Consider the following 72,089-nt stretch of genomic DNA (forward strand, 5'->3'; position numbering starts at 1 on the left):
TTGATGGTAATACTTGGATCATTGATTCAATTCCAACTGCCATTGAAGCTACATTCAATATCAAATCTTTACACTTTGAACGTTTGAATGCATTTTGACCACACACACTTGTTTTTTTGAAGTCTATAAATTTTTAAAATCTATTCTCATAGAGGTAACTCTATCACAGGACCTTAAACTATCGATCCTCGGTCAAGGGATCTGCGTCATTAGTTTTACCTTGTCGTGCGACTGAAGGTAAAACTTAGAGGTTTTTCGGATTCGTTAATCTCTTTGGAACCAATTGGAATTGGACCATGTCATGCTTGCCGAACAGCTAAAGGAAATCGCCGATGGTTGCCTAATAGAAGTGATTATAGCCAGCTAGAATTTGTTCATTTTTACTCACTCACTTGGTCGGTCTCCCGTCCTAGGACAATGCCTGATGAACAAAGTTTGTGGAATTAAATCGCTTCATCTCCAATTTCATGGACCGGATACCTGCCAACGGGTGTCGCTCGTTGGGATAAAACCATCTTACCCGGTGTACTCCTGATCGCTTTGTTCTATCGGATTAAAAGGAAACACCATTTTCGTTTCCGTCCTGATTTATGAATACTAAATTCGCCGTAGAGTAGCGGAAGCTCGGGGTTCACCCTCCGTTTCAAAACAGCGTTCTTCTGTACACCCTCGAAGATCGTTTTAGTATTCGTTTCTTAAAACGTCCGAGCACTCGCTGTTCTCCTGGAGCATAGTTCATTTTTCTTACTCATAGAGTACAACCGGTCTAATGAGCGTCTAATACATGGTAGGTTTATCTTCTTTGTACGGGAGGTTAGTCTGTTCAAACGCAATTGGTTGTGAAGTCCATAGAAAGGACAACTTCTGCTGACAATAATACACATCCGAATCTCATCATGGCTGGTACAATTTTCGGTCGTCACCAGTGAGCCAAGGTAGACAAATTCATCAACTACCTTAAATTTATAGCTGGCGATCGGTCTCGGCTGCTGGCTAACATGTACTTTGTTTTTGAAGCATTCGCCATCAACCCTATCTTCTCGGTTTCGCGTTTCTGTCTGATGGACTGTTTTGTCATGGTCCCAGATGTTCACAATGTCCATATCATCGACAAAGTGTACTCTGCCCAAACTATTGATTAAATTGTGTACTAAATTGTGTGAATAATTGTGTATATTGATTTATTTTGTGTACTCCGCATGTTGATTTTCATTCAGTTCAATAATGAACATCAGGCATGAAGGACCATCGCTTTGACGCAACTCCCTTGCGGGGCTTGTAAGAACTCGATAATCCACCCTTAATCCGCACACATCACTGCGTATCATCCATCGTAACCTCAATCGGTCAGAAAAAGCTTCCCGGGAAGCCGTTTTCGTCCATGATTTTCCATAGCTTTTTTCGACCGATAGTATCATATGCAGCGTTGAAATCACTTAACAAATTGTTCGTGGAAATTTTGTATTCCCGGCCTTTTTAGAGGATCTGCCGCAGCGTAAATATTTGGTCCTACGTTCAATGAAGTCGGTTTGATAAATTCCCATAAATCTGTTTCCAGTTTGTGATTGTCGGCGGAGAATTTATTGAGAACAGTGATCGCAGGATGGTTCAACCGGTCCAGCTTGTCGCATTTCTTGTAAATCGTGTCGATCACAATATGTGATAAATATATTTACTATTTTAAATGTGTTCACCTCATCATAACATCTCTTGTTACATACTGTTATGCGATTTGACAGCATCGAGATTGCTTTGAAGAAGGTGGAAGCTTTCGTATAATATTTAATACGGGTAGATATATTTAGCACCCGAGTAAAAATATTTAATACGTATAAAATATTTTTAATATATTTAATATATTTGAAGTGATTAGCCCCGTGGTCCATCCCATCCTTCAACTTCTCCGACAGCTGTTCTTCTATTTCAAATTCTTATAAGTGCTTTTCCGATTCTTTTCTAATGATCTCCACTTCAATACCATCCTTCAGCTGGTTGACCGCGTCCTTAACTTAGCTTATTGTTAGGACTGGCACCTCTTCCAGCGAGAAACAGGCATCCTTTCAGCGATACATTTCGCCTAACGACACGAAGTCTTGGTGGAATGTGTTAAGTTTCTAATAGAACTTTAGCGTTTCCAGAGAACGATGCAGTGGCTTTGCCTGTCCCTAATTACCGTCCTCCTCCAAGTAGCGCTTTTTTGAGTTCGCATTATCTTCATCTATTTGTTTCTTTTCACGATTTAATGAGTGTCACTAAGCATCTGTGCCGCCCTCGCAGTATTCTCCTCATCCATCCAGCTTCTGCTACGCTTTTGATGACTGTTTCGATGGTGCTCCTACAGTCCTTGTTAGCTTGTTATTTTCCGGTAGCGTAGCTTGGAATGAATGCGCATATTTTTTGGCAATGTCAGGCATCTTAAGCGACATATAACCTACACTCAAAAAAATCCGCACGTCAAGTTTAGGTGAAAACATAGGTAATTCTCATCAATCAAACTTTTCATGTAACATTCACGTGAATTGTTGGTAACTCGCACTCATACTAACCAGTCTACGAGAGATTCCGGTAAATTTTATCAATTTTCCCATTAACTAGTACATGAAGTTCACGTAAGTTGCTGTACAGCAGTTTACATGAATTTTCACGTGGATGCGACGTGTCGATTTTTTTGAGTGTAGTGTTCAGCAATCAAACAAAACGTGGTTAATCTGTCTTTCTGTCTGATTGAAGTGACCTTCTAGAATAATTGTGTAGCAGTTTATGCTGAAAGAAGGTACTACGTACGGTCATATTTAAGGAGCCATCAGCATAGAGTCGTCTCTATTTAACTCGATCTTGGGCAGCTCGTCATCAATTTTTCAGGCGTGTTGCACGTCGCTTACGACTTAGTCGACTCATCTTGCTGTAGAACGGAATCGTTTCGACACACTGTCGTCCGGCATCGTTACGACGTGTCCGGCCCACCGTAGCCTATTAATTTTGTCCGGAGAACTGTATTGGTGCATTATCTGTCATAGGTTTCACTATCGACTGCATCGTATGCTGCTTTGAAATCAATCATCAATGCATTAAGCACATGATGCGTGGGCATGTTGTATTCCCGACATTTCTGCAAAATCTGTCGGATGGTAAACATGTGGTGGCGCGAGCTTCCATGAAGCCTGCCTGATAATTCCCTACGAAGCCTTGCACTATCGGTGACTACCGGCGTAACAGGATACGAGAGAGTCTTTTGAAGGCGCGTTTACCAGCGTCATGCTGTGATAATTGCAGCCAAGCCGATCCCCGTTTTTGTACATGGGACAAACAACTCCTTCTATCTATTTCTTTGGTAGCTCTGCCAGTTGCCGTCCCTACCGGTAGTTTTGTTCGTCTTTAACAACCCTATTTCTCGTATGACTTCTTGCAGGTCAAGTGCTGGAACATTTATATCTTCCATTGACATTCCTAGGTTAACTTCCGTTCTACCTTCTTCTGCAATTAGGCCATTCATCGAAGATGCCCTGAAATCGCCGATCGCTACAATAATTAATCTAACGTTGCAAAGCCAAAAGTTTCCTGAAACCTGGAAATTGTCGTATATGTTTCCTGTTTTTAAGCAGGGCAAAAAGCAGAATGTCGAGCACTATCGCGGAATCACTTTCTCGTGGGGTTGCTCAAAATTTTTTGAGACTATTTACCACGATCGGCTGTTGTTTTGTGCAAAAAACTATATTTCTGCGTTGCAACATGGTTTTTATCCTGGCCGTTCTGTTTCTACCATCTTATTGGAATTTACCTCGCTGTGTCTGTGCAAATCGATGTCATTTATATTGATTAGCAGTGTTGAGAAATTCATAGCAGCAAAAAACTCAATGAGATTTCAAGCACATGAAATTTCAACCTTGATCACAAGTGCCAAACTCACATATGAATTTTCTCGCTATTATACGCGATGTCTCTGTTGTTATGCGATGTGAACCAAATTCAGCTGTGAGCATTTTGCTTAATTTTTCCACAGCTAGCATTTCATACAACGAACCAGAAAGCCAAAGAGAATCTACCGTCCGAGAAAACATCAGCAGCGAAAAATGCCGCACACATTCATTAATTCATGGCAAACATATTAGCGGAATTTACATTTTCCTTCGCAGGAATCGACATTTTCTTAACCAGAGAGTGAAAAGCCTAATAAGAATAAGATAAACATGTCATTTAAATGTGTGTTTTAGTTTAACTTTCAGATTTATTTAGAGATTCATTATCTCACGCTCACTCACAGCTACGTATCGCACGAGAGAATGCCTTTGCTGTTCAATAACGAATTTGTATGTATATGTGCATAGCTCCGGGCAGCAGTTGAAACAAATCAGAATGTGATCAAGCGGGAAGAAATATGTGTGAGTTTTGTGCTTCTTGCCATGAAAATAGAAAAACTCACGTGTGAGTTTTTCTGCATAGCATCAAGTTGACATGATTCACAATTGATTTTGATTTTTGATGAGTTTTGAAATTTTGAGTTTTTACCATCACTGCTGATCAGGCTTCATTCTCGGTTTTTTGGTTAGTAGATGCTCATTTGACTGCAACGCCTCAACTAAACAGAATTCGAAAAAGTAGTGTAAAGGGTAATTGTGGAACTATACTTTCTTCAACAATAATGTAGATAATAAATAACTCTATAACTGCCTTTTACACTACTTTTTTGAATTCTGTTTCGGTGCGGCGCTACAGTCAAATGAGCATCTACTAACCAAAAAACTAAAAATGAAGCCTGCTACTGATCTGAAAGCAGCATTTGATCGAGTCGACCTTCTTCTTCTTCTTCTTCTTCAGCAGCATAGAGCCGGGGTGGCTCGTGCTGTTTCAAGCACTCGTCTCCATTCAACTCGGTCTTGGGCCACTCGTCGCCAATTTCCTTGTCGTCTCAGAAGTCGCAAATCGCTTTCGACCTGGTCGAGCCATCGTGCGCGTTGGGCCCCTCTGTTCCTGGTGCCGGTGGGATTGTTGAAGCGGACTATTTTCGTCGCACTGTCGTCCGGCATCCTTACGACGTGTCCGGCCCACCGTAGCCTGCTAACTTTCGCTAGATGTACGATGGGAGTCTCCCCAAGCAGTGCCTGTAGCTCGTGATTCATACGCCTCCGCCACTCTCCACTTTCAGTTTGTATTCCGCCAAATATCGTCCGCAACACTTTCCGCTCAAACACGGCAAGGGCGTGTGTGTCCTCCGTAAGCAGCGTCGCAGCTTCAAGTCCATAAAGAACTACCGGTCTAATAATGGTTTTGTACATTGTTAGCTTCGTGCGGCGGCGTATGCTTCCTGATCGTAGCGTTTTACGAAGGGCAAAGTAGGCCCGATTTCCCGCTTGGATGCGCCGCTGGATCTCCTTACTAGTGTTGTTGTCCGCGGTCACCAGCGATCCCAAATACACGAACTCCTCTACCACTTCTAGTTCGTCGCCGTCAACGGTTACCGTCCGTGGGAGGCGCGCATTTGTTTCCTTTGAGCCTCTTCCTTTCATGTATTTGGTCTTCGACGCATTTATTTTTAGTCCAATCCTCCTAGACTCCGCTTTCAGTCTGGCGTAGATTACCTCCGCCGTCGCAAAGTTCCTGGCAATGATATCGAAGTCATCTGCAAAGCCCAGAAGTTGGCTACTCTTGGTAAAAATCGTGCCTCTCGTTTCGATGCCCGTTCGTCGGATCACCCCCTCAAGAGCGATGTTGAACAGCATGCAGGATAGACCGTCACCTTGTCTCAACCCTCGCCGCGTCTCGAATGGACTCGAGAGTGTCCCAGAGATGCGTACGAAACACATCACTCGATCCAATGTAGCTCTGATCAGTCGCGTCAGTTTGTCCGGAAAGTCGTATTCATGCATTATCTGCCATAGCTTGTCTCGATCGACTGTATCGTATGCTGTTTTGAAATCAATAAAGATGTGATGCGTGAGCACGTTGTACTCCCGACGTTTCTGCAAGATCTGTCGGATAGTAAAAATTTGGTCCGTAGTTGCGCGAGCCCCCATGAAACCCGCCTGATAATTCCCTACGAAACCTTGTGCTATCGGTGACAGCCGGGACAGGATCTGGGAGAGTACCTTGTAGGCGGCGTTTACCAGCGTAATACCACGATAGTTGCAGCAGTCTAGCCGATCATTCTTTTTATAGATGGGACAAACCACTCCTTCCATCCATTCCTCCGGTAGCTTTTCCTCCTCCCAAATCCTCGAAATAACCCAGTGTAGAGCCTTTGCTAGCGTTTCTCCGCCATGTTTATAAAGCTCTGCCGGTAGGCTGTCCTTCCCAGCGGCTTTATTGGTCTTCAGCAGCTCGAGTCGACCATAAAATTCTTTTAGCTAAACTTGACAAAGTAGGAGTTTTATCCAGTATGCTTTCCTGGCTAAGCTCTTATATTCGTAAACGCAAAATTGCCGTCAACTCGGCTCCTCTCAGTCAAAGTGGTTTCAGAAAAATTACGGAGTACCTCAAGGAAGTATTTTGGGACCATTTCGCTGTTTGTCAACGATGTCACTAAGCTACTGCCTTCTGGAACAAGGTTGTGCTATACGGACGATGTAAAAATTTTCTGCCATTTAAGTCCGCCAATCCAATTGTTCAACACTTCTAAAATTGGTTGATTTGCTTGCGGCATGGTGCTCCTCTAACAGGATGTCAATCAGCATTCATAAATGCACTGGTTTTTGACTATCGCATCAACGGTACATTACTTCAGCGCAGTCATACTGTTAAGGATCTTGGCGTGGAATTGGACAGCCAACTGTCGTGTAGACAGCACTATACACCCAATTCTTTTTTGCACGGATTTTTTTTACACGGATTTTTTTTGCACGACTTTTTTTGCACGGTTTCTCGAAATAACACGGTTTTTCTAAAATTTCACCAACAACAGTTGTACACACAATTCTTATTTTACACGGATGCTTGTACGCGGAATTTTTTTTTGCACGACTTTTTTTGCACGGTTTCTCGAAATAACACGGATTTTCTTTACACTGTTTCTCGAAATAACACGGTTTATTTTTGCACGGTTTTTTTTACACGGGAATTTGGTGTACCTACATTGTTATTGAAGCTTATCGTCAGCTGGGAACCATCTTCAGAATCGCAAAAGAATTCAATGATCCATGTACTTTACGGACGCTTTACTGTACTTTAGTTCGTTGGAAGTTGAGGAATTGGCAGATCCACGTTTCGAGCTCCATTCATTCATGTCGCGTGTATTTATTCCTAATGTCTCAGCCCGAGTTTTCTTGTTCTTCGTACGTTCATTGTCGGTTGGTTATTCATGGTTGCGGCTTGCAAGGCCTGTGGCACCAACCACCTGTCTCTTCGGAGGACCATAGTGCCGAGTACTGTTTAGCGTCCCACACTTGCATAAAACAATGATCGAGGAGATTAAACGCCGTATTGAGCCGCTCCATGGTGAATGGATTCTCGAAAGCTCGAACAAGCCCCCTTCCTTGTCTATATACAACCACAAGTTTCCACTAGGGTTGGTTACCCGACCTGCTTAATCGTATCCCAGCTGATGCCGCGTAGATATAGGGATAGCAGTTGCTGGATTACTTTGGAAGTGTATATTGTGGATGGCTCTTATCATCCCAATATGAAGGAACTAACTTACTTGAATATGAACATACTTGGACTTTCTACAATTATTGACCATAAACAAGTGTCAATGATTGTGGGACTAAGTGACTGCACAGCATAATACATTGGGTTTGAGTTGATTTCAACTAAGCAAAAGTGACATTAGTGTGCAAGGTTTTTAATCTACGGGTCACTAGGTCCTGTCTGGTGTACTTACCAGGGGATTACAAAACAATGGCGTATAAATGCGGATGAAAAATAAACAAAAATAAAAATTACATTTGAACTAAATAGGTCAAATAAATCCAGACTTCTGCGCCTCAACGTTCACTATCGACTTTGGAAATGGTTTTGTGACAAATTACCTAAATTTAACAATTGTCAAAATACAACAACGAAACGCATATATTTTTTTCAGTATCGAACACGCATTTTGCTTAACAGAGTGGGTATCTTGATAAATTACTTAATATTTGGTCATCGAAACATATTTCCATAACTTAAGCAATCCTTCGTCAAAAATCAATTGTTGATCGCCACTTTTGTGTGCTTCGCTGGTGATAAAATATGCGTTCCGTGCGAATAGATTTTAGCAACTTTCGCAAACAAGTATACAATCGCTGCGGCGGGCTGCGTTGTCAGAAACGTTTTTCGGTCACTCGTTTTCGTATATACGATTCCTTTTTCTGCCGACCGGACGCAACGGGCGGGCGGCGCTGGTTTCGCGTATTTTGGTGACATGGAGGCGGACGCCAGAGCGTTCACGCAGTCAAACACATAAATTTAAATAATAAGGTTAATGCCCTCACGCGGTATATTATTGTTATTATTTTTACTTTCTTTTTTAGGAAATTCGTCATCTTTGCAGAACCTGCTTTTTGCGTAAGCTGGCTGCATGTTTGTTTTTGTGGCTTTTCCTGATCAAATGGGGTGGGGATTGTACCGGAAAGGTAAATGAATAGTCTGAATATTGTTTAAAGTTATGCAAAAAAATCGTATACCAATGATAATCTCATTGCTTTTTCTATTGCAATTTCGTCCTGCAAATGATAAAAAAATAATAATGATACAATAACAATTAAGTTTAGTATGATTAACCATGATTGAAGAGCAGTGAAGTGATCACTGTCATTTGCATTGAAGAAATTTTTTTTCTGGTTGGAGCTGTTATTTAACTGAGTTTTATTTTAATTTTTGATAAATATTAAACTGACCAAATTTATTCAGAAATGCTCTTTTATTTAAAATATTCGTTTACAAATGTACTCCTAAATTTGGCTTTTCGGTTAACTTTCAAGATACGACACCAGTTTAATAAGTCAGTCAACATATATGCTTAAGCTTTTCAATTTTGCTAGGAAATGTTAAAAGTAATTCATTTAATATCATAAAAGAAATGATTTACACGTGCATATTTTCATATTTTGCAATAAATACTAATCTAAATTCTAAACCACAATCGCTTAGCCAAATCTGTGCATCACTTTACACTTCAACTAGACAGCATTCTAAGAGCAAGCAGCTTTGAGAAAGAAAATCAAATTATATTTTCGTCCGATATAATTGGTTTTCGCTGTGTTGAATCAGCCAACCGGCAAATCGCGGTATGCGTAAGCGTCCGCGTTAAGTCAAATCGTGTGGAATCTGTCGGTCATGAGTAGCATGTCATATCTGATGGTGGTCTAATCCTAAAACAACCACCAGCTAACTACACTGAACGGCACTCCTCGAAGAACTCATGCGATGAGATTCGTACACTTTTACGCTGCACCGCGCGGCCGCTCGCCTGGTGGAGGGCCGCATCGCAATGGCCACTCAATGGATCCCCACCCAGAAAAAAAAACTGCGTTTCTTACTCTCACCCCTTCGGTTTCTTTGGTTCCACGCTCCACGCGCTAGGATCGGCCGGCCAGCTCTCAATTCTAGCGTCCCGGGGAGTAGCAAATAGCATTCGCAACTGCGATGAGATAACGATGGACTGAATTTTTTGAACTTGGTCATTCGAAGTAAAATGTGTGTTAGAGATTAGAAACGCTTCTGTGCGTATTGGTCATGTACCGACCGACTAGCATTCCGGCCCGGGGTGTGTATCACGCAGTGGAGCATATGTTTTCTTCTTCTCGGGAAATCTTTGTTGGTATTCGAGAAGGGTAAACAGTTCGTCCAAATTTAACATCTTCTGGGCTGTAGAAAAGCTGTATATAAATCAACGCACACAACAAACGCATGTTTATTGCCGATTTTTAATGTTTGGCACGTTTTAAGTTGTTTTGACTGTTTTGCTGTTTCCTGCCGCTGCAATTTACGAGTAGGACAGATATGATTTAACTTTTGTTCCCCTCTAGGAGCGAGAAATCATAACTTTTGAAAGCTTGCATTGAAGAACCATCAACCTGTGATTCATTCAGGGTGGGTTTGCATCATTTTCAAATTTGTAATCAGTCACGTAAAATTAAAAAATGCATTTTGAATAGTTCATCATAATAATGTTATAATAGTTGAAATGCATATGTGTTGCTGTTTGTATATTAAACTTGCGAAATTATTAATCATACGAAAAAAATTGTTATAGTGTTTTAGTTCATTGATATTAAATTAACATCACGATTTGCAATAAGTTTTAAGATCCGCTGAGCCTTGTGTTAAAAATAATGACCGTTTCTTAGAAATAGAATACCTTTTTAAAAGTAATTTCCTTTATAAAAATGCTAAAGAATATTTGGTTGTTCGTTGGTCAAAGGTATGTTAACTATTTAGGAGGAAGATTGATTTGTATGCATCAATAATGAAATGGTACAATAATTTTTGTAAATTTTTACTCAATAAACACAGAAAAAATAACGCTGGACTGAGACTGATAATTGAGTACTACATTATTTTTTCATCTTTGCTAGGACAGGTTATATTCATTGAACGTTTGTTTACGCTAGTGATAAAATTGCGACATCATTACAGCATACTCAATTCAGAAAGATTGTAGATTGCATTTAACTCTGCAAATGTCTCATACATTGCTTTTACCGAATTTCCCTCTTTAGCGGGAAACTAGCAGTCATTAACTTTTTGTCGGAAAGCCCAATTTCGGAAGCAGTTTTTCGGCCCAAAAGCGGGATTCCGTTTATAAAAATGTAAATACTGTATTCTTCTTGTCAATCTGAACACAGCGAATATATTTTCATAAACAGAATTTTTGTTTCAAACAAAAAAACTGCTTTGGAAATTGGCAGAATCGATGACGACTAATTTCACCTTAAGGCAATACAGTCGAATGAGCGTATTTGAGCGCATAATCTCTGCTTTAGAGTAAAAAAGGGTGTTCCACATCAAATTGCATTACGAAAGAAACGCTGTAGAAAATTACCTAATAGACCGATCCTTGTCAAACTTTCAGACAATAAAATATAACCCATTAGTAAGCTTTTGGCATATTTATTTCTATCTACTTCAATACCATAACCGTATGCTCGCACCTTACGCTTAACTCCAATCGTAAGGTTCTATACAACATCTGGCTGCAGCTTCTTCTGTACGGAAAGCCACTTTTGCTTCATGTCTTCCTCAGATTTGACCTCCTTGGGATGTTTCCGTATTGCCTACTTCATAATAGACCAGTATTTTTCATAGGGCCTTAGTTCCGGGGTGTTGGAGGGGTTCACGTCCCTGGGTACGAAAGTAACTCCGTTAGCCTCGTACCACTCCAGGGTATCCTTTGAATATTGGTAGGAAGGTAGATTCGGCCAGAAGATCGTAGGGCCCTCGTGTTGCTTCGACAGAGAAAGCAGACGCTTCTGTAGACACTCCTTGAGGTAAATCTGCCCGTGTACAGTCCCGGTAGTCACGAACGGCGCATGTTTGCCACATGAGCAGATCGCTTGCCAAATCATGAATTTCTTGGCGAACGTTGAAAGTTTCTGCATCCTTACTTCCTACGGAAAATCAAACTTGTGCTGGGAGGTGAAATACAGTAGCCCCGGAAGCGGCCGGAAGTCCGCTTTAACGTTAGTCTCATCATTTTCTACAGCGTTTCTCCGTAGTGCAATTTGATGTGGGACACCCTTTACAACGCAGAGCTTCCCAAGGTCAAAATGAAGTCCAGAGTCAAGTTTTGCGAGAGCATCCAGACTCTGCCTGAGGCGGCGCGACTCCAAAAAGCGTTAGTCAAGGACTGTGCAATGGCCTTGGGCAATTGTAAAAATAAGAAGACAGTCTCACTGTTATTACTAAGGATACGTTGGAGATTCTTATGAACACGCATTTTCCTGGTTCGACAATGACCACTGAAAGTGACGCCGACGGGCAGCAACAATTTGAATAATCACGCAATGTGTCAAACGACTCGGTTCTACTTGCACGCCGACGGAGGCTTCAATCAATTGGGCTCCTTCGAACCAATAAAGTCTCCAGGTCCGGATGGTATACTACCCATCTTCTTACAAAAAGCGGACGAGATTATAATGACCGAACTCATCAACTTCTTTCGTGCCAGTTTTACGTTGGGACGTGTCCCGGCAAGCTGGCGGAAAGTCAGGGTGGTGTTCATTCCAAAGGCAGACCAATTAAACTGACATCAACGCGTCTCAAGTTAATGGAAAAAATCACGGATAATCACATTCGTAATAAGTTTTTATGGAACTACTCGCTGCATGGTAATCAACATGCTTATCAACGCGGTAAATCTACGGAAACCGCACTTCATTGCCTACGGACGCTTAGTCGCTCCAATATCAAAAGAGGGCACTTTGTACTTTTCTTGACAGTGAAGGCGCTTTCGACAACACGTCCTTTGCTTCAATTAATATGACTCTCCTTAAGAAAGGTACTGACCAGCCGACCATGAGTTTGATTCAGGCAATGCTGTCAAGCAGGGAAATCACAGTCTCATTGGGAGATACGTCGATCACAATCTTAGCGATCAAAGGATGTCCTCAAGGAGGAGTTCTCTCCTCTTGCCATGGTTACTGGTGGTCGACGCACTCTTGCACAAGCTATCACAGCAAAGTGAACTGAAGCACACTACACTGAATGGCGTTAGACTAAGCTTCAGCAATGAAGGTAAACATCTGGGTATTATCAAAAACATTCGGACAAGAAGACGCGCCCATACAAATGACAAGTAACAGAAACAACAGTGCACCTCTCCCAACAAAAGTTGAAGCTGTGTATTGGTGGGAAAAATTGTATGCGAGCGTGGCAATGCATTTCATACGTGTTTGTGCACATCCATATTCTAATATACACACACTAGAACCTACTGTTCAACTTTAACTCAGCAGAGAGCATTGCTGTTACTGTCTGTCGACTTTTGGCAAAGTTGCCAGTCTTCTTGATGGAATGGTTGTGGTATTATTTTTGTTCATACTGGACTGGATTTTGGATTGGATGAACTGGACTGCTCACCTAGACTATGCTAAACAATGTTCAATGCCTGGCATCTTTGTCAGTGACTAGCGCCACGCGCACAAACCAACTGCAGCCATGGAGGCAATGCACTATGGGCAAAAATTTGAGAAAAAACGGATGTGCAGGCTGATAAAATATACGTGATCCTAACTAAAATTTTCCGGAGAATCGCGTGGTACCGACCCCTTTCCTGTTTATCATCGAGAAGTGCCCATTTTGCTCATTTTCCCCTACTTTAAATATGTTTCACCTTTATTGGACTGTTCCAAGCAAGGCTTTGAGAAAACAAAACTTAAAAACCTAATAATTTTGTGTAAAAAAGTCCGCAGAATCCAATAGGGCTTATCTAATTTAGTTTAAAGCACATTATTTTTTTTTGTTGAGCTCCCGTTATCAAACCGACCATACCAAACGGGAATTCAACCAAAAAAATTAATGTGCTCTAAAATAAATGAGATAAACCGAATATCTTCGGACTTTTTCACGCAAAATTAGTAGATTTTTGCGGTTTGTTTTCTCAAAACCTTGCTTGGAATAATCCAATAAGGGTGAAAAATGCTAAAAATAGGGGAAAAGGTGTAAAATAGGGCTCTTCCCGATGACAAACAGGAAAGAGATGGGCACCACGCGATTCTCCGGAAAATTTGACATAAGATCACCTACATTTTATAACCCTGCAGGCCGAATCTTAATTGCGTCCGTTTTTTCTCTCGTTTTTGCCCATAGTGCAATGGTATGCTTGCTACCTGCCCCAAGTAGCACACTTTAAGTCCATTTAGTTGAAGCAGCCGGATTACGACTGAAATTAGTAATATTTCAGTTACCACAACAACTTTGTAACAACCGTGCTAGTAGGGTTGCATCTTCATGTGAAAAAGGAAGCCGAACTTGATGCACTAAGGTTGCAATGGTGCGTAACTTACTTGAGGAGGACCAAATTGGCCATCTTCGCGTACTAAGGAAGTTCAAACTATCAACCCTAGTAACGACAATCTCTGATTGTACGGAGGCACAGCCTAACATGGTTGTTTCATATGGTATAATTGAAACAGATCGCACTAGATGGAGGGCTGTTTTGTTTATAGACTTCAAGATGGCGTACGATTCAGTTAAACGAAATGAGCTGTGGTAGATTATGCTTGAACATGGTTTTCCAACCAAACTGACTAGGCTGATGTTCAGGATAGCGGGTGTGATATCGGACTCGTTTGTGACGTTAAATGGTTTAAAGCATGGTGACGGACTATTGAATTTGCTGTTCAACATTGCATTGTAAGGTGTTATTCGAAGGGCAGGCGTGCAGAAAAGCGGTACCATCATCACGAAATCTTATATGCCTTCCTAGGGTTTGCGGAAGCCATCAATATCATCGGTGTTAACCGTAAAGCTGTGGAAGAAGCGTACACGCATCTTAAGGAGGAAGCTGCGAGGATAACTCCACCTGCAAATGACGGAACCATAGCAGAGGGCCCAAAGTCCCCAAAAGGAGGATGGTTTTAATAGCTGTTATCCATGCCTATTACGTAAAGACTTGAGTGGATAAACCCCTAATCCAAGGTGTGACGCGACCCGTGCCGAGGGATGAATGGTAGAGAGGGTTCTATATATACTCAGTTGCAGCGGAGCCTGTGCAGTACCAGGACGCCCTTCACAGTAATTAAGCCGGTCATTGATGCAGTGGACTATTTCTTACCGAGCATCCTCTCTCTGCCGAAAAACAAAGAAACGAAGGAGGTGGAGAGGAGTATAGGGGAGGACCAGGACCTGAACGATGCGCTAGCAGAGGTTCAGTTCTGTTCCTCGTCTATCCTCAGCACGCCGACTCGTTGTGAGTCGATAGACAAAGATGTGTCTCTTACTCTCCTTTCACGGGTTCAGATTCACTCTGTCGAATCTCTGACTTTGTGCTGAAGGGTGAGCTGAAACAATGGGAGAGCCGAACAGTCATGGCCAATTGAATGGCCTTACAATCGCTCAAAAAATCAAAAAAAAATTATAACGCAAAGTATTAAAGTTACTCAAAAGTTGTTGAGTCTCAATAAGTGAGATCTCATCACGTTTACCGGTCTTGTGACAGGACATTGTCCGAGTAAATATCATCTTCGGAAGCTCGGTTTCGTACAAGGTAATATTTGTCGCCTGTGTAATGCCGAGAGCGAAACCTCGGAACATTTGCTCTGTAATTGTGGAGCACCAATAGGACGCAGACTGCTTTATCTCAAAATAGGGCGATCTGGTTTGCGTCGCCGGTCAGGGTAGGTTTAAAGTTATCCCTGATTGGTACCTGTCTCGCTTCAGCTACCAGCTAATCATTTCCTCAATAAGTGATAGGTAAGTTATAAGCATACAATAAAAGAAATAAACGGAGCATACCACAATAGTTCAAAATACTGAACGCAGTGGTAAGAGTACTCAACAGAAGAGGTGGTACTTTTGAAGTGATCGACGAATTTGTTTACCTTGGTACGTTAGTGACAGGTGACAACGATGTGAACCGTGAAGTAAAAAGGCCGATAGCGGTTGCCAATAGGACCTTCTACGGATTACGTAGCCAGCTGAGGTCTCGTAGCCTACAACTCCGTACAAAACTCGCGCTCTATAAGACGCTAATCCTCCCGGTGGTACTCTACGGCTACGAAGCGTGGACGTTGAAAGATAGTGACTGACGAGCTCTTGACGTTTTTGAGCGTAAGATCCTGGGATCAATTCTTGGCGGCATATTAGACGAAGGATAGTGTCGCATTCGCATGAATCATGAAATATACCAGGTTTACAGAGATGCGGATATTGTGAAGCAATTAAAACACGGCAGGCTACAATGGGCTGACCACATAGCAAGGATGGTGGATGAGAGACCTGCGAAAATAATGTTTACCAGAGAATTCGACAGAGGCCGACGACTTTAAGGCAGACCTCGTACCCGCTAGATGAGCGCTGTTGATGAGGATGCTAGAGTAGCGGGCGTTAGAGGCAACTGGAGAGCGGTAGCCCAAGACCGAAAAATGTGGAGACGGATCCTGAATTCGGCATGGATTCGATAAGCGGATTGTCGCCGAAAAATGCAGTATGCAACATACATCTGCGCCAAGATGTACCTAAAACGAATGTATAGGCAAGGGAAAATCGGTATCTTTACGGACAGCCAGGTTGCACTACTGGCTTTCAAGTCTACTAAATGTGCACTCAAATGTAGTTTGGGAATGCAGCACAATTTGAAGGGAACTCTCCCATCAGAACAAAGTTTCATTATACTGGGTGCCTGGACAGTGGGGAATGTGCGAGGGTGATGGATTTGCTGACAAGCCTAGCGAGACAAGAATCAGCTCAGCAGTAGCTGTCTTTGGCCCTGAACCGTTTTTGGGCGCCTTAATGCCCGCTGTCAAAGCCAAGTTACTGAATTATCTACCAAGACCTTGCAGTAGTTAAAAAACTACTTACCTTAACGTGTAGTGGACTGCGTACAATCACGGGACTCCTGACCGAACAATTATCCTCTCTTTGCTATTCAAAGAGAATTGGCAAGGAAAACGCATTAGAAAGTTCAGCGCACTTCCTCTGCTCCTGTGGAGCTCTGCTAGCTTCATATGGAAACTCAATGCCAAGAAACTTTGGTTTATATTGCTTTTTAGAGTAGTTTTAACCCAGAGGCTCATTCACTCAGCTGGTTTTATATTGGTTTTATTACCCATATAGTTTCTAATTGAGGCACAGTCTTACAACCATTTAGCTCAACTCCAGGCATTCAATTTATCGTTTCAAATGCGCGATATTCAATGAATTTTGCCTACTACGACTTATAACCTAGCAAAAGAGAAACGAGAATGTTTTATACATATGTATTGTCGCTCGTGAGCGCAGGTTATCCATATTTTCCTTTATCCCTAGAAACATGCCATCATGATTTGTTTATTTTTAATTTTTCGTAACACGAGTTTATCCTCTCTTTGTTGCGAGAGGATAAAGCAATATCAGCCGTTTTTCAGAGACGAAAATACACAGGTTACTATTGAATTTACCAAGCAACCAGCCAACAAGAGAGAGACATATAAAACAACCGAATTTATGTATTTGGGTATCACCATGGGTTTCATTATATACCTAGTAATGTATAAGAGTTTCGCGCCAATTCCACCTGCGATTTATATTTTTCATGGTTCACTGAGTGAGAGGATAAATGTTTTTCAGGGAAAAATGCAATGAGATATTATCAACTCTCATTCTGCAGCGGAAAAATGTTTTTCGTTCGTTTGAACAAACAGATAAGCACAGAATCTAGTTGTCACATGAGAATAATGGGTGAGCGAAAAACGTTTATCCTACATGTGACTGATAATTTTAATCACTGCTCAACTCCTACAATAGTAATCGGGGTCAACTACAGAAGACAGTCTCCGTGACAGTCGCAGTTGCATTTTGAACCCAGGCCCTTCTGACATACAAAAGAAAGGAAAGGAATCAAATGCTTGTTCAAAAACTGCAAACCTGATGAAATCGAACCACCGAAGTTGTCAAACGAATAGTTGGCATTCTTCCTGTCAGCTCATTTATACTATGCCTGAACAAAATCCACAAAATAGTCTAAAAGCTGCCTATGATGCGAAGTAATTTGTAAATATCCCACATGAACAAAAACAATATAAATTTCAATAACCATTTTGACAGCTGTAGGGATTGAATTGAAGTCAGTATACATTACGACAATTTTAACAACCACTAAATGGTAGGTACAATGAAGTGCAACTGCTGAGTACTTTGCGAATTGAAGGATAATCTATTTTGCTTAGTTAAAGCTATGTATTCAAGACTGTTGTATTCGATAACATAGACGTTTACAGTGGAAAAGTGAGCTCCTAAGTTTAACTAATTGTAACTATGTTTAAGGATGTTTCTATACCAAAGTAAATTGACCGATGCCATATTATTTTACCCTGAAGGTAAATCCGCATTATGTTTTATTTAATTAATGCACCAGTTCGAGCTGATGTTAACTTGAACGACGAGAACAAGCTTTCGGTTGTTAAGTTGTATAAGGCTGTTGAATTGTTTCGATCTGATTAGCAGCCGTAGTTTCCTTTACCTCCTTTACCTGCTCGGGAATCATTTATCGTGTCGTTTCAAGCGAACGGCTCGCTTTAAAGCTGTTGCACCTTCCTCTGACGAAACCCTAATTTTATAGAACACGTAAAATCAAGCCGGCCAAGCCTACATTCAGCTCGCAATCGTTCAACTCGTTATCTCACCACAGGTAGACTCCATGTGGGCCCAGAATCATAATGACAGCTTCAGAGAAAAACGTGCGTAAAAAAATCTGCCGTGGCAATCAACTAACAGCACGCATAAAATGCGAATATGTAGTGAGGCCTGCCTGGGGTGTTGGCCACGGCGAAAAAGCATTCCTGAACTGGACGCAAAGGTGCGCGCGGTGTGGTAAGTATAGGAGTACCTGAGCTGATCGGAAAGCTTCGAAACAAGACTTAAGAATCAACAAACAGCAACAGCAGTGGAAGCCCGGTTGCCACCACCCGCGTCCACCGCACGGCACGGCAATATCGTCGTTGTAGCCACCGAACTAGCGAAAAGATCAAACCGGGCAGCGTTTGCATTAGCGCAGCGGAGCATTCTCCTGGACTATGTCGTACGATTCGGTTTGACTTGGGTTTAAGAGTGTTTGTGGATTTTTTTGTGGCCTCTCTTGGTCGGTTTCAGCTGTTCAGTTCTATTCATGTGGGTTTAGATACACATTAGGTAGACAAAGGTGGTGCTGCTAAATTAACGAATGGTGGAGACGCATGGTAATTGACATGGTGAACCATTCTAAAACTAAGTGTGTCATATTTTAATCTTGAAATATATAATTTTTTAGAAGTATTCAATTAACTATTTAAATTGTGTCGCTTGAGGCTGAGCATAATTTCTTTAAAACAACACACGATTAAAAATGAAATTCTAATCTGTACACAAGGCATATGTTTTGACTTCAGATTTTCGCATCAGCACAAATGTGCGCTACGCACAATAAGATTTTTTATATCCATGCACATGCCTGGCCATAGGATGCTGACCAACGACGGCAGTGCGGATAGATTAAGCTTTGTGAAACGAGCAACGAAAAAGGTAGAGTTCATATGAAAAAGGATGGACCCGTCAGGTGCCGGTGTCGGTCGGTAGGTTGGATCTGCTCGGTGGGTGGGGTACGGCAGTAACCGGCGTCCACCGTATACGGCTGCGTGATGCTGACCGCGAGTCGTGCCAAGTTAACCGAGGCATAGGCTGACTTTGCTAATGGCAGAGGATCGTTTGAGGTGCGTTAAAGTGCGTGTGTAGCTAAGGGAGATGTTTGATTCGGGTAGAATCTTCCATTTCGCTGTATTCTCTGGCGTCGTCGGCGAGTCGTTTTACATTTTTTTTTTGTTTTTAACTAGCCGATCGTTCAGATTGTGCTAGCCGCACTACGACGGATATGCGAGAACTGCTGATATAAATTATGCTAAGTTATGCGTTTCTTGTCTACCATTTTCGGAACGTTTATGACACTCGAAAGATGCGTGTATGGTTGCGGAATGAATTCATTGTGCGTGCCATTAAGATGATGTGTTCCTGGAAAGCCTTTTATTATGATCATAAAATGTATGGCCGAAAACAATTTTAATATAACTTCAGATGCGATATTACGGAGCGAAAATATAAAAACAAAACTGCTGCGAATAATATTTACGAAGAAATGAACTAGAATATCGCATAGAAGTGAAAACCTATACTAAGGAGATTTTTTCGGCTTTTGTTATCAGTCATTCACCGCTCGAAAAATAAGCCTCTAATATAAAGTAGAAGCACAAGAGTGCACAAAACAATTTCGTCATGCAGGTCATTAGCCTGGTTGGTTCAATTTTGGCTGCGGCTTCGTACACATCTCTGCCAATAGGTTTGGCGAATCAGTGTTGGTGGACCCGCGAAAACATTTGCGTAGGTACGAACGAATTCGCGAATAATATGGCTAAACATCTAATTGTGTTTAGGTGAGCGAACTGCCATCGCTGCGTTGCCTATGTACCATCCATGCAGAAATATCGCAGGAAATGAATAGGAAATACTATGTGATACACAACTGCGTTTCGGTTCAAGGACAAACACGCACACAGCGCAGCCCAAACGGTGCAAAACGCGCAAATTGCTGGTAAATGTGGGTTTGTGCAGTTGATTTCTAAATAAATAAGTGAGCAATTTCGATAGATTAGAAGCCGGGCTTAGCGATGCAGGGAATTGTTGTGAACAAAACATAGAAAAACAACCTTTTTGTCGGCAAGAAAACGGCATTGTTCAATGTCAATGTCAAGCTAATGTGGATCAGAGATTACTGGCGGTGGTTAGAGGCGCACATAGTGATGTATCTTTCGGTAAGAAACGGATTTCTCCCGTGCAAAATAATGCGACTAATTGGGCCAAGTGCTGGTGTGGTGGTGTTTTTTTTTTCATTGTAAAACATAGAAATTATTGCAATTAGTTTCTAAACACAAATTGGAAAATTAGTGAATCTTAAATAAATCAATGAACTGAATTTGGCTTTTAGGCAGAAGCTTGTTGATTTGATTGAGGCACCTGGTAACCACGAAAATTCTAATGAAGCTCTCAGATATAAAGAAAAAACTATCATAATATTATAAAAGTGAATTTATTTCATTCGAGAGATCTGTACAGAAAAAATATATGCATGAGTATCTGCAACTTTTTTCCATGAAAATATTCGCAGTTGCTCACTAACCAAAATAATTAGAAGATTAAATGTTATAATATTGAATCCGTGAAAACAGCCATGCGTTATTTAAGATTTAAGACAAATATACCTCTATGGTACGCAATTGTTCGAAGGATTCTTTTGGATCGCCAGTAGACTTAGAACTCTGCTTTGTCTGACTTTTTCTGGTCAAATTTTACACTTGAATTAGCGACAAATTACCAGTGCCAAGTGAAATCAATGCCTAAGCTTACTAAAATTTGCCATTAACCATCGCCAGCAAATAACTGTTAGGGTGCCTAACAAACATAAAACGTTACTGCATAATGAAACAATAATAAAACGCTACCCCTGCGGAGCGCTCTGAAATTCATTATCGAGCTGCTTTCTTTACTAATTTGTCATTACTGGGAGTGGGAGAATGGGAATACAAGGAACGATGAGCTTAGAAAGCGGTTGTAGGTAACGCCGTGAAGAAACCTGCACTTATTTAGCATTTGTGGGAATGGGGCAGGAGGTGGAGTTGAATTGCGGATAGTGCATAATAATGATGTGCATGTATTAATGACGTCAGCTTCCTATGATAACGCATACTTTCAACCAGGGCCCAACAACGTCACCTTCAATTGCATATCGTCACTCAATGATGAAGCAATGAAACTTGGGTTTCAACTGAAGCAGCACTGCTTCGCTTTCAAACTGGCTTAAGTTAGCGTCAGTGAAACGGATTTCACATCATCATGGCTATCAGTTTTAACTTTTTCTTTGTAGGTACGTTTCTATCAAATATTCAGCAGAAGACCAGCTACTTTGAATGCTAATTAATTAAATATAAGTAACAATTCTTACAATGCAACGCATATTATAATTAACCTAGGCAATATCGATAAATCGTGCCTGACTTTCAGTCGTCGTCAATTACAACAGCCACCAACTTCAACTGAAGCTTGCTTGAAACGTTCTGTCCAACAAATGAAACAAGTCGCTTCATGTAGGAAGCGAAGGTAAGAGAAAGTCAGTTTCTGTATTTGTTTCGACAATGCCGGGCCCTGCTTTCAACTTTTACCTGCAAAAAGTAGCAATCAAGGATCGTTTGATTTTGTTTAAATATAAGCTTGGTTGTTGTTTCCATTTGTACTAATTCAGAATTCTATTTAATTGAAATTGCTGTGAGCAGACTTGATATGCTTTTTTGTTTCGTTTTAGAATTCGAAAAAGTTGTTTGTTTGTTTGTATTTTGATTATAGTCACTTTAACAGCTTAAGTCATTCGTGACTTCTGCGGGGTTGGGATTTGAACCCGGATCCTCAACATGAGAGGCGTGAATGCTAACCACTACGCCGGGATTCACCCCTCGAAAAAGTAGTGTGTAGAGCATTTGTAGGGTTAATTATTATCTACAATATTGTTGAAAAAAGTATAAGTTTAGCGGTTGTATAACATTTCGCCGAAGACCATATCGCGGAGTACCGTTTCGCGGAATACCATTTCGCGGAAAACATTTTCGCGGAAAGTACTATTTCGCGGAATGTACCAAAACGCCGAAAACCCTTTCGCGGAAAGGACTATTCCGCGGAAAACCGTTTGGGGGAAAGAAACATTTCGCGGAAAACCATTTGGCGGAAAATATTGTTTCGCGGAAAACCATGTTAGTAGCAAACGTTTCCTAGATGATTCAGGGCGAGCCGGCCGCAGGCAACGGCGAGTGTTCGCCGGTGACCCGCCGTCTGAAGCGCCGGCCACTGCGGGGGGGCAGCCCCCCTGCAGAGATCACATCTGTTTAGGTCTATTCGTTTTCCTAGGTCTACTGACCTCTAGTCAGTTTTCCCTAGTCCTCGCATCAATTTAACTTTCGTTGAATACAAAGCGGCGAAGCCGCGTTTTGCGGTTTCCAAACTGAATGAGCGGTGGTTCTCTGCCAAATAGTACTTTCGGCGAAAATTTTTTCCGCGAAATAGTACTTTCCGCAAAAACGTTTTCCGCGAAATGGTACTTTCCGCGAAAATGTTTTCCGCGAAATGGTTTTCCGCGAAACAGTATATTCCGCGTTATGGTCATCCGCGAATTGGTTTTCCGCGAAATGGTATTCGGCGAAATGTTATACAATCAGTTTAGCTTCTGTATTTTTTGGCACTGTGGGGCTGCTACCCCATTGGCAACAAAAAGAGCGCTCTTTTATCTACCAGCGACATTGCTGCTGTAAAACCATAAATACAAAAGATAAAAGTATAATTTCTTCAACAATATTGTAGATAATAATCAACCTTACAAATCCCCTACACACTACTTTTTGGAATTCTGATTGATTGAGGCGCTGTGATCAAAAGTGCTAAAACGAAGCAAAAAAAAAAGAAAATCCGCAAGCATTTACACGAGATGAATCTGAAACTTCTTGCCTGTACATGTATACTCATTTAGGCAAATAAAATATTTCGGAACTTACATTTCCAGTGAAACAATTTTTCATGCTCCAACGGGAGTATGTCATACGAAAACTGCACTTCGTCTTATTCAAGATTTCTATCGTCTATCTTGGACAGACAGCAATTGTTCTATTGAGCTATTCAACAGCTATTCAACTGCTACAAAAAGTAGAAACACCTAGTTAGATTTACCACAGCTCAACACTTCAAGTGTTTATTCCGAGTGTTCAGTAGATTTTCCTCGTCATATTCAAAACAGGTAGGAAAAACAACAGGAGTTTTTTTTTCAAATAGTGAAAAATAGTGGTTTTCTTATAGTACCTTTTCGTCGATTACGACGAGTCATTTCATAACTATTAAGATTAAGTAATTTTTTTTCGTTCCTATTCGGGAAAGTAGACGAACACCCGTCAAAGACGAACCCATCCAGCACCCTACTTGATGTTAGGCTCCCATTTAACTGACCCCGTGAATAATTTATTCAGCAGCAATGCGTCAGCCGTGATTTATCTTAAAAATTGGATAAGACTTCAAATAACTCCACACTCTTGTTTTAACAACTATTCCGAGCTAATGACACGCTCAAGTTTTACGTGCCGGTGAATCAATCATACAGTAAGGGCTACACACCGAAACCTGAGATGAGTAGCGACGAGGAAGCAAATCTGTTGACGAACAAACGCAGGGTGGTCGATACGTGGAAGCAGTTCTTCGATGAAAACCTCAATGGGGAAATTGCAGAAGGAGGTGTAACGGAAGTTAACCTAAGATGGCGTATAAAGATAGTAATGTTCCAGCACCTGATTACCAAGAAGTCAAACGTGAAATCGGGTTCCTGAATACCAACAAAACCGCGTATCAGCAGCGGTTTATAAACAAGACTGAGAAATACTGGCAACGGCTCTACACTGGGTTATTTCCGAGATTTGGGATGAGGAGAAGCAAACGGAGGAATGGATGGATCCTTAAAAAGGGTGATCATCTCGGCTGCTACAACCAGGGATGGAAAAATCGCTTGTAGCGATCTAGATCATAAAAGCGATCAGATTCAGATTCATTGACATCACTACTTGTAAGCGACAAACACTTTGTCGCGATCCGTACAGATTATGACAAACCTCATGTCAGATCATGTTCATTGCATGATTGCGTTGAGAAATATAACAGATACAGACGATTGGTTGTGTGCATCGTATGAATCACAATACAAACAACCTTTTTGTGACCTTTTTTCTCGCAGCTAGGTAAGATGTACCCTGCTAGCACCAACTCGTATATCAATGTACGAAAATTATCGTAAATATCTCTTAACAAATTCTAAATCGTAATTAAAGCTTGATAAAGTGGGACTAAGTTGATTTTCTATCGTATATAATGATAATAACTGACACACATACGATTTTCAGCACAAATTCGTACACCATTACGAAGCGAGTCGCGCTTAATCGGATATTATTGTATATAAATACTTATATAGTCGTTACGCTCAAAATTATTCGTAATCACGTAGTTCGCCTCCAAAATAGTACGGATATGCCAATTTTGCGCATCAAATACGATTTATTAGCTTGTATATCTGTACGCAATGCTGATTTTTATCTTTTATCTATACCTATAAAAAAGGATTTCTGTCTGTCTGTCCGTCCGTATGTTCCTTATAGAATCGAAAACTACTGAACCGATCGGCGTGAATATTTGCATGTAGCGGTTTTTGGTGCTAGGGAAGGTTCTCTCGATGGCAAAAGACCCCCCTTCCACTAAGAGGGGGGCTCCCATACAAATCTATACCTATAAAAAAGGATTTCTGTCTGTCCCTATGTTCCTTTTACAATCGAAAACTACTGAACCGATCGGCGTGGAAATTTGCATGTAGGAGTTTTTGGGGCTACGGAAGGTTCTCTCGATGGCAAAAGACCCCTCCCCCCACTAAGAGGGGGGGCTCCTATACAAATCTATACCTATAAAAATGGATTGCTGTCTGCTCTATGTTCCTTATAGAATCGAAAACTATTGAATCGATCGGAGTGAAAATTTGCATGTAGGGGATTTTGGTGCCAGGGAAGGTTCTTATGATGGTTAAAGATCCCTCTCCCCTCTAAGAGGGAGGTTCCCATACAAATCTATACCTATAAAAATGGATTTCTGTCTGTCTGCCCGAAAGTTCCTTATAGAATCGAAAACTACTGATCCGATCGGCGTGAAAATTTGCATATAGGGGTTTTTGGGGCCAGGGAAGGTTCTTATGATGGTTCGAGACCCCCTCTCCCACTAAGAGGGGGTTCCCATACAAATGAAACACAAATTTCTGCATAACTCGAGAATTAATCAAGCAAATGGCACAAAATTTTACATGTGGGCATTTTTGGAGACAAGAATTTTTTCTATGGTGAATTGAGACCCCTTCCCACTTTAGGAGGGGGGGGGGCTCCTTCACAAATGAAATACAAATTTCCTCATAACTCGAAAACTAATTAATCAAATGGAACCATATTTGGCATGTGGGTGTTTTTGGAGGCAATTTTTTTCTATGATGAATTAGGACCTCCCTCCCTTTTTAGGAGGGGGGCTTCCATACAAATGAAATACAAATTTCCTCATAACGCAAAAAGTAATCAAGCAAATGGAACTAAATTTGGCATGTAAGGGGTTTTGGAGGCAGGAATTCTTTTAATGATGGTTTGAGACCCCTCACCCCTGTGGTAGGGGGATAAGGACTATCATACAAATAAAACAGAATTGTTTGCGTAATTCAAAAACTAATCGAACTCGAGAAATGTTAGACTCTTTCATAAAACATTATTCAACAACAAGACCAACAAAAACTATCAATAGTAATATTAGATAATTCAGCGCGAGACGGCCACAGGCCGCGAGTGTTACCGGCGACCTGCCGTCGGAAGCGCCGGCCACAGCGGGAGGCAGCCCCCCGTAGAGATCACCTCTATCTAGGTTTACTTATTTTCCGTTATAGTCAACCGAGAATTGGTGTTCTGCAAAATGGTATTCGGCGAAATGGTTTGTAATGATCGCGGTTTGTAATGATGGTTGGGGGGCCCTGTAGCCGCAAGGTTACCGAGTCTGCCTTGACAAGCGAGCGGTCGTGGGTTCGAATCTTAGTAGAATCATTCCATCCGATGTTAAGTGACTTTAGCATGGGTTTATTCCCAGGCCCCTCCTCATCCTTCCTTCTGCATTCTGCATTTACTAACAATGAAAGCCTCTTACCAGGGCAAGTTGTAAGAGTGGTACTTGCTTTTGAGGTGCGAATGAAGCCTCTTGTTCAAGGGCAAATTATAGCTTGTGCTGTGCTGAACTCTGCTTTACCGACCATGAAGCCTTTAGCCCGGGCTGGTTATAAGAATGATACTTGCTCAAGTTGCGAATGAAGTCTCTTGCCCAAGGACAAATTATAACTAGTCTCCGCACTACCTGGCTCTAGAGCTAGATTGGTTGAAAGGTAGTAAGAAGCGTAGAGGGAAAAAGAGGTGAAAACACACCGACACTTTAAGCACGGATAATAAGCAGTTCGCTCACTCTATAGCGATACTGCAATAACAACGAAGTGCGGAACAACACCTGGATAAGATCACAATAGATCAAAATGTTGGTCGTAGTGATAATGTCCACAATGATGGCGAATATTTAAATGCTATCCGCTTTATTTTATCAGGCTATGCAATGGGGGAGTTGTTTTCTACTTTATTGTGAGGAAAATTTGTATATTAAAACACCCAAGAACTCCCTAGAAACTTGCAAAACTCGAGACAAAGGTCATCCGAGATTCACGATTTATGTACAACACAGTTTAATTTGTGGCAATACGAAGTTTGTCGGGTCAGCTAGTAACAATATAAAATAATAATAATTTTTATCCTGAATGCTTTCGTTCTACAATGTTGTGAATATTTGAATTATGTGATTGCACATTAGCAACATTGATTCATGTGATTGCACATTAAAAAGACATGTTGGATAGGGTAAGGAACGAGTTAAGCAGTGTCACCTATTTTAATCAGTTGAACATAAATGAGACGAAAATGCACTTTTTTATTCATATTTTCAAAATCTTTTGATAGGATCATCTTCACAAATCACTTAACCATACATTTGATTCACACAGACACAATTTATTGGGTTTCCGACAAGAAATATGATGAATTAAAAATTGTTGTCCAAAAACGTACATTTTTCAGCTGCTGAAGGCAATCGCCACCTCGCTACTAACGAATCCATCACATTTTTCAGCACTGATTACAACCACTCTAAAAGTCAAGTACTCAATTGTCACATACCATATTATTCACTCTCTTTTTTCTATTATCTAAGGCTTTGTCACTAGCCGAAAGTTTTATTATTTTCTAACAAAACTGAAAACAAATTCTGAATTGTCGGAACCTGTTCACCAGTAGCAGCAGCTGCAGCACAACTGATGAACTATCGTGTTGCCAAGACACTGTTTCGGTTCTGGAAATAAGAATTTTAAGTTTGAAATTAACTGAAACCTCCTATGGTGAAAACGTGGTTCAATACTTTCAAGAGAAATGTATGTTCATAATTAATTTTTCTTTATTAAAAACAACACAAAAGACAGCTTTTTCAATAATTTTCGAAGATTTTGTCAGTGATTTAATAAAGCAACGATGTGTTTCAATGTTATTTGCTTTGACAACACTGTTCTGAGTCGGATCATTTATACTGCTATATGTTTACCTCTTTTGTTCTCCCACCATCCTTATTAACAGCGTGTGAGACGTCAAACTCGCAGTTTCCCATAAGAACACCAGAGAATAAAAGAGACGACGAATACCGTTTGTCGAACGGTGCGGTGAGTGTATGCCCCGATAAACAATTTAGACAGATGGCATTTTAGTTTAGTTTAGTTTAGTTTATCTTTATTATTCGCGACTTAAGACAAGTCTTATAATGTCACATTGTGTTGAATGGTAGAATAAGCGTCACGTAATTTTACAAAAAATATAAATATTCGTTAAAAATTTACTAATTTAAGTGCTCATTTAAAACTATTGGTTGAAGTGCTCAATACATTTTCTCCTGAATGCGGTAAAGGATGTTTCTAGAGTTAAATCGTTAGGTAGACAATTCCAGAAAGACACACCTCGTACGAAAAAAGTGTTGCCAGATTTAGAAGTATTATAGCGACGTAAAACAAATTTTCGGCATCTGGAACTCCTAAAAGGTTGAAGCTTGTTAAATAAATAGCCCGGTTCTCTAGTGTTGATTAGCTTGTGCAAAAACAGACATCTCATTCGCGCATAGTTTACGCGCATTTTACGCATCTATGCCGATACGCTATGCCGATTACGCATCAGATGCCGATTAGTAGGTCGCGGATAGGAACGCGAACTTACTGAATAGGGGGAAAGTTCGAGGGATTTTTTAAGGGGACGTAAAAAAATTCAGATTTCAGGATTGCTTAAAAAAGCACCTTGCGGGTGAAAATGGGTTCGGTCTGTTCAAAATTTGTTCCGCCGCTCCAACTTTTAAAGCGAAAAATCAAAAGTTTAGCTCAACAATAGTGTCTTCCAATGATAATAGCTCGAAGAACTAAAGATAGCAAGAAGATTGGTATGCTGATATCCCCCAATTAGTCAACCCATCGCTTGTAATAAGGTAAAACAATCAGTGACCCGCTTAGACTGTTTAAAACTAGTTCTTTACCCTATATGGTTTTGTGTATGAAATATGGATCCCCACATGCGGTGTTGAAACATCGATAATCAACTTCTCGCGGAAATGGCGAAGCCCTAGCAATGAAAACGGAAAATGATTAATTATCAAAAGGGTTTCTTTACCCGAGTCGATGGCGGTTTTTTTCTGAAACAAAGAAAAGATCCACTCATGGCAGCTAATACACTTAAAAAAATTACGCACATGTTCAAAGCAAAAAAAACTAAACCTATCAACGCATAATAATGCCATTGGGCGGTGAAGGTGATCGAACCTTTTGCTGTGGCTGCACAGTCGAGGAAGGTTCTTGAAATCCTAAACCCGTAACTACCTGCGTTGACCGTGCCATCTGCCTTTTGCACGCACTGTCCGTCCTCGTTCCTTACCGTTGACCAACAACGATGCGTCTGTCTTTAAAATTGGATATTCAAAACACGACGGTCGGTAATTAAGAACCCACTGTTATGGTACGGTTTGGATCCGATCTACGCATATGTCGGTCTGATTTCAACCGATCATGTTCCAATATTATAGGTTTCGAACTATCCCTTGGAGGGTTTTATTGGCAGGTTCGAATGTGGTCGGTCAAATTTATGCAAAACCTAAAACTTGTAGTTTGGGTCATAAATTCAAACTAAGCGGGCAGCAAAAAAAAAGAGTTAGTGCGGGAAGTCTCGAACACCCTGAAAATGCGTAATTCAATCCAACTGTCCAAGCGGACGAGCTTCTCAGAAGATCGCCGATGATTGATTGCCGTACGCACTTCCAAGAACTTGGTGTAAAAGTAAGGGATTACTTTTTCTTCATCTTCCCGTGAAGCTCTCGCAGTCAGGACGATTAAACTAACGATCATTTTCCAGCAAATTGGCTGAGTTCTCATATATAATATTGGTGCTATTTGCAAATGCCGCAACAATTTTTCGGATTCAAAGCCTGATACGGAAAGGATTAAGATTATAGTCACTGCAGCTATATTATGAGTCATTAGAATATACAGCAGATGCAATTATTTTTTCAGTCCCTAAAATTCGGAGAAATCTTCAACAGTTTATTTTACCAGCGGAACGCATGCAGTATCCTAAAAGGGATAGAATACCCCATGCAATATTATAATCTTGAACCGGGTAATCATGATAATGGCAGTAGAATTACGTATATACTACACCATCCTCCACGCACTGAAGCTCCGGATTGGATCCAACGCAGCACCCGAGGGGGTCTTTTTCATGCTGCGACTGTCCGTGGAGGCGGTCGATGTTGCCGGGCGAAAAACCAAAGTTTGGTCCATTTACTTTGATGCGGCATTTATCTCCCTGCTTTTGCAATAGTTGTCTGCCGTGCGTTCGCTGTTCACTGGCTGCTCAAGTCTGTTCAGTGCGTAAAGTCTTCTTCGGCTTGTTTCTTCCTATAGTTTTTCTAGTTTGAAAAATGACTCTTGCATGAATTGGTGGCAATTCAGCATAAAAAACCGAACTCGCGTCCTGGGTCACTAACCACGTGGCCTTGAATTGGTATAGCCTATATATGAGCGCTACGTTGTGCGTGCTAGGACGCTGCTAGGGTGTGAGACGGAAGGGTGATGAGTTTGGGAGAGCCCAGCGAGGCGCATTGTGCGTGATGTGTGCGTAAATTGCCTCTTGAGTACACTAGTTTTGTGCTTGATAGTGTAGTAAACGTTGTCAGCCGGCATCAGGTCCATAGGATGGGTGATGTCTTGTAGTAACGATTATTCAGTTTATATAACGACTACAACAGGCAATGCATGTAGCTCCCTAATTCTCATGCGCGGATATGATTGTTGGATGTTCTGATAGAGTTGTAAGAAGAAGGCATGTACCGATGCATTATTCATACCATTCGTATGCAAAAATGATGTTTATTGGTACATGATCAGACATATGAGGTGAAAAATACTAATAACCACCGGCGTTTTGAATTGCCAGCTTTGAAATAGCGAGGTTTTATTAAAACCAGTGAAATTGTTATTCAGCAGAGGAAATGATATAAAAATTCCTGAGCCTAAACGAAAATTTGGTTTAAATAAATGATGATGGTGATGGTCACATACTTCTACAAAGCTTTAAGTTAGGCGAGTTATCGATTAGATAATTATTATTAATACAATAATTTATAGTGATAATAGACAAAGTGCTTTTATATTGAACAATGAAATTATTTTTATAAAAACGATTTGCTTGTCTCACAGCGCCGAATTTGGGAAAACTGTTGATGTGCACCACGAAAGTACCTATTCGTAGCAATCAGGAAGTCTCATTACCAGGGATGGAAAATCAGTGATTTTGATCAAATTTGTGAGTTATCGCCACAAATTTCTGCATAACTAGAGAACTAATCAAGCAATTGAAACCAAATTTGACATGTGGGGGTTTTAGAAGGCAGAAATGTTTTCCATGGTGAATTATGACCCCTCCCCCTATCACCCTGCTGATAGGGGGTGAGGATCACCCCTGCGAAATGGTACTTTCCACGAAAAAGTTTTCCGTGAATTGGTACATTCCGCTTAAGGTTTTTCGTGAAAAGGTATCCGGCGAAATGTTGTACAATAACGGCGAATATTGCTATCCGCTTTCTGGCTAAGAAATGAGGGGAGTTGTTTTCTACTTTACTGTGAGGAAAAATGGCAAATTTGTATATTAAACTACCCATCCCAGGTAGCCTATAAGCATAAGCAGCAAATCAACATATCTGGTATTTTATACTGCACGTTGTATAATGCGCTCCAGAACTACCACGAAGTTTCACAACCTCTTATTTAGCAACTCCTATCTCTACCTCCTCGTGGTACCATCCGGGATACGTTCCTTAGTGGAAATCGGACAACTGGTGGAAACTAGGGTCGTATGCGGACAGAGAAGGGGGCACTCATGCGAAGGCTGAGTGTAAACTCTCCGCCTACAAAGGACGGATCTCGGTAGAAGCATGTTGAACCTGAAAATACTGAGCACCTGAGCAGAGGGTCCAAAGCCCCCAAAGGAGGAGGGTTTTAACAGCTATTATCCATGGCTAAAAGTAAAAACATGAATGGATAAACCCCTAATCCAAGGTGTCATGTGACCCGTGCCGAGGGATGAATGGTGGGGGGGGGGGAAGGTTCTATAAATACTCAGCCTCAAACGGAGCCTGTGGAGTACCAGAGCGCCTTCCACAGTAATCAGCCCTTACCGCATCATGAGGGGCTCGGATGTGGCGGACTTTTCTTTCCCCTCAACTCGTGGGATTCTTACGGAAAACAAAATCAAAAATACAAGTGTAGATACGGTGGAAAACCCGTTCGCGAGAGGAGGCATCCAGCGTTCTCCACCAAGGGTGGAGAAGGATGCAACTAGGAGCGCTAGTGTGGGTGGCAAAGGCAGAGGTATGCCTACCACGCCGGACACAGCGATGAATGGCCCAGCGCTAATCAGGGCGATGGAGAAGAATAGAGACGCTGCACCTAAAGTGGCAGCAGCGTCACAGCTGCTCGATGTAATAATCGAGTTCACGTCAGGTCCCCGCAATTTCTCCAAGGACCTGAAGCAGAGCTTGTTCATGCTTCGGAGAACCTTGAATGCAGCGACCAAAACGCACAACGACCTCGTGGCGCGTACAGGAGAGGCGAAGAAGGTGACAGTGAAGGCGTCGAAGGCAGTACAAATGGACGCTTGTCCGTTGACGTAGTGTCGCAACGCGGCCCTGGAGGCCATGGAAAGCGCTACCAGCAGCGGTAAGCGGTAAGCAGCACGTATAATTACGTGCTGTATAACCTCCTTAAACTAGGCTTCCAAAATGGCGGAAGCGTTTGTCCATACGTTTGTTTACTGGGTTCATATCTCAACATAATTGGAAATAAAATTTATTCATTTATTTTTCTCCAACTGATGTGTGTTGAAATATTGTAAGTTAAACAAAGTATAATTAGGTTTAAGGAAGATTCTAAGTCCTATACAATACATAATATTGCTACATTTTTAATAAATAATCTGAAACAAAAGATGTACTGCAAATTAAAAGAATTTTATAACTATTCGATACCGCTGTGGTGCATTCTACCCCTGTTTTGTATTTTGAAGTTTTTTGCAATTTATGTGAAAAACATGTCTAGTTAATGCCGGTTTTGTGATGAACCATCGAGTATGACAGTACATATATCAATTAGATAGACTGTATTTATTATGAAATTTACATACCGACTAGTGGTAAAAGCTTAAGAGAAAACCGTGATTTCTTACATGTGGAATGAGATCGCGGATAATCGCTTTATTTTATTAGATTTGGCTATGTTTGATGCTTTTACATGCTACACAATTATGAATTAGCTTGTTTTACACCAAAATAAAATGCGCATTCATAATTTTACAAAATAGTTTCCGTGTTTTTAAACAATTAATAGTATGGGCCATTCTACCCCCTCCCTCCGGTGCGTTCTGGACCGTCTTCCCCTACCTGGGATGCTTTCATAGTTACATAACTGCCAAAATGAATCATCTAAGGTTGAACTCCTCAGAAACTTGCAAAACTCGAGATTTTTACAAAGATCATCCGAAATTTATGTTTTATGTACAACACAGTTTAATTTGTGACAATACGAAGTTTGTCAGGTCAGTTAGTGATCTATAAAGAGACCTGATTATCGCAATAGAGGATTGCAACGATTTTTGTCGGAAATTTGAAATAATTTTGTTTGACATAACATGGTGTTGGGTTTCAACACCAGTAAGTCTATGTAATTCTAATGTACTAAACCAACGAGGACGCTTCAAAATCAATTTCAAAATTTTATTCTGAATCCTCTCAATTTATAATTTCTAAAAGTTGTCTTATATCGGAATTGTCTTATATCGAAACTTGTTTTTTTTTTCAAAACAAATTTGCATTAGCGGTCGCCAGTTTTGCTCTCTGTTATGTGTTTACGGTTTTTGAACTATTTATTATTGTTTGAACTATTAGTTTTTTACTATTTTTGGGTTTATCTTGAAATAATGAACATCTTCATGGCGCCGATTTTAGAATGGAAAATTAGCTCTGGTATCGTTACCAGCTATGTCAAAGGGATTTGTTTCGATATAAGACAAAAATAGTCTTACACTCAAGTACTTTTTTTACACGGTTTAGTTTTTTGAGTATTAAGAACGGGGTAACTTAGAGACCATTCATTTATTTCTCAATACATTTGGGAGTAGCTCGACATTCCTCACGTAGATTGTAAATAGTGCCTTAGCTGCACCATTTTCGAGTAATCGAAAAAAACAAACCGTGTAAAAAAAGACTTGAGTGTATATCGATTTGTCTTATATCGAGGTTGTTTTATAACGAGGCTGTCTTAAAGCTCTCTTAAAATCGTATATTCTTGAAAGAGAAAACGTATTCTTGAATAAGGACATTCTAGCTTAAACTACTAATCTGTCAAATTGGGCGTCTAAACCTGGAGAAAACTGAGAAATTCAGATTTTTTTAACGAAAATCTGTCTAATATTTTGAAAACTCTTTCATATGAACAATCAGCGAACTCACAAAACAATTAAGATCTCAGGACTAACTGAGCTGGGAAAGGACGGTGCCGGTAATGATGCATTTGCCTGAGGCGGTGTGGGTTTCCTCTAGAGTTTTTTACGATAATTCGTTTTCTTATCTCTTTCTACGACATTTTCTTTGTTTATACTAGAATGGTTATCTTGCAAAAAACTTGGTGCCCTCAAGTATTCAAACAATTCTTATTCAAGCGCAACTTGTCTTCTTCAAGAATACAATAAGTATTGATGAACTTATCGCCCTATTGGGAAAATTTTCTTTGTCTTGAGCAATAAATGTTAGCCTAATAAACGCTTTCGGGTTGATTTTGATAAAACCATTGAAAAAATGACCAACAGGGCTGTTTTGATTACTTTTGAAATTGTAGCCAATTGCATATGGGCGTTTATAAATATGGTATTATGCAATACCATAAGTGATCTTATCTTTTTAAATAAATGTTTGGACATATAAAAGGCTTTTTGCCACAATTAGTTAAAAATTTGGTAGCTATCAATTGCTTCATGAAATCATTGAATTTTTTTTATTAATTAAATTTTTCCATAATCAAGCGAAAATAACTGGCTTGATAAAATTTTCTAACTTTCATGTCAAAAAAAAAAAACATCGACAAACCAAGCGTAGCATGAAAAATGTCTCATTTATGGGCAACAAAGCAGCTGCTTTTATCACCATTTTTATTTACAATTTTTATTTAGGCCATTACAAATATTTTATAAAGTTTTTGTCCTTCAGGTGATGGGCAACTGAAGGGGGAAGGAGCGAAAAAAAAAACAAAGAGATTTTTTTAATCGCCCAAAAAATGCGATTTTTTACTTAAAGTTTAAACATGAAAACCAAATCTATTCTTCCAGTTCTTTAGGCTGTAGAGCCTACAAACAATTTATTTCATAAAAAAATTAACTTTTATCCCACAAATTATTTTTTTACCCCTCGATTTTTGAAGCCAATTTCAAGGGGGGGGGGGAGTGACAAAAACTTTAAAAAATATTTGTAATGGCCTTGTATCGATTTCGAAATAGCAATATTTGTGAATGTAGTTTATAGCTCTTGGTCAATTTGAAAAATTTAATGCTATGAAAAGTGTATGATGTCTTGTACGTTTTCTTTAAAAGGACAACCATAAAATCATCAACACTTGTGGCGATTTTCTCTAAGTTTCAAGCGACGCTTGGAAGTCATTATAAAAAGGTATCGAAGTTTTAAAAGCATCTTTGGAAATTTACTTGAGAACCTTCTTTAGTGTGGGCCTCCCTCGTTTTATAAGGGTTTTATGGCTGTTTTATCGCAGTTTTGTGGAATTACAAGTTTTCTGTTTGGTTTTAAGCAGCAAATGCTGGAAACCTCTTCAAGTGCACCTTAAAATTGAAATTGTTACATGGGTATCTATTAATATACAAATACCGCCATCGGGGGTGAAATTGTGCCACGGGGGTGAGATTGTGCCAAAAACCAAAAATGTTTATTTGTGAAAATTTATTATATCTATAGAAACTGGTGACCTAAATGCAAAATGATGATGAACATAACACATTTATTCATAACTTAGAATGGAACACAGATAATATTAGCAAACTATTTAGCCTAAACAGGGTTTCAAAGTTCGCGTTCAAAAATACTCGGAAATAACGCTTGTAAAAAATGTCCCGCATAACCCAACCCAAACAAGAAATCGCATCAACTTGCTATCTTGAATGTATATAAACTAATCATTTATAATGTATTGAAAGGTTATTAGGCGTTGGATAAGTTTTGATTACGAAAATAATATTTTTCGAAATTTTGACCTTTTCGAGCTTCACGGGGGTGAGATTGTGCCAAGCCATAATGATCGATCCAATTTGTGGATTTCGCATATACAACAAAAATACGTCAGTATACATCAGCACACTCACATTCTTTACTATTGAGCGCAATATTTTGACAGATTAGATTGCATCATCCATTTCGAAGCAAACAGCATCATAGGTGTGCTTAATAATTTATATTAATTTTCACTTTTTCTCTGGAAATCTCAGATACTTTGAATAAACACTCTAATATAAGACGAATATATTATACCGTGTATAAACTGCTAGTTTTAAGGACGGGGGAGGGGGTGGGATAGGCCACATGTTCTGCAGCCGCGGGTTCTCGAATGAAGTAATGGTTACTTTTGTTAAATGATCAAATAGGTATGCCCCCTTAGGATACACCCCTTCATATATCTCCCCCTTGTTAACCCTAGAAACGCTACTGGCTATATAAAGGCTGTCCATTGACTACGAACTCATTTTTAGTTATTTCAGACCTCTCCGGGTTATTTTCGTTCATACTTTTTGTATGATGCGTTGTTTTTGGCCGACCCCCTGCTCCTAATAGTCCACTTAGTTCATGGACGGCCCCATGTCAAATACTTTATACTGATATTTATGTGTATTGTTTATAAACATGCTAATGTTCGCTGTTCATGTTTTTAGCCTAACTTTATGTGCTCTACGTAGCGCGAAGACTGCATCAGGTGATGCTAGTGTTTTTTCCTAGTTTTAGGGGTGTCATTGAAACGATGTTTTGTTAGAAAATTTGTTCGAAGTGTTACGTCTGTTAGTCTGTGGTAAAACTATAACTCTTTAACTAGTTAACCTTATTGATCACTAACATTGTATAATACAATTTATTTTTGTGTGTAGATAATTTGATTCTTGTTTTTCTTTTTGTAATTTCAACGAAGGGAATCTTTTACCTAATTGTATCATAATTACCTCAACGCTTAAAATAAGCTTCAAATTTGTTTATATAGAACACGAGTGTTGTACTAAATGGAGTTCAATTTCATCATGCCTACGAATATGAGAAAACAACTTTCATCTATGCTGCACGGTCCCTGTTTTCTATGTTTTAAATCAGTTTTAAAGATATTATTCTGACAATAAACTTAAATAAATCATAGATTGCAAACAAAATTAGTAGTGTACGATAAATGAAATGCAAATGTTTTTGTTTTATAAACTAGAGTAAGATGCGGTTATGCTCCACGTTCAGCATTTGTGGCCCTAGCAACACGTTTCTCAGAATCGTGTAACGTTACTGAGAAATAGACCGGAAGTCAACCACATTGCTGAAATATTTTCAAAATATTTTGTTCGAGCGGTAAATCAGAATTGATAAATATGAATCTAAATCTGGATGCAATCCAGAGGACTTGAATGTGTACAATAAAACGCATGGTTATCAGATGGATCTGAAAAGAAAGAAGCAGTTTTATTAAAAAAAATTAAGATGATTTTAAGCTAACTAGACTAATTTACCCAAGCAAGTCACTATATAATAAAAGAAATTATGTAAAGTATTGAGGCTTAAAGGCTTAGCGCAACATTTTTTCATTAAATGTTATTCTTATTTCACATTAAACAAGCTTTAAACAGTAATTTAAAAATCATATTATTTCTAATGACTATAGCAACTAAATTTTGAATCGATGTTCTGTTTAAATTTTTTTGAACAAAACTTTTTTTTTGATTTACAGAGCTCAAGCAGTATTTAGTTAGCTAGAAAACCGTATTAATTAAAAAGTGCAACTAACTGCAGATGAAACTTTTTTAAGATGATCGGAAGAATCAAAAACAAAATGTTTTGATGACATCATGCGATTTAATAGGTTAACAGGAAGTAAAGTAGAAGAATATCAGCAACAGTTAGCTTTATAAAGACGGTTCGTAATTAAAAACGACAAAGGTAAATCATTCTGTTATTGTTTCTATGAAAAAACGAAGTAAAAAAATATTTGTTTGTTGTCTGGTGTTTCCGTTGTTTACCTTTCTCGTTATCACGAAAGTAAAAAAAATGTACTCGTAAATCTTATCTTCCGTCTGCAGTTTGTTAGACGAAAATTATTAATTGTTACGAAAGTTCAAAAGTCTAATTGCAAAGTGTATGAAATATATATTTCTCACAATGTTCTAAGCATAAATTGTGTGGTAAAATATTTAAAATAAAATTTTTTCAAACAAACCACAAGCACAATGCAGCTCATTTGGCTGTCGATTGTTTCTAATTAACCAAAACTATTTATATCCCCTGTCGCAATTGCTCACAAAGTCGGCGTAAATAGATGCAAAACTGCGCTGTTTCTACCCCGAGAAACGGTTCCAATTCATGAGCTTGCGCAACCAAAAGTTTCCACTCGTCACACGCCGTAGAAATGCGCTGCGAATCCCGCTTGCAACGAGTCCATATGCGAATCATCCGCTGTTCACATGAGCGTGACTGTGCGAACGGGGAATATCTGCACGACAGATACGGTCGCGATGTCGACATCTTTCTGTACACACGCCAGCTGTTCCGTTGCATCGTCATTAGCGAAGTCGCCATTTTGTTGGCAATTCCGTGCAATGGCAATGAATCGAGATTCGGAACAAGTTTCTTGACTGGGATAGTACTTCTAGTTACCGGATTCTATGAAATGCGTTTCCTCTGTGGAAACCCTGAGTGCACAATAACTTAAAACAGCATTTGTATCTATTTAGGCACCTAAAAACAGCTCGGATCGAAGTCATCGGGCAAGCAACCGCAGTCCAAGTGGCCTCGGTGATTTATATAATGGTCCGTAGGACAGCCTACGAGCAAACATCTAACCTGGTCGCCAGTGTACATACAACTAGATTCATTTGGGGAGCATATACTCTCGCATAGGCTAACCTTGAAATCGAGCGCAACACAATCTAAAAAAAACATAAAAAACGACAGATCCCGCGAACTCACATTTGTATACGCACTCTTCAACACACGCCCCAACAAAACCGCGTCTACGCAGACCACGGATGCCGCGGACTCAGTGCGTAAGTGGCTGTGTTGGTGCGTGCACTGTCGACTGGCGGCTCGCTAGTTCGCTCTATTCACGGTCACCCAACGCATGAATCGAACTTGGGGAAGGTCCGGGCTCGGGGAGATCTGGTGGGGAACAGACGGAACGGTAAGACATACGCACACATATTTGTGCGTTTTCGGCCGCAGTTCCGCGTATCAGCTGTAAACCAGACCCGAAATTCATAGAGAAGTCGCTAGCAGTGCAATCCACGCAACGATGAATATAAACCGAGTTTCGATTCGTTAGGTCCTATTAAGTTTATAAATTATTCAACGACTCCAATGCTAGCGAAGTGTATACAATCCTAGAAACTTCCTGGTGTTTGGTAACCTTGACGTGCAATTTGAAGCGTTTTTCCCGCGACTTAAGGCATTTGCGCAGCACAGTATATCACCAGCTCGTGTGCAAAAGTGGACACCACTGCAAATGTTCAAAATGGCGATCCCCATGCAAATGGATAGAATAGACTGGTTTAGCCGGGCCTGGCGTCTTCGTGCTCACAGATTCGTTGCAAGATTCAGCCTGCGATGCAACTGTAGTTGTGGTCCCCCTTGGTATATAACCCCCATTCCGAGGCATCGTTGCAGCAAAAAAGTCATAAATTTATAACAAATACAATGTTAACTCCACCAAAAAAAAACTGGCGCATTTGTCATGCCGACGTTTACCAATACAACGAAACCTAAATTTTCAAGGTTACGTTCATGGCAATTCAATGGCAAGCGTCGAGTGCTACTGATGCCGATTCGAATGCCACACTTTTCAGTATCTCAGTGAACAAAAAAGTCGAATAATTACGTTTGAATCGCACAGAACCTGAATTTCCGTGATATTTTTTCTGACCAGGTATGTACCGGTACCCGTGGAACCAGCAGCAAGACCGTTTTCGGCGGCATAAACGTCAAGAACTTTGACTGAGCCTTGACTTTTTTTCGTGTACCGCTCCGGCAATCAACCAATCTAAAATTACATAAAGTCAAATCATCGCCATCCGCTATCCAATGCTGTTGATATGTAGGTACATGCCACATCGACTTTTAGATGACCCTGAGTCGTGTCGTCGAAACGTTGAGCCATTGAACGAACTCCCGGCGCCGCCGGGAGCCTATGTGCTCGTCAAGGTTCGGGTTGTTCCAACGAAACTGCACCCAGGGATGTTGATCCCATCGAAAAGTCTGAAATTTTGTTACGATAGCTATTTTAACAAGTGATAAAAGTATAGATAAGTTTTAGTCCGAATCAATGTTCGATAATTATGAAGAATACAGCGAAATTAAATTTGCCTAGCTTGAAAGCAGTAGTGCTATATTGTCAAGTCAAATCAAATACAATATTTTCTACATTTGTGAATGATTTTTCGGGGTCATAAACTGCTGCCAAAGCAAATTTGGAAACAAATTTGAATGTTTTTGTCATATGTGATATAACTTATGACTGAGGCTAATGCTATAAAATGTTGTTTACCTTCTCGCCATAAATACTACGCTGGCTAATTCTGTTAACTGAAAAATTATACAATTTCTCTAGTAGATTAGACTTTGAACAACCATTCCAATCATATCCTTGAATATTTCTCTCATAAATGTCCATTTTGATCAAATTTGAGAGTGATATTTCAAGGTATTAGATAGCTGTTGTACCAATTTTAAGCTTCAAACTCTTCGGGTCCACTCTTGATGTATAAAAGAGCACGAAAATGTTTTGGTGTAGAAACTTTATAGCAATGGTACCTCAGTGCGACTACTGCCAAAGCTTTATTGGCAAAATGGAATGTGTACATGTCCAAACGGAACGTTTACAAACAAATTTACTGTACATGTTTTACATGAAAAGGTATCATGGCTCCTTTGAGCAACTGCTCATGAATCAAACCAAATAAGCAAATTAAAAAAATGTACTCGATATTGATTTCTATTTGTTCTATTTTAAATAAATGCGATTTATTTTTAGAAGTACAAAAATGGCAAATAACTTAAAAAGGCATGAGCATATGGAAATGTGTACTGCTGATTTAGTTTTCAACAAGCAATGTTTTCTGGAAACATGTTTTATGAAGAGACTCCTTCAAAAAAAAAAAGCAAAGCCATGGGTTTATACCGTCTTTAGACATTACCCTTCTTTATCGACAGACTTCGCAGCCGGCTCTTAGAGTACAGGAAAATTACGGGGCCAGTGCAACAATCCTACTGACTCTAACTAGCAAGCACCGCCTAGCCGAGATTCGAACATAAGACGACTGGCTTGTTAGACCAGCTTCATACCTCGAAGCTAACTGGGCGGCTACTACTTCAAAATATTTAATTCAAAGATGCTCTGTCTGGTATAGTTACTAATAAGATACTAATTTTTTGGCACGTACAATTGCATTATATTTCATATTGTGCACACATACACATATGTAGACTTGAACGAGAAAAAAGTTGAAACTTTTTTCACGATTAAATTCCACTATTAATTGTATTCTGACCGATACGCATTTGGCCTACAACTAGCCTAATCTCAAGTTTTTAGTCTTGACCTTGAAATGCGGTCATACAACTAGCAGGTTTCATCAGTGTTTGCTTTTAACTTTCGAAATTCGTTCGGAAACAGACACTGATGAAGCCTGCCGATTGTAAGCGAAATGCACATCTGTCAGAATAAAACTAAAGTGTCAGAATAAAACTAAATTAAATGGAATCGGGGTAAAAATTCATAATGAACATCGCTAAATATAAGAAATTACTAGAAAAAGACACTAAGTGGGCTGATTCAATCTAACAAACGGTTTGGCAATTCCTTTAGTTTACTTATCCAAAGCGAATACCTACTAGTTAATAGTTTAAATCTCGAAACGAATCGTAATCGTATGTTCAAAATGTTATAAAGTAGCAACTTCTAATTGAACACACAATACAGAATCCAGATAACTGCTTTTATGTAAGGCACTATAACAAAATAGAAGCTAATCCGCCATTAATTAAAAAAATTGAGCGAGAGTGGTTAGCATATTTGTAGCTTACTCACACTAAAGCTTTCCTGCATCCCAGGAATGCAGCCCTTGATGCATTGAACTCGACCGGCCAACAGAACCGACGGAGACGGGAATGAGGCAGCTGAACTGTTGACCAAAGGTGACTTGCATTGCATCTGTAAAAAAATCAAATTAAGTTTCGCTCATTCTTAGATCACAAAATGCAGAAATTGAGTTTAAGTCTTAAAACGAGGACTATCATTGATGTTATTAGTGAGAATGTGTCTGGTGTGCAGTCAGCAAAATTAAACCATGAAATGATCTAATGACTTAAATATTTCGTGGTTACCTTTAGTTTAGCAGTTGAACCTAACAGTATTCAAGGAGCAACAAAGATTAAAATCAACCCTGATTTGAGATAATGAATTATTTCATAATGTTAACCTTTTTTTTGGGAAGAATCCTTTATCAGCTCAGGAAAAGAAAAAAAAGTTTGAACGTTAAAGTTTCTATTGAAAGTGTGAGGACTCAAAGTCATTTTCTATAATGTGCATTACCACGCGTCTGCAGTCATCCAGCTGGATGAACGCAGCCGGTGCATCCCGCTAACAAGGCGCATCCATCAAGTTGGGTAAATGGAAGCGCCTTGTACTGCATATTATTTGAATGACCCGGCGTTCGCATCCTTGCAATTGAAATGTACATACAGTTTTAATGGGACAGGATAAACCTGTACCGGATATTCAACCATAATTGGTACCAGTTTATACGAGATCAGCGTGCCTCATAAACACCAATATTGAAGAAGATATCCAAAAAGCGGATTTTTATTTTTGACTAAATCTGACTAAATTTGGCTCAAATCCGAAAAGGTCGATCACACGTGAGGAAGACATTTCACGTGGAATAACTCGTACGTTAACAGTATATTTAGTTGGCTAAGCATAATTTAACAAATAAATTTAATTCACAATCAAATATTCAAAAAATTGCAATATTCTATTTTCGATATTTGGACAAAAAGCGCCAGTTTCACTATACGAACATCTCAAAAGAGTTTTTGTGATTTCCAGCGGAATGCAGATGCCTTAGATTTTACAGTATTTCATTTGAAATATATTTTATAATTTATAATATTTTATTTTAAATATAAATTTTAAATTTCAATAGATACAATCCTTCTGCAATCATATCATTCTGCAAAGGTCGATCTTGATATGATCGAAAACTTGTGGTGTTTCAGAAATAGAAAATACATTGCATGCAATCGCAGTCTGCCAGTAGGTCGATTTAATATCTGCAAAGGTTATGGTCTTAAAAGTGGTTATAAATGAATACAGTAATGACCCGATTTTGTCACTACCATGATGAAATTGTGTGTGACAAAAGCGGACAGTGACAAAATCGGGTATTTTTCAATTTTTATTTTTTTGCAGATAACTTTGGACGAACTACATATATTTTATTCTGAGGTGCTTAAAATTATCAGTTGATACTCGTAAAATTGAATATCAACTCGTTCCTTATGTAGCTGATATTTATCAACATGAAAATCAATTTCAATATCCAGTCATGATATTATTGGAACAGATAATTATTAATCCATCTCTAAAACATAATATCAAATATCAGTATTAACGAATTCGAAAAGAAAAATGATACTCAGTATCAGTATCAAAAATGTCAGTTACATCTCGAGGTGTTGATATTTTCACTAAGCGTTGTTTTCACCATAAACGTTTGATTTCAATGCAAACCGCACAAACAGTTATCTCAACTTTAATGTGAATTGTCATCACAAAGCCTACTGCAATCTGTTGCGTCCCAATACACTAGAATATAAATATTCAGTGCAAGGCGCTGAAACTGATATTCATATTTATTTGATCGTGGCAAAATTAGTCATTTTACCCTAACTTTCTCAGTTAAAGTTGCCAAATTAATGCAGCATGATATTTGTTTGACCAAAACTACAAAATACAAACAGGTTCTGTGAACAAACTCCAAACTGAAGGAAAGCATATAAAAATAAATTTCTTTTGCTGAAAAAAGAGTTAATTTATCTCAGCGGAATCCAGAGATATTCACTCTTATTGGTAATCATTGATAGAACTAGGGTACAATGCCGTTTATTTGACCAAAACATCAGGACACAACCATGTGTCGTAAACAAATATCATGTTGGATTCCTCTTCATGTTAGATTATTTATGGCGAAAAAAGATCAATTTTATCTCAGCGCAATTAGGAGTTATGGACTTTTACATCTCTTCAAGTCAAGAAAAGTAGGGTAAAATGCCCTTCTTTTGGCAAAAACTGCTGGAAACATATGCGTGCCGTAAACGGATTACCTACGAATGGCCAAAAACAAAAAGGCCGAGACACGAATGGCCGAAACACAAATGGTCGAAATTATAAATAGCATAATATATCTAATGGCCGAATCACAAAAAGCCGAACGTTATATTCGGCCGAAAATATTCACGGCCTTCAACCTGCAAAAACGTATGGTACATGCTGTCCTTACTCGCTGTCGCTCGTTCGGACTTAACTAAGGGATGATCCCTAGTAGTCAGTAAACCTAGGAAAATGCATGCACCTAAATAGAAGTGGTTTCTGCAGGGGGGCTGCTTTCCCGCAGTGGTCGGTGCTTCCGACGGCGGGTCACCGGCACACACTGGTGGGCTACGGCCGTCTCTCCCTGAATCATCTAGGAAACATTTGCTACTAACACGGTAAATAGGTCTCGCGCCTTATAATGATCGAAGTTCATTTGCGCTTATTGGAACAAAGAACTATCAATCATCTATACTCTATAGTAACTAATTGTATTGCTTATTTTGTTGTTTGTTTGATTAAAGTTATTTTCTAACTACTTGCCAATTCATGTTTTTTATTGAATATTTATTTAGGCATTCCGAAAAAATTCGGTCTTTCGTGATTCGGCTATTCGTGATTCGGCCTTTCGTGATTCGGCCTTCTGTGACTGCTGTTGAAATTCGGACATTTGGATTTCGGCCATTCGTGATTCGGCCATTTGTGTTTCGGCAATTCGGTACCAGCCCCCGTAAACAAGCATTACACCATTGGAATCCTTATAAAAATATCTTTCTTTTGACATCAAACTACAAACTACAAATGACACGGTTTTGTAAAGAGAAGAGATAGGGCTTTTAAACTAAGGGAAAAAAAATTGGCGGCCATCTTGGATTTGGCCGCCATGTTGGATTTTATCCGAAAATCGCCGTTTTCGCCATGATTCCCACAACCGATTTTAATTTTAAGACCACCAGGAAAGCTGAGAAAAAAATGTTATAAGGAACAATCATCAAATTACATGTGTAGTGGCATTAAATAAATGAAACAATTAATTAACGGTCTTAAAATGTAAATCGGTAGTGGGGCTCATGGTGAAAACGGCCATTTTTTGATAAAATCCAATATGGCGACCAAATCCAAGATGGCCGCCAAATTTTTTTTACTCTATTTGAAAGTCCTGTTCTTCTTCTTTACAGAATCGGGCCATTTGTTAGTTGTTCCATGGCAAATTTATGAAATATCACATGATATAGATCTCAAGGTTTGATCAAAATTAAACTTTTTTTGAAACTGTTAGGCCTCCTGGCGAACGAGGGGTCCACTATTTCGAGGTATCAAAAGTGTAATTTTTATTTTTCAACCATTTTCAACCAATTAAGCGCAAAAGTTACAATATTTGAAGACCTCGTGTCAGTGGTGGCCCGGTTTCAGCGAGAATTACTCACCATCTAGTCGTCTAAGTGACAATGCGCATATGTAAAAACTATATCATAGTAAGCTATGTATATATGTAAATACTGTATATACTATTCAGAGCATTCAAACCACTGTGCACATGGGGCGTGCCGGTGACGCACGAGGGGCGTCCAAATTTTTAGGCAGGTTTTATAATAGTTTGCTACCTTTCGGTAACACATTTGGCAGATTTTATTAAAGAATATAGTAAACAACAATGGCCCCAAATTACTGCCTTATGAGACACCTGAGGAGTTATGAAATTCAGCTGATTCCGATGATACCATTTTGACGTACATTCGACGGTTAGTCAGATACGGCTCGGCCTAGCAGACAAGGTTTGATGGTACAAACCGACGTTCGAGTTTGGCAAGCAGGATATAGTGGTTGACCCTATCAAATGCTGCCTTGAGGTCCGGTCGGTGTATATCGCTTCGACTAAGTCCTTGAGCCGTGGGGGTGAGGCACAGTGATGACTGATGAGAACTGGACTATATTGGTAACAGTAGACCTACCATGGAAAAAAAACTGTGTTACTCTGGGGAAATTAATCATTTTGCGACTTTAAAAAGTTCTCAGTTCATAAGTATTTCAATCGCTTCTCGGCCTAAAGGCAAAAAGTCTAGATGCGGTACATAAAGAGGTAATTAGAAATATTGCATTTATCACACTTTTTCTGTACTGGGAGCATTGAAAGATCTTGGTCGACTCTTCTTGGTCGGTTTACTGAGTAACCGAGTAGCCGTGGTATAAGTAATTTTGTCAGAAATATAACTAAACATTGGAGAAACAGGAATGGCATTCATCATTGATATCTAAAAAGAGCGCTTTGTAATAAATTATTGTGTTTAATATTTAATACATAATTTACAAATAATTGTGGTTTTAATATTTGATTTTTAGTATTTGACGTTCTTGTAATTTAGTTACGGACGATTACTCAAATAGTGTGTTATGAAATTTTTCCAAAAATATTTAAAATAAAATCTCGTAAATCAAAACTTTTACTGAGATTTTACTTTTTTCGATTGAATTCTGGGCTTAGAGGGCAATTTGAAATTTTATTACTTTGTATTCTCGTGAGTGGAAACAGGCTGTTGTACCTATATTAACAGAACAAAGAAATCATGTCAGAAGTCGGAGCAATGAATGTGCTTTCCAGGTTCTATTTATTTTCAGGAAAAGCTGTTGATAGCCTGAATATTTAAATAATACTATCAGTTAGCCCGAGTTGAGGTAATATGTTTTTTCATGTGCCGTGTGACCCATTGTGAAAATAGTACATTTAGTGTACAAAGTTTTAAAAATTGGATGTCTTCTTCCCAAGCAAGATGGATTGAATAGTTTTTTTCAGTTGAATGGAATTCTCCAATCTTCGAGAAATCTTCGTAGTCTCTAATGGTAAACAAGCACTCTATTCGACAGATTTAAAAAATAAAACAGAAAAGTACACAGAGACGACGCGTCGGTTTCAGTAACCGAACATTCACGTGTGCACCCTTAAATATTTACTTCGATATTCAGAACAACCATTCCATCTTTACGCCCGAAGGTTAAAGGGCTGCACAGTTGGTACTCTGGTCGGCGCAGATCATGTGTCTATCTTCAGCTTGTTCAGCTTGTAGATTTGTAGATCCGGTGAAGGAAAAAAAATCTATTTTTAACGAACCATTTTACGGAGCGGCGACGGTAGTACGTGTGTGCATCAAGGACAAATCGGTTAGCCAAACTGCCAAATCCGTTGCGTAGTTGTCCCTTTACAGAGTGCAGCATGTGAGTCATCGATTTGATCTGTAACTTTGTGCTGATCAGCTACTGATCAGATTTATCTTTGTCTACCTTTGAGTACTATTAGTTATTCACTAGTTAGACTGTTCATATTTATCAGTTATTGCATTAAAAGATATACTAGAAATATGAATATTTTCTTGATGTTCAGTTTAAAAGTTATTTTCAATCGGTTTTGAAAGTTAAAAGCTACGCTTCGTTGAGAGATATATTTCGATGATACTGCTTGTTACTGCTATTATTCTTGACCCGTGTAAAACCGGAAACCATTTTCAGTTTCAAAAACTGCAGCATTCATTTATTGTCAATTCATCAGTGGGTTGTTATTTTCACCTATTTGTTGGAAACAGAATTTTCAAACAGAAGAGAATTTGTTCAAACGTTCATCGATCCTATTCACGCATTTCGGTAGCGAATTATTAAGCAGCTCTCGAATATATAATATCAAGAAGCAGCAAATGGCGTGGCAACATTTTTTTTATTTTGATTCTATGCGAAGGGCTCGTAAATTAACGAATTTAGTATCATGACGTTTTTGTGCGTGCGCGAATAGCTTTCTTGTAACGTGTTCTTACTTCGGTCCTCTCCGCGGTTCAGTTGGTTAAGCTTGGGTTAAGGGGAGCTGCGGTTGGGGATGGGTTTATTAAGGGGTAATCACTGAAGTGGCCGGCCAGTAGAAATAGAACTGAACTTGAATGTGGTCAGTTCAACCAGTTGGGCCTTGAATTTGGAATCAACTGGTAGAATGTGCACTAGATTGGGTCGGGTTGGTATTACAGTGTAATGGTGTTTGTTTCCTTAACGAAAGACAAGGAGGAATTAAATCAATGCTATAAAAATAAAAATAAATTGTTGTACATCAATTTGAGATTAATTAAAACAGCCGGCTGGCTTCTATATGCGATAGTGATCTAACAAACCAATCGTTAAATGTTCGAATCTCAGCTGAGCAATACTGTTAGAGTTACCTACTTGCACTATCTATGTAGTAGTGTACCCAGCAATCATTTACAAAATTTTATTTTAAAGAAGCTCAACAAAAAATGTTGAAAATTGAATAAACACGTGCATGACATGACATCAGTTTCAGAGAATGTCAACGATTTTTACTTCTTGTTGCTATTACAATGCAGTCAAACTATTTTTCGTTGAGATAGGAAATATGATGTCTTATGCAGTCTTAGGAAAATGTTGTAACAATCTATCCAATGAATGATCGGAGCACTCAATTACAAACCCTACAGCATGGGACACAATTAGCTGCGGACATGTGAACCGGAAATACCGGGGATGTGTTAATCATATGCAAACACCCAGTTGCTAATTGAATAAAGGAATAGTATTTGAAATGAATTGAAAATAAATCATTTTATTATGTTAATTGAAAAGTAGTGTTTATTTATTCCTGGGAATAAACCAGTTTGCCAAAACCTGCCTATTGGCAAAAGGTAGTTTCTATTACTATGCAGATTAGTAGCCCTATTTTACATACCATGGCTTATACTTGTGAGATATCATACTGATGTAAAAACGATGATTCCTAACTGAGTTGACAGTAACGATCAATTCCCAGTCAAATCTATTCTTGTTCTTTTTGATCGCTCTAGGAACGCGACTTCATAAAGGGATTTGCGATCTAGGTCTTCGTTGATCATTTGAATTTCTTATATTCGAAGAAAAAAAAACTTTAACTGCAGCTGTCGCAAAATAAAAAAAATCTTTATGTGTTGCTTCTGAGGCAGTGTGTAAAACTTCGGACATCGTTTGGCCGAATGTCGCTGTATTGATAATAAAAACTTGCTATATATACATATATTTTTGCAGGTCTTCCCTACTACCTATCACAGTCTATCGATGCGTAGTCTACGCACTCAAACACGCATTTGGTCACTATGAAATGGGCCTCCCCTGGTAGCGTCCGCCACTTACCCCTCTAGTGGACGACTTTTTTTTCTAACCTTCTCAAATCGTCAAGTCAACCCCGTATCGTTAGCGAAACAGCCAAAGCGATCGTCAAACGCGAGACGCACTTGGTGTCTTCCTCGTTTCGGTCGGTGCCGCCGGGCGGTCACACTTGCGATCGGACAAAACCAACCGAACAGCATCTAACGATGACAGCGGCAATGACGACGACCACGACGACGAGGAATCCAACGTCTCTTAATTAACTATATCGCATATGCTGCGGGAGGCCGTTCAGGAATTCAGGGCCCTAGAAATTTTCTCTAACGCTTGATACTCAGATGTTATTGGCAGTTGAGGATATAGTTAAAAGTGGTCCAGAGTTTGGCAGAATTAGCATACTTCCGCTGAAGTTGTGGAATGCTATATTTGAAATGTGGCAATATATGTTGTTCAGTAGATCACTGTTTCTAAACCATTTTTCATAATGTGCATACACACACTTATGTAGGTTTCCTAATTTGCTCGTTATTAGTTTTTTTTCATTTTTACACAATATTCACAATTCTTTAGTTTAGCTTAGATCTTTAGTTGAGCCACAAATATCCTACACCCATCATATTTTAATACATGGAAATGTTAAAAAAATACAAAAGATTCTTGACATTACAAAGTTATTTTTAATGCTAGATATTATAAAAGTTTTGAAAAAGACATAACCGACTGAAAATTTTGAAAAATCATTTAAGCCTAATGCACATTTTTCTCGGAAACTAACTAACGCGTTAAGTTAACCCCGCATTTTAAAACTTCCGCGAGAAATACTTAAACAAGTGATGGCAGCTTTCATTTCATTTGGATGTAAAAATCAGGGCTCAGCCGAAATTTGACTTAATTCTGCACGATATTTGAAATGAGAGTTACTTTTTGTGATATTCATAATTAGCGAAATAGTCTATACTTTGCTTTACTTTATTGGCGACTGTCCGATATCGATCCTGTGGCGAACGACACGGTCTTGAAGAATTGTCGATCTCAGGCTATCCGAATAAGAATCCAATAGCAAACTGGCTTTATGCATTTCTTATAGTAGTATTATTAGAGCAATGCAGAGTCAGTCAGGTTTTGTAATGGTTTTACTCAAGTAAATTTGGTTTTATTTGATTAACAGTTTTGAGGAATGATTGACGAAGACTTTACACTCATAAAATTGCATTATTAATAAGAGAAATATATATTTTAAGCGGTTTTAAAGGATACGAATCCCGTTTTAAAACTGCGTTGTACAGGTTCCTTAAAATTTGACAATAATTTTAACAAAGATATATGACATTCTTCTACATGATGGATTTATCTTAACAATGCTTCTATAAAACCCTCTTAAAACAGTAGATTATGAAAGAATTATGTTATTAAAAATTGGATTCACTGCAATTAAAAATTTGATTCGTTGCCGACTGTCGCTCCGGCAAGTCGTCGTGTGATTAACCACCACAGAGTATTTTTTCTTTTTATTTATTTGTACATGAGTCTATACGCGGTCATGAAAAACTCTTTTCTGGAAAGGAAGGATGTGCCTGATGCGAAGAATGATTAATTGGATGAATTGGAAAATTTCACTACACGGTTCTATCGCACTGATCGAGTAGGTAACATCTTCTCGGCGGATGAAACAAAGAGCAGTGATTCAAAAATAATATCGTTGCAAGAGGAATGTGTGATGTGAATGTAGAATGATAGAGTTGCAGAATAAAAGAAAGCTAGGTATTAGACTACTTGATATAGCGGGCGGCAGTAGTTTAGTTAGTAAAACATTCGGGTACAAGCCACAAGAGCGTGCGAGCGAGCCATCTGCCATCGCATAACCCAATATATTTTTGGTCTAAATCGAAATTTTCCAGTTCCTTCAATTAATCATTTTTCGCATCAGACACTTCCTCCCTTTCCAAAAAATGAGTGGTCTTCTCATTTATTTTAGTGGCGACCGTCCGTTATCGAGCCTACTGCGAACGAATTATGGTCCTCCAATGCTGTCTGAACTGCCGTTCTCAATTCCTCTCGAATATCTGCTGAACGTGCATCATCCTCGACAGCGCACATTCATCGGGTGTGTCCCGAAGTCTACGGCCTCCCTTGGTTAACCCTTCATCGGACATTCTGGCCACGTGCTCAGCCCACCGCTTGCCACAGTGTATCATTTTCACTATATCAGTATACATTTATATACTTGATACAAATCGTAGTTCATGCGTCTGCGCCACACTCCGTCACACCCGTCTAATAGATTCCTTCCGCATCCGTGATTCATAGAAAAATTAGTGATCCTGTGAGTGCCAGTTTTGCACAAATTTAAAATCTACGGGACTTTAGCACTTCGTAGTTATACTTCACTACTTACACCGTTGTCACATGTCGCGAATGTATCAAGGTATATAAATTCCTCCACTACTTCATATCGTTCCCAATCCAGCTTTACCTCGACTCCAACACCATTCAGACTCCCGCGGTTAATTTCTGCAACAAGGCAGCAAGAAAAGATGGTATTGGAGAGGGGTGCGCGACGTTAGGCATGCGGACGATAGGCATACGGACGATAGGCAACGGACGTTAGGCATACGTACGATAGGCATACGGACATTAGGCATAACGGACGATAGGCATAATGGATGATAGGCATAATGGACGAGAGGCATAATGGATGATAGGCATAATGGACGGTAGGCATAATGCATGATAGGCATAATGGACTATAGGCATAATTTAAAAAAATCGCTTTCCTACGAATACGCATTTGAGTCAATCATCACAATATATCATAATAGTGCGTCGCAATATAATAAGAACCGGAGCCACCCATTCAACATAAAGTCATTTAGCATAATGCTGCTTGGCATTACGTCTTTTGCCATAGAAACATCCATGAGACCATTTGGCAAAAAACAGCCCCCTGCAGAAATCACCTCTATTTAGGGGCATGCGTTTTCCTAGGTTTACTGACTAGTAGGGGTTATCCCTTAGTTGAGTCCGAACGAGCGTTAGCGAGTAAGGGCAGTATATGGGGCTTTGCTAACACATTCGCGTCTTCAGGGGGGCACACATTGCATCAAAACAACTGGGATTCAATAGCAATTATTACGGAAAATATTGTTTAACTACGGTTTTCATTGCCATTTTATCATTTATTTTGCACGAACAGTGAGTAAACCTATTTATTAAGTAATTAGCCGGTTTATCTGCCAGAAAAATAAAACAACGTGCTTCTGGCATGTGGAACACGCCGTTGTTTCCCACCGTTATTTTAAAAGAGATAAGGCTCAATTGATATAACATAAAAAGTGCAAGTCACTTGAATAAGGAGCATTCGAATGAGAATATAAAACTGGGATGCACCCTACAGGTTTCCTTCAGTTTCATAAATAGGTTTCTACATGTGGCATTAAGTTTCTACATCTGACAACCTTTCTTGAAGTTCAGATTCTTACCATTAGCAGACTTAACTTGAATGTACAATTCTTTTGTGTTTCAGTCACTCGTATGTAATCTGAGTCATACCATATGCAATGCACTTATAAACTGAGTTGATTAGACCGCTTACAAGCTAACGGCAAATTGCCGAACGTCCGTTATACCTTTCGCACGTCCATTCCCTATCACCCGTGAGAATCTACCACTATAGAACTAAGTGCAGTGGTCTCGTATCCTATAAACGAAAACATTGTTCATTATACCTATCGTCCATTATGCCTACCGTCCATTATGCCTAACATCCATTATGCCTATCGTCCATTGTGCCTAACGTCCATTATGCCTAAAGTCCATTATGCCTAACGTATTTATGCCTAACATCTATTATGCCTATCGTCCGTATCCCTATCGTCCGTATGCCTATTGACCGTATGCCTAATGGGGTACACTCATTGGAGAGGTACTTCTAAAAATGAGCCCGGACAAGCTGTTTGCATCAATTATTTGCTAAGATTTGGGATACGGAACGACTACCGGAGCAGTGGAAAGACGGGATTATTTGCCCTATCTACCAGAAAGGCGATGTGGTGAATTGTGATAACTACCGAGTGATCACTACCCTGAATGCCGCCTGCAAAGTGTTTTCCCAAGTCATCTTCCATTTAGGGGAATTGTGTATAACGTACCCCCCCCCCCCCCTGGCCAATGTGCCCCCCTTCGTTTTTCGCTAAACAAGTGAAATCAAAATGCAAAACCAGCCAGAAACCATAGTATTTGATGGAACTAGCCTACTATGCAAGTATGACAGTTGTCACATGCTGTAAAAACAAAACAAAAATAAATTTGTTTTTGAGCAGCTTCCGATGTAACTTTTGGCGTCATTTCCATAAGCTATTTTCTTGTCAAAATCTGTAAATAACCGGTTGTTGCGATTCGATTGCGTAAAGTGAACTTCAAAAAGACATCTCTGCCAAAAATAACGGTATGAAACGCTTGATTTGCTTTAGCATTTAATCTTTTTTCAAATAAGTAAAAGCAGGCCAATATGCCCCACTTGCGGTGGTGCAATTTGCCCCCCTTGCAAATGTGGCTATACACATAGGTAAACAGATCTAAGTTGAAGCCAATTGCCATTATTTAATTCAATTAGTATTGTAGAGCAACCGTGGTGGGAATAATTTATTACCAACGTCCAAATTCTAGGTAATTCAACTACCCGGTACAAAACGCCACAGCTGCAGTATAATGTGCCCCATGCAGAAAAGAAAAAGTGCACCAGAAGGCCGAAACTAGGTTTATTCTACATAAAATAACGATATTTTGCAAAACAAAGGAAATAGTTTTACTTTCTACAAAATAGAGTTGGTCTGTCACTGGTAGAAATACTCAAATTACCGCATTGGGCATATTATACCGCAGGTGGGGCATTTTACCCCGCGCAGACGAGAAACACAACATTTAGGTGCTTTTATTAAATAATTCCTAGCATGTTTATTCCACAATACTAAATGAAATAAACAATTGCAATTGGTTGTCAGCTTAAATACCAACATATACACGTAGTTGTAACGTTAATTTGGGGAAGTATAACGTAGATATATCCATTTATTCTTAGGGGGGGCACATTATACACATTTCCCCTACTGTCACTAATAGCCACTAAATTCGTGGGAAGTTATAAGACTTCACGGCGAGTCGGTTCACAACGGACTAAATTCACCCTGCGGCAGATCCTCCAAAAGTCCCGCGGATTTCGAGTCCCCACGCATCCCCTGTTCGTTGTTTTCTAAGCCGCATAGGATAGTGTAAACTGAGCAATGGAAAATCCTGGACGAAAATGACTTTTCGGGGTAGCTACTTAGATTCAACATGGGTGCGATGGATGGAATCGAGTAGTGTATGAAAATTTCGATTGTCAGGCCCATTAAAATCTCGCAGGAGACTCGACAAGGAGATGGTCTTTCTTGCCTGTTATTTAACATTGCGCTTGAAGGTATTGAGCGATCGACATTAGGGGCACAATTTTTAGTAAATCTAGCCAATTTATCTGCTTTGCCAACGACGACGTAGCACAAGCAACAATGTGAGTTTTATTGTACTTTTATGCCGGTTTTCAGGCCACTTTTGGTCTTAAATGCCATCATAAGAATGTAATAAAACCCAAATTGTTACTTGGGAGATGCTGTCGGCAGAAAATTTGACCGTACCTATGGTGGTCTCACGAATGATTTTGATTCATTTAACGTCGTACAAATCGGCTAAATAAGCTTCGTCAGAAAACCATGTTTTAGCATCATCTGCCACAGCTCATTTTGTTTTATTGAGTAGTACGTCGCCTTAAAGTCAACGAACAGTTGTACTCTCTGAACTGAACTCTGTAACTGATGCAGAATAAACATCTGATTCGTCGTGGAGTGACCCTTACAGACACCCGAAACCTAAATGAGAGACGTGAGATGATCGCCAATCGCTATTTTGTCGAGTGCTGATGTTTTTTGATATGCGACACGACATACCTTACTGATACTGAAATGTCCCTTTATGGGAACCGGTACCGGATTTATAGTGTCCCCCCGGATCCGGTTGGCGCGCACTACGGCTCATAACTGCAGCAAAGTAACTGGTATGTCCACAGTGGATAATATGTTTACAAAAATCAACAGATTTAAAACAAATTTTAAATATTTGGCAATTTTATTTAAAAAAGCCATGTCATGGTCCCCCAAGCAACTCCGGAATAAATCCGGGACCATATGACATATGGCCATAATCTATAGATATTATGAAAATAGAAAATATTTTCGGCCAAATTTCCAGATTTGGTGAAAAAATATTGAAAGATAAAAAAGTTACGGCCATTTTAGTGAATTTTGCGGTGCTAAAAATGATGAAGACCTTAGAGGGGTTAATGTCTTCTTCATTTCTTATTTCCAAAAAGATCTTAATGATGTCGGTATATAATAGCACTTTCAGTTCCTTGAGAATGGGTGAAATGTGGTGTATATACAAAATAAAAAGAAGAGGTGCCAAATGAGATCCTTGAAGGACCCCAATATCTGTAGCCCTAGGTCAATTCCAATTTTTTTTTTGTAATTAGAAATATGTCTATGCAGATTTCTGCAGCTGAGCAATCGCTAATGAACGAGGACGATGCTCCAATAATATCGCCGCTCTTCAGTTTGACTAAGTTAGGGATATAGATGCTCCATCTCTTCAAGATAATCAGTTGGATATTACCCCGTTGATGGGAAACATATCTCCCGAAACCGGTCGGTTTAAAAGGTAAACTATTCGTTTTGTAAGAACTATTAGTGTTACGTCCCGTTAACTAAATATTGAGTTATCGGTTCTTACGTTGGCATGAAAAAAAAAGTTTTTGTAGTGAAATTAGAAATAGCAATGGTCAGAAGTTGAAGGAAAGCAGAATGTGAGCAGGAAGGAGAAAATATATATGAGTTTTGTGCTACTTGCTACTTCGTACAGTCGGTAGCTCCCCGCTTTTAGAGGTTCAGTTAGGATTTAATCCTTCCCAGCAACTTTGTCGTTTTTCTGGCTCACTAAATGCCTTCTTTTTCTGTGTTGGTGGCTCCACAAGCTTGGATCATGTGTAAGCGTCGCTGAATACTAATCTTTTGGTACTCGAAGGACAGTTAGAAATAAACACTGACTTGAATACTGTATCTAATACTGTGCTACTGTACTAATATCAATATCATAAGAGGGTGTTTCGCAAGCAATTTGTCACATGATCGCGCTCGAAATTTTGCGAAAAGGTCTCGCAAGTGTAATTTGGCTCGAAGGTATTGTCCTCGCTTACGAGTAAATCCGGTACGGCGCAAGGCAGTAACTTGGAACCACTTTTGTTTATTTTATTCTTCAACGACACTGCCTCAGTTCTTGAAACAGACTGCAGACTAAGGTTCGCTGATGACTTTAAAATCTACTTGATGATTCGTTGAATCTTAGATTGTCACCGTGTTCAATTTATTTTGGATACATTTGAGAATTTCTGCAAAGTGAATCACTCCAGTAAGAATTTGTCACACGACTTTGGACAGGCGCAAGCAAAAAGTTGGCACGTGTCGGAAGACGTCCGACTGACAATTCCTACCGGGACTTGGACTATCAACGTCACTAAATAGTAATGACATTGCATCGAATGAAATCGCCTATCGTTTTTCATTGCAAAATTGATGGTCAGGTATTGAAGAGGTTTGCGTAGATGAATGATCTTGATGTACGATCCAAAGCTAGCACCAATTGCAAAATTTACCACCAAAAACTGAAGAATTTTTGAATAGGAACGACTTTATTGCAAACGTTTTCATAGCTCAAAACACAGTTTTTAGGATCGTTTTATATTTAATTTTATAAAACTAAAAATATTATCGGCAAACTACGATAAGGTTGTCTTCAGAAGCTGTTCCTTAACAAGCAATCTAGCATGGGTATATATGAAAATGAGTTACTGACAGTTCAAAAAGCCGAAAACTATTTAGATTGCCAACAAAAATATTCGAAATACAGTCAAATTAAGCGATTTGCTATAATTTCATGCAGTATTCAAATCCGCAGAAATTTGCGTACCGGCAAGGCCTAGTTGTAATAAATAAAGGCCGCGCTCATTTCGAAAGTGGATCCTAGTCCCTTTTGAAAAGCTTGACGATAGATAGCGAAAAGAAATCCGACAAAATATTATCATCTACTGTCTCGCACAATGACCATCCGAAAGCAATTTAAAAACGTGACTATACTTCGGACTGTTGTTATTTAACTTCTTGTTTTAAAATGAAAAACCGGTTGCAAACTGGTTGCTTTCAAACACAGCTGATTGAGTCGAGGTTAATAGAACAGCTTTTCGAAAGTGATAATTATGTTACATGTAAATTTGTATTTTAATTGCTAAATTAAACACTAAATACGATTACTAAATTGATATTTCAAAACTGGGTAATACATAAAAATGCGAATATCAGTATCAACTAAAAGTGGCGTCTGTCTATCACAGGCTCAATGAAAATTTCAAGAAATGTGGAAATTTAAGTGCATTTTGACATAAACATCTAGCGAATATTAATATATGTATTTTCGACTCACCGGTAAGCGACTTGTAGTCACGTCTTACAGTGAAATGCTTAACTATTTCAGATTTATTAGCCATGATATTTAAAAAATAAAAAAAATTATGCCATGATATTTCAATTACCGGTTTTAAATCATTTGTCTGATAATGATTCAAGTAAAATGTGCGTATCAGAATATATCTTAGGTGTTCAAATTTTCTTGAAAAAAATGTTATACAATCATGTTTCCGGTTTCCATCTACAACATTTTCGGGCAGAAGATCCGTTCGACTCGAACTTCGAGCCGACAACTACAGTCCGAAATGTTAAGAATCTGCTTTGACAATTTGCACTAGTAAGAGTGGCTCATTTAGAATGGCACCTGTTACTTTTAAACATTTCACGATGGCATATTGTCCTAAATATTTGTTTTCATTCGGTGGAAGAATATGTATTAATGGGCTTAAGTTTGATTGTTGTCTACGGAAAAAGTACGACTCTGAAAATAAACACAGGAAAATATATTCATAATAAAAAAGACGTGGTCCTTGAAAATAGTTTCGATGGATCATCAAAGAAATAACATAATACAATCAAACAGTTGAATGCAGCATTCGAAGATCTAGACAGTGATGCCGCTTGGGTTACAACCTGAACTTGAACGCGGACGCGGACAGAATTTAAAATAAAAATCGCTCTGCTGGGATCGCATAGTTCTCAAGAAGAAAAAAAATTCGTTGAAAATCGTACGTTAGATGCCGTGCCAGGAGTGCTATAAATTTATCAGGGGATGACCTTAAAAGATTTTCTATTTATAAGTCATCTGTCAAGCCGAGTCGCACGTTTGCGTGGAAATGTGCGGTATACTAATTACTTGCCGCTCTCAGCGTCATTATCTGTAAACGCACAAACTTTATATCGAATCCTCCGACGCTTCCTTCGGAATCTTAAAAAAAATATTTGTAGGCAACGTAACCCTGTGTAACGATTAAGCTCTCTTCACGAATCTTCTAATCTTCTTTCTAGATTTAAACTCTCATGTAAAAGTCAAGGTCAATCAGTAATCTTACATCATCGTCGAATGAAATTAACAACTTTTGTCTATGCATGTTTCCTTATAGTCGATAGAAACATTTAATTTCTGACGTTTCAAAAGAGCACTCGTTCCGGCTAGATTAGGCAAAATAAACTGCGTTGTAAACTGTAAGCTCAACCATACAGCCGCTTACAGCGATAGATTGATGATTCTATCTTCGAATCGAAAATGCGTTGGCGACGCACTTCGCATCGCTTTAACGCTATTGTCAAATTCGCTACAGCCGACACGTGGCGTAGACAGGCTAGGAGTGTAGCACAAACTGCGCTACTGATTCTACGAAATCCGCTTAATACTTCATACATTAGGATTTCAAAATGTTCTGTCGTCGATGATGGAATTCTCCAATTTGTGGCATTTCGTCTTCGACGTCGTTAGTCATCTTTTGCCGATTAGCATTTGTTGGATTAGCGACGTCAAACACACCCATGATTAAACTGGATGCACTAACCCGCCATTCGGTAGATCAAAAGCTTTTCAGTTGGTCGTTTTAGGAAACTTCTTCCAAAGTGCTGTGCGTTTCAATTTGTCCAACAGCCAACCGGATTCAGCTGCTTTCTTGCCCGCCCGATTGTTTCTTTTTGCTTTTTTTGCTTTGATATTTTACTTTTGCGATGGTGGAAATATCTGCTAATCTATTCGCTATCCTGGAACCTGTCGAACAGGTTTTGCGCACGCACAGTTTGCTTCGGAAGGCAGAAAATTAACGTTTCAGGGAGGTCGACGGCTTACACGTTTCTTCACTCCGTTCTTGAATGCCGCACCATAAACGCACGGTGCGTGAGAGGGCCCCTCTTCGGCGACGACTATCGGCGGCTTTAGGTTGCAAGCAATCCGGATTTTTTTCACCACTACTCGCCCCAACCCCTCCCAGAAAGGCAGGTTTCCCCGTTTCACCCACCAACCTGCCTGCGCGGCTCATTATTATAACCGGCCTAATCAAATTTATCTAATCTTTTCGAAAGCTAGAATAATCCCAGGCTCATACGGTTGTGCATACAAAAGAAATATTTATCCTGTATCTATCATATATAATCATTAAGAAAATTTCAAAGTACAAGAAGGAGGAAGTATCTTTAGAAAATATTTCCCAGAAAGGTAAACTACGAGGTGTCATAATTTAAGAATCATTAAAATATTATGTCATTTGATTTTGACCTATAATTAGTAGTTTACCAGAAAAAAATGTAAATGAAAACCACTTAGACGCTGTACGGTTGATCAGTGTGACAGATCTAGTCAACGTACTAATCACGCAGTTTAAGTTTTAGGTAACATTAGAAGTGTTCGTGCAAAATATCTTTCTGTACAATTTAAATCCTTCAAGGAGTACCACCAACTGATTTCTGATTCGTATAACTAGATCACTCTTTATTAAATTCTTTTTATCCAAAAAGCCCTAGCCCTAGCCCTAGGGAGGTAAAGCCCTAGGTTTGAAATGGAGCGTGTGATTTCATTATCAATTAGAATCAAGCGGAAGTATTATAAATTGTCTAGTACTATTTCGCAAGCAAGCTTGTGCCGTGAAAACTAATCGCAATTGTTTGCAGTTTGATTATAAAAAAGTGCTGTTGGCAGACTTATAATCATCCTACAACTTTCATGATTATCGGAAGTTATTGGAAGGTGTTTATACTGAAAACTAGCAATGATGCATTTTATATTTGATTGGCTGAGTACCCGATCTTGCTCGGAATTTATAATTAACCTTAAAGAGTAATACTCTTAAAATTTAAAATTTAGTTGAACAAACATTAGAGTCCACTGCTGTTACCGTGGAATGGTTTATGCGTTACTCCTCTTGCTTGTACGCCATTTTCATGACTAAAGAGAAATTTTAACCACCAAAATTATTTTTCTATATCTTTGTCTCTATCTGAATCTCGATCTCGATCTCTATCGCTATCTCGATTTCTATCTCTATCTCTATATCTATCTCTATCGGTTGTTTTTTTGTCGACTGGATTCACTTGTAACTATTGAAATATTGGCATGGGCAGTCTTCAGAATACGTCTGCGCGTCGCACGTGTCCAACGACGGGAGGAGAAAGTTGGGTGCCGCTACGACGTCCGCCGATTGGAGAATCCTGAGGTGAAAAGGGCCTTTGTTGAACAACTTGAATCTCGAGCCTCGGAGTTGCCATCTGGTGGAACCGTCGAAGAGCAATGGACCGGCATCAAGAACGCCTTCATCACGACCAGTGATGAAACCCTCGGCAAAGCGCGCAGTGGGCGGAGGGAGTGGATTTCGGATGAAACTTGGAGGAAGATCGACGAGCGGAGAGAGGCGAAAGCCGGCATTGAGCGAGCGCGGACCAGATCGGCTAAGACAGCTGCCCGTCAACGATACGCCGAACTGGAGAGGGCTGTTAAACGTGCTTGTAGGCGGGACAAGAGAGCCTGGACTAACTCCCTAGCCGAACAAGGAGAAACCGCCGCCGCCAATGGTGATATCCGTTTGTTATACGATATTTCTCGCCGCCTTAGTGGTGCCAGGATGAATACAAAGATGCCGCTAAAGGACAGAGCTGGTCAGCTATTGACTGACCGTACAGAACAGCTTAAGCGATGGACTGAACATTTTGAACAACTCTTCCGAGTTTCAAATGTCAGAGACCAACAAAACCAGCAGCGTACGACGCCTACAGTTCGTCGAATAAATCGCGTGAACTCGGAGGCGCCATCGCTGGATGAAATTGTAGCAGCCATCAAGAGTATGAAATCCAATAGAGCGCCAGGGATAGATCGTATTTCAGCCGAAATGCTCAAAGCTGACCCATCTTTGTCAGCCCAGATGATGCATCAGCTTTTCAGCAATATTTGGGAAACCGCAACTTTTCCGGTGGACTGGATGCAGGGCATATTGGTCAAAGTCCCTAAGAAAGGAGACCTAACGGAATGCGGTAACTGGCGTGGCATCACGTTGCACTGTATTACTCTCAAAGTACTCTGTAAGGTAATCCTCAGCCGGATCCAGGAGAAGATCGACGCTACTCTCCGGCGGCAGCAAGCTGGATTCCGTGCTGGCCGATCATGTGTAGACCATATCACAACGCTCCGCATTATATTGGAGCAGATCAACGAATTCCAGGACTCTCTTCTGCTGGTGTTCGTTGACTTCGAAAAGACGTTCGACCGACTCAATCACGAAAACATCTGGGGCGCACTTAGGCGTAGAGGAGTTCCAGATAAGCTAGTCCATCTCATCGAGGCTCAGTACGAGGCGTTCTCGTGCAAGGTTTTGCACGACGGCGTCTTGTCCGACCCCATAAGGGTTACTGCTGGCGTGAGACAGGGCTGCATTTTATCACCGCTTCTGTTTCTCATCGTTATGGATGAGATATTAGTTGGAGCAATTGACAGTAGACCAAATCGAGGATTGCCTTGGAATCCTCTAACGATGGAGCAGCTAAATGACCTCGACCTAGCCGACGACATTGTCTTGCTCGCACAACGCCGAAACGATATGCAGAGCAAGTTAGATGACCTCTCCGAGAGCTCCCAGGCAGCAGGTCACACAGTCAATGTAGCGAAAACTAAGTCTATGGTAGTGAACACTGACAATTCCACCAACTTTACAGTAGCGGGACAACAAGTTGAGCAGGTAGCCGTCTTTCAATATTTTGGTAGCCAAACAACGCCCGATGGTGGTACCAAGACTGATATAGCCACACGGATCAGGAAGGCCAGGGGTGCCTTTGCAGGTCTGCGAAACATTTGGCGCTCAAACCAGATCACTCTACGTACGAAAACCCGAATCTTTAATTCAAACGTTAAATCCGTACTGCTGTATGCCTGCGAAACGTGGTGCGTCTCAGCGGAGACAACGCAAAAACTGCAGGTATTCATTAACCGGTGCCTGCGATATATTATTCGTGCCTGGTGGCCTGATAATTGGATATCCAATGAGGAACTCCATCGTCGGTGTCATCAACGGCCGATAGCCACAGAAATTCGTGAGCGTAGGTGGAAGTGGATCGGACACACCTTGAGGAAAGGAGCGAACGAGGTTTGCAGAGCAGCACTCGACTGGAATCCACAAGGACAGCGTAGAAGAGGCAGACCCAGAGGCTCATGGAGACGGAGCTTAGCCAACGACATCCGGGCTGTAGACGAGAACCTGTCCTGGCGACAGGTAAAAGCCATGGCGGGTAACCGTCAGCAGTGGAGATCTCTGATTTCATCCCTTTGTTCTGCCGGACCGGCGGACATGGACACATAAGTAAGTAAGTAAGCAGTCTTCAGAAGATATCAAGACATAGATTTGATCTTTTCCCGACGTTTCGACACTTTGTTGGTGTTTTTTTCAAGGGGTACTGTGGTTTTTAGCTATTGGGCCTATCCAGTCTATTACTGTGCTTATTCTTTAGTGTATGTAATCGATAGCTGTGATCTACTATGGATGTTTCGCTTAGATTGAATCTGTGGTTGTGTGTGATAAAATGTTCTAATAGAGCTGTCTTTTCGCCCTGGGAGAACACACACAGTACCATTCCTAGAAATGTGTCATATTGTAAGCACACTGAACACCGTTAACAAGCGTGTAGACGTAGAAGGTCTAAATACTACCTACGCAGCACTCTTACATACACTAAAGAATAAGCACAGTAATAGACTGGATAGGCCCAACAGCTAAAATGAAATATTTCAAGCAATAGAAACCCTTTTGTAAATAACAATTCAAAAAGAAGCGCTTAGTGTTCGCAGTATAGCTACAAGCAGGAAAAGATTTTTTAATAATTCAAAGTAAGAGAAACTGTGTAATGTATAAAAAACAATCAGTTATGATAAAACAAACATTCCCTTCCGGTTCCAGCTTATGTACCAACTACTATCCTCCATGGCCGTAATATGTACACTCCTTAAAATAGAACAAAAGACGTAAATGATATGTAAGCAATGAAAATGAATCTAAGCAATTTAAAACACTAACATTAAAAAATGTATTTTACCACAGTACCCCTTGAAAAAGCCACCAACAAAGTGTCGAAACGTCGGGAAAAGATCAAATCTATGTCATGATATTTTCTGAAGACTGCCCATGCCAATATTTCAATAGTTTCTATCTCTATCTCTATCTCTATCTCTATCTCTATCTCTATCTCTATCTCTATCTCTATCTCTATCTCTATCTCTATTTCTATCTCTATCTCTATCTCTATCTCTATCTCTATCTCTATCTCTATCTCTATCTCTATCTCTATCTCTATCTCTATCTCTATCTCTATCTCTATCTCTATCTCTATCTCTATCTCTATCTCTATCTCTATCTCTATCTCTATCTCTATCTCTATCTCTATCTCTATCTCTATCTCTATCTCTATCTCTATCTCTATCTCTATCTCTATCTCTATCTCTATCTCTATCTCTATCTCTATCTCTATCTCTATCTCTATCTCTATCTCTATCTCTATCTCTATCTCTATCTCTATCTCTATCTCTATCTCTATCTCTATCTCTATCTCTATCTATATCTCTATCTCTATCTCTATCTCTATCTCTATCTCTATCTCTATCTCTATCTCTATCTCTATCTCTATCTCTATCTCTATCTCTATCTCTATCTCTATCTCTATCTCTATCTCTATCTCTATCGCTATTTAGATTCTGTTTTCATTAAGGAAATTGTCTTGATATCAAAGAATCCAAGCTCTTCTTCTTTATTTGGATTTAAACTCTTGTCAGAGGCCATCCTGCTTTTACCTCCCAACAACTTGCACATCTTCCGCGTAACACGTGAAAAGAGCCTACGTGCAAATGAGAGATTCTCTTCGTGCTTACTCTCTTTTACGTATATCACGGCGCCATAAATGCATTCCAGTGCAACATAAACGGCGACATAAAAGCCTTTCCAGTTAACCAAGAGCTAGCTAATAACGCCAGCAACCGTTTCATGCAAAATCAATCCGTTCAAGTGCATTTGCATCGCCGTGATAAGCGGAAGAGAGGAGACGCGAAGAGATTCCTTGAAAATGGTTAAAAAATAAGAATTGCACTTTTAATACTTTGAAACAGTGAACCCCTCGTTCACCAAAGGACCCGAAAGCTTTGAAAAAAGTTGAATTTTTAGCAAACCTAGTGACCTATATGATGTGATATTCCTTAAATTTTTTATTCCGTTTGAATAGCCTGTTCTTCTTCTTTACAGAACCATACCGTTTGTTAGATATTTTATTGCAAATTTAAGGAATAAATAGATAGAATAAATGTAGCTATACTGCGAACACTAAGCGCTTCTTTTTGAATTGGCTAAAGAATAAGCACAGTAATAGACTGGATAGACCCAATAGCTAAAATGAAATATTTCAAGCAATAGAAACCCTTTTGTAAATAACAATTCAAAAAGAAGAATTTATTCCTTAAATTTGCAATAAAATATCTAACATCATATAAGTCACTAGGTTTGCTAAAAATTCAACGTTTTTCGAAGCTTTCGGGTCCCTTGATGAATGAGGGATCCGCTGTTTCGAAGTATTAGAAGTGCAGTTCTTATTTTTTACCATTTTCAATCAATCAAGCGCAGAAGTTCCAATATTTGAAGACCTCGTGTTAGTAGTGGCCTCGTTTCAATTAATCAACTGCGTTTTCTGCCTCGCCTGAAATCCCACAAGGCAATCATTTGGGACCGTTAATCTTCCTGCTGCAGTTCAATGATGTCTACCCCGTTCATAAAGGTTCTCGTTATTCTACGTCGATGATCTGAAGATTTACTTGAGGATTCCTTCGAAGGTTGATGCAACTTGTCTCTAACGAAAGCTTGACACCTCTATGGATTGCAACAACTTGAACTGCCTGCTCGTCAATCTTGAAAAATGCTCCAATATTTCTTTCGAGTGTATTCATCGAGTGTGTCCGAGTCTCCTAGTTGGCCTTGAAGTACGATGCTGGTTTAACAAGCCAGCCGTCGTACGTTCGGCTTTGCTTTGTATTCGTCAAACTGTGATTTTTAGCTACAAGTCCTATGGTACAGAAACTCAATGTGTCGACCTGATAACGGATCTTGAAGTTATTTTGGACGGTCATTTTTGTTTAAACTGCACATTTCCTACATTGTGCAGAACTTTGGAATTCATCCGCATCGTTAAGGACATTGCCATTACCACAATGGGATAGCAAGTATCGGTCCAACGCCGTTTCTTCCGCTTTATTCTCCGTCATCTACCATGGCAAAATCCGTTTCGATTGCCGAGTTACGAGAGTTGATGCTAAATGATCCACTTGAAGACACATCAGATGCGAAGCAACGTCGCAAGAGATCATTAGCTTTCGTTGCCCTGTAAGGAAAAATCGATTAACCTGCCGCAAGCCGCAACCCTCAGTGCGATTTGAAAGGACTCGAGAGTGCACATGCAACACGCACGTAGCATACCGCTCGCTACAGGATAGCATTGATCAACCGCGCCAGTTTATCTAGAAAACTCTACTCGTGCATTATCTGGCATAGCATGCTGCTCTAAAATTCACGAAAACGCGTTGTACTCCCGACATTTCTAGAGGATTTGTTGAAGAATAAAAATTTGATCCTTAGTAAACGTCAATTTAATTTCAGTACCATGGGAAGCCCACCTAGTACCACCCTAAGAATTCTTTTGCTATTGAGGATAGACGACGTTACAAAATCTGGGAGAGTGTCTTGTAGGCGATGTTAACCAGCGTCATACTGCGGCAATTACAGCAATCTAGCCGATCGCCCTTTTTGAAGATGGAACAAACCACATTTCCATCCACTCCTACTGTAGTTTCTCCTCCTCCCAAATCCTTGAAATTATCAAGTGAAGAGCCATTGTTTGCGGTTTTTGGCCGGTTTTGTAGAGTTCTGCCGGTAGTCGTACCTTTCCGGCGGCTCTATTATTCTTCAGCGGACAAATTTCACGCCGGATCTCTTCGAGAACGGAAGCTGGCACGCTGTTGTCAGTTGTAGGCACTCCTAGGTTAACTACCGTTGCGTCGCCTTCTGTTATATCGCCGTTGAAATGCTCATCGAAGAACTGCTTTCACCTGTCGACCACCTCGCTCTCGTTTGTGATCAGGTTTCCCTCCTCGTCCTTACAGGGACATGTCAGGCTTCGGTGTGTGTACTAGCTCTTCACGATCTCTGTCCCCCTTCTGGCGCTTTTTCCTCCTCTGGATTGTGGTCAACTCATTCTACTCCCGTTGATACTTGGCTAAATTCTTCCACGTGGCAATGCTTAGATAGTTTTTTCAAGCTCTTTTTTCCTCTCCATCGCTTGTTGGCATTCCCCGTCAAACCAAATCATTTCGTGCGCTGGAGATTTCCTCACCTGGCATCGCGGTTGCGGTCTCATTGACGGCCGAGCTTATCCTACTCCATACGCCCTCGAGGGTCGATGCATTTAACTCCACAGAGGAAGGCAGAGCTTCATCCAATTCATAACCATGAAACGAATGTGCGATAATAGGAGTGTATAGTGTTAAGACTTGATGATAGTCTCTCTCCCCTAGGTTGTGGAGAAGGCTGAAGAGCATGATGGCAGTCTTTATCAGTGTCTGCTTCCAAATTTCGGTATACTACAAAGTAACTCTAGTTACTGAATACGTGAATAATTAAAAAACTTCAGGTTATTTAGAACATCTGAGTGTTGCTGTCTAGTAACTGTTTTCAAAAGTGGCAAAACGCTTAGAGTTTATAGTTTCGAATTGTTTAGCAATTTTTCGTGACCTGAGCTTGCACGTACTGAACAAGGCGTCTCCTTCTGTTCCAACGAAAAAGGTGACGCGTGGTAGTTTTTCGATTTGTAGTGTTATATTTTTAACCCGAATCGGCCCAATGATACCATACGGCATCACTTGACACATTTTACGTTTCTCGTTGTAAAATCAAAGTTGATCTATATTCTCATCATTTGATAATATCTCTGAACGCCAATAGATACCGTTTGATTGAAAATATTGCATGAAATATTTGAGATTTGTATATTGATCAAATAGCATTTATAAACTGTAAATTTCTCTGAATTTAATTGGTTTAGGTTAATATTCGTAAACAATGTTGTTTAGAATATTAACATTATTTCAATTAAAAATTTAGTTCAAATCTGAATGGATTTTGAAAGCAACAACAACAACATTACTGCTATTATTTCGGCCAGTTGTACTGTTAAAATCAGACGATATCATGCTAACAGAAACATTTAGTTTTCCTGCTCGTGCTGGTTAAAAACCGTAAAAAGACGTTTGAAGTTGCACATGAACATTACATGTGCTTCATGATTCATTCGATACATCATTAAAATGTTTAGGCAATTTTTTGTTTGGCTTCTCTACTGGCATACTGCACCATCGAAAGGATCCATTGCGTACCGGTTTAGCATAGGCGAAAGCGTGTTCCGATCGCGCATCGCGATCACTGTTCTCAACCTGGTGAATAAGCAAGTGGTTTGGAGTTGTTGGTTTCCAACGGGGTGCCAGGCTGCGAATAATGCATGCTCGGACGCTTTGAACGTCGGATGTGCGTACATGCTGTCTACCATAGAAATACTAAGTTGAAGGCGTAACGAATGTAACCACTGACCAAAATAAAAGTTGCTGTCAGAATCCTCTCTCTAGTATGCCTCTTCCTGCTTCAGTTGGTTTGATTTTTAATCAAATAATTTTGTATCTATTTTACTGGTCACTGGTTAAGCTAAAGGGAACATAGATGTTTTTCCTTTCGATTTGAGGTGTACTTTTGTTTTCTTATTCTGTTCGTTTTAATTTAGAACTAGTTAAGCTCATACATTCGAAGGTTGTACACTGCAAAGAAGCTATCGGAACTAATAAATTTTGCAAATCTTGATAACATTTTAATTTCTATCGAAACAGCTTAAAAAAAACATGATATACATTGGGGTGTTGTATAATCAGCAATCGAAAGTACAGCAGTAAATCTAAAATTGCTCTACTAACTTCTATTCTGCTAGTCGAATTTATTAATTTTTTTCTGTAGGTATCGCTCGCTGAAGCTAGTTGAAAAGGTCTGTGTCCTTTTGATGGGATTGAAAATCGGCGAAACCAAACTTATGATCACTACAGTATCTTGAGTTATATTGCTATGTCGAGTACGTATGATTCGTAAGAACATATGTCGAATTTGTTTATTCAATCCGGATTGGAACTGGATGAACTTTTTGTGTTCATTTGCTCCTATCTGACAGATAAAATTCATCCAGTTTCAACCCGGATTGAATAAACAAATTCGACAATAGACTCATGATATTGCTTGAGTAATGGATTAGAATACAAATTGATTTTCAATTTTTTAACATTGACTTAAAGACGATATTTTTATTGGTAAAATCCAACCCAAATAATTTTAGCTGCCAATTTAATCATCCGTAAAATTAAGCGTGCTATTTTTTGTCATTCACTGATAAAACAATAAATTTGGTGAAGATCAAATGTTTCGCAATCGTCTGCGTTGAACTCCCTGCAAATATTGTTGATTTCAAGTTTGAATTTATTGCATTAGATTATTTTTTATGGTTCTAGTTGGCACTACTACAGTGCAGTGAAGCACGAGTTATTAATAGTGGGTGCTGCTTATCGAATCTCTATACCTTTTGTGATAACGCACTTCCCAGTGCCGTAAAGAAAAACATGATAAAATATACATAATACTGATATACCTTTGAAATGGTGCTGTACGCAACCGGAATCTAATTAAGTGATGGAGAAGCGCGTGCTATTTTGCTATGGCAGCAGCAGCAGCAAAAGCAACAGCACCGGCTTGCAGATAGCTGTTTGCGGACACGCTGATAAGCCAGCGAAGAAGAGTGCGTTTACGCACTCTTATCACTTCCTTGTGGCGTTGGGTCACTGACAAAGTTTAGTGTTTGTTGCGTTTCTGAAATCAAAACTGACTAGAATTTGCAATTGCGTCCGAAAATCAAGCGTTTAATGTGAGTTAAGATGGATGGTTTTGCTATGAATTTCATTTTTAATTGTATTTTATTATTTTTTCATGATTTATAATGTATGAACCCGTGTTGTTTGTAATGCTGCATAATCAAGCTGATGCAAAAAGTTCCAGCTGCCTTTGTCAATCTTTTGTACCCTTGAGATTAGCTTGCCAAATGGCGGTCATCTTCAGTAGATTTGCGTAGATTTTATTTACACTGCATTATTTCGTTTTTGAATACTGCGGTAGCTTTGAGGAATTAGAAGCTATTTTTAGGTTTTAAAAAATATTATAGCTGGTGATCGTTATGATGTGGTAAATTGCGTTAAGAAAATATCTCGCATACGAACGCATTTTAAAATAGCAATGTACGCATAACGCATGCAATTTTCTTATCGCAATCTGTCGTGAGGGAATGCGGAAAATCTAATAAATTTTGGTGTTCGACTTTCAAACCATAATAGAACCGGATATCTACTGCTGTTCGTCTATATAAAAGATTTTATGTTTATAACCACAAATAATTTGTTTACTTATTACTTTAGATGTGATCTAGAGAACTACGTAGTCTCTACAATCCAGAAGTGTTAGAGAGCGTGTTACTAGGCAATTCCGGTAACCATTTTTACATTACACTTACTCGTCGGTCAGCGTGTAACTTTAGTTTTGATGCGAACAATTGGGAACTTTTAAACGTGAAATGATGCTTAAAAGTGCACCATACCGAAAGCAATTTGGAAAAAGATGAAAAGAATTAGATAACATACGATGCGATTAACGATTAACGAGATACGAGATTGATATTAGTAAAAGTATAAGTAATAACAACAATATATATTAATAAATTTACTTACTGGTCATATATTTAGTAGAGATAACGACTTGACCTGAAAAAATTAAAAATATACCCTGTTATGGGAATTATAAAATAATCACTTTGCAAATACATTGCTTCCGAAAATGAATATTGTATTCCGTAGTGTTGAAATTAAATAAAAAAATTCCTTCTCTGCTCCTATTTGAGATTTGATTTATAGATTTGAGAATCTAACAAATAGTTCTACTGGTTATTTAAAAATATTCATTGGCATTTTAAACAACTTTTTTAAACATGAAAGATTATGATTTGTAAACATGTTACGTCTGGATTTTGGCATCGTGACTTGAAAAATAACCACGCGTCCCCTTTCCTGTTGCGTTCGATGGAGTCGCCTTGTTCAGAACGGTTGTAAAACCAAACTGAATTTCTAAACGACCCACATAAGAAGGGCTCCATATAAAGTAGCGGCCAAAATTGCCAAATGTAAAATTTCACATTTTAGCACATGTTTAAACGCGGTTTTGTAGTAAATTGTCTATATTTTTATGATTCGCGAATTAAATTTTGATAGAAAAAAATATCATATAGAAATAAGCCGTCAAAGTTGGCCATTTCAAAAGTTTGAAAAATAAGTCATTTTAAAAAAGTCTAAAAATTAAATAGTTATCGCGGATGTAAATATTATTGTTATATATCATTTTAAAGCTGATATCTTAGCCTATTAAAAAATGAAATGAAAACAAATTTAAACTCAATGAGGTGCGCCATAGGCTACTTTTAATAAAAATGAAATTCTCATAAACTTCAATAAAAAAACAACTCTTGTCGCCTCTTGTCGCCGTAGTTTCTTACAGTGCGTCTGAAAGCTCGAAGTATGTTGTATCAAAACATAAATAAAAAGTTTGCTATAACTTGACGTTTTCCGAAAAAAAATAATTTTAAAATTATCATATTTTTCGCAAGTCCTTAAAATTTTAATTACTCTTTCAACAAATTTGATTATCTTTGTTACTAAATTTATTTAGGTCCTGAAGAGAGTTTCAATGAGAGAATGGAAGAATCCCCGCGAGAAACAAAATTTTTTTTGTCAAGCAAATATTTATATCGAAAACATTTGA

Source organism: Sabethes cyaneus, chromosome 3 (assembly GCF_943734655.1).
Source record: "Sabethes cyaneus chromosome 3, idSabCyanKW18_F2, whole genome shotgun sequence".
Classification (NCBI taxonomy): Eukaryota; Metazoa; Arthropoda; class Insecta; order Diptera; family Culicidae; genus Sabethes; species Sabethes cyaneus.